General features: G+C 44.5%; 1 protein-coding gene across 4 annotated transcripts; it reads right to left on the bottom strand.

Annotated features, from left to right (window-relative positions):
• Positions 1-27,753: 27,753 nt before the first annotated feature.
• On the bottom strand, positions 27,754-54,499 carry yipf5 (Yip1 domain family, member 5). Of its 4 annotated transcripts, none has more exons than XM_085995630.1 (6): positions 54,412-54,491; positions 41,380-41,505; positions 39,484-39,644; positions 36,615-36,760; positions 31,706-31,887; positions 27,754-28,823 (listed from the first exon to the last, which is right to left on the bottom strand). In XM_085995630.1, exons 2-6 carry the CDS (start codon positions 41,490-41,492, stop codon positions 28,661-28,663), a joined length of 765 nt encoding a protein of 254 aa, XP_085851756.1. In that variant the 5' UTR covers positions 41,493-41,505; positions 54,412-54,491; the 3' UTR covers positions 27,754-28,660. The 4 variants fall into 4 exon arrangements, with proteins under 4 accessions (XP_085851756.1, XP_085851760.1, XP_085851759.1 ...); XM_085995634.1 differs by having other exon boundaries at positions 54,325-54,412; XM_085995633.1 differs by lacking the exon at positions 54,412-54,491 and adding an exon at positions 54,043-54,230.
• Positions 54,500-72,089: the final 17,590 nt, after the last annotated feature.

Genomic DNA, 72,089 nt, shown 5'->3' with positions numbered 1-72,089 from the left:
AAAACAAAATGGATAAACGGGAGGCAATAATTTGTAGAGAGGATCTGGATATAGTAGGGATGACTGAAACATGGCTACATAGAGAACAGGATTGGCAACTAAATATTGCAGGATATAACACATTTAGGAAGGAAAGGGAAGGGAGGAGGGGAAGTGGAGTAGCTGTACTAGTTAAAGTTAATATAATGGCAGTAGAAGAAAAGGATGTTACTAGCAGTAAGTTAGATGCAGAATTCATATGGATTGAGATAAAGGATAAGAAGGGATCCATCTCCTTATTAGGGGTATACTATAGACCATCAAATAGTGGCAGGAAATTGGAGGAATTGGAAGTAACTCTACGAGGTGAGTAGCAGGCGTAGAATAAAAATCATGGGAGAGTTAAACTACCCCAAAATAAACTAGCAGGAAGAAGTAGCAAAAAAGAAAAGGGAATGGAGTTTTTACAGTATATACAGGACATCTTTCTCACTCAGTACGTAAGAAGTCCAATAAGAAAAGAATCGCTTGTACTGGGTAATGATCTAGAATAGATAGAAGAAGTAAGAGTAGGAGAGCATCTTAGTAGTAGTGATCACAACATAGTAAGATTCAAGATTAGGTTCAAGAGTGACATAAGTAGGATAAAGACTAATAGATTGGAAAAGAGCAAATTATGAAGAAATGAGGGTGGAAGGTAAACGGGAAAAAATCTTGAAAAACAAAGGGCTGGATTTTAACTCCACGACATGCTGGGAGCACGGGGGTTGGGGTCTGGTAGCAAGCGGTAAACCCGGAAGTAAGTGCAACACGTCTGTCAGTGGCTTTTTAACCCAGCCACTGCATTACAATATCATTTCTGGGTTTCCCGGCCAATTACAGGAAACTTTCGATTTACCGGCACCTAAATAACCGGAAATCTCAGTTAACCGGCAAAATTCAGGAGTAGGTTCAGGTAACTTTTATTACTTTTTTTACTCCATTTGTTGCAATGCAAGGGTGTGGCTGCAGCTGTTGCTAAGCTACAGAGATGCTTGCAACTTGTGCCCATTGTTCTGAAGCTGTTGCTAAGCAACAGGGTTTGTTGCTTTAAAGGAGTTCTCAGCTTTGTATCTTTTACTATAGCGTTCGGTTATCCGGAATTTTTGATGAACCGGCACCACGTCAGTCCCGTCCGTGCCGGATAAAAAAAAAAATTTTCCCGTAGTGTGAGTGGGTATAATGACGACCCGCATGAGGCGATTTCAACTCCAGTATTTAAAGGGACACTCCAAACATGCACTTTGATGGAGTTTGGAGTTGGGAGCACAGCAGAAGGAATTGGCAGAATGGAATCCAGACGTTCAAAGGCTGCGCTTCATTTTAGTGATTCCTCCTTGGATGTGCTGCTGGGGGTTGTAAGGGCCCATAGGGAGCTGCTGTTCCCTACTGACGGGAGGAAGAAGCCTGCCAGTGAAACCAACAAGGCGTGGCTGGAGGTTGCCCATGAGACCCTTAGTGTTAGGGGGATTAAATACGTGGGGTTACGGGGATAGGGTGGGATATGTGTTGGTGTAGGGGTTACGGGGATCGGGTGGGATATGTGTCGGTGCAGGCTCGATGGGCTGAAATGGCCTCTATCTGCACTGTGGGGTTTCTGTGATTCTGTGATTTCTGTGAGGTCAGCAGCAGGAGCGTGGTGCCACACTCATGGATTCAATGCCGAAAGCGGTTCAATGACCTAAGCAGGGCAGGAAAGATGAGTACAATGGCACATTCACCTACGTCCTGATGTGTCTATCACCCCAACCCCCATATTCTGCCTTCTCAAGCCTACTCCAGCGCATCATTCTTCACACCAATTTACCTTGTAGCTGCACCCATCCCTCTGTCTATGCACTTCCTCACATACCCATCTGTCCATCCACCTCTGACACACACCCTCATCCTTATATACAATGTCATGCCTCTCCCTCATAGTTACTCTCAACAAGTGCAGATAGTTGGGTTTTCACCTGGTATCTCACACATCACAAGTGAGCAAGAGCAGATGGTGGAGACAGGGACAGCAGTGGAGAGTTCATGTCGGAGTCCGCAGGTTACTCCAAGATCTGCTCAGCTGGATGCAGATGCTGTACATTGGGGGCCATCGACAAACAGGATACTTCTGGAGCAGCAGCAAAGAATATGCGATGTACTGGCAAGTGTTCCAGATGTACTGTGCATGCTTGCAGAGAGATTTGGGGAGTCTGTCTCAAGCATGAGTGGTATGATGTCGCAGGTCTTTGCGAAGATGTCTTCATCTATGGAAAGAGTGGCCACCTGCATAGCTCATCAAATGCGGCAATCAAACAAGTGCATGCAGGCCCTCACCAATGGCTTGCACACTATAAATGCCACCTTAAATAGGATGAATGATACCCCAGCCTTGGCCATTCATCACCCCACTGATCTGCAGCAAAGTGTTCTCCAGCTCATCACTAGTAGTGAACTGAGGGTGGGCCATGAGAGGGATAATGGTGAAAGGGGACATGGAAGTGGGGACTCGGCTCAAAGTGCTTCCACTTCTCATCAATTCCCCCCACCCCTAGTCAGTGCCCCACATGTTGCCACATGTCCTGATGGCTGAGTCTGCCCCTGCAAAGGTGCAGGTGGAACAGTCTATGCTGGAGCCCTCACAGGCTCCAAAACCCAGAGGACGTCGGCCAAGAGAATCTGAGCAGTCAGAGCAGGGACCTGAGAAGCCTGTATCTACTTCTGCTGAAGCCACAGGGGCTGCACCACGTAGAAGGCATTTGATAAGGTGCCACATAAAAGGTTACTGCACAAGATAAGAGCTCATGGGGTTGGAGGATAATATATTAGCATGGATAGAGGATTGGCTAACTAACAGAAAACAGAGAGTCGGGATAAATGGGTAATTTTCAGGTTGGCAATCTGTAACTAGTGGGGTGCCACAGGGATCAGTGCTGAGGCCTCAGCTGTTAATAATCTATATTAATGGCTTGGATGAAGGGACCGAGTGTACTGTAGCTAAATTTGCTGATGTTACAAAGGTAGGTGGGAAAGCAAATTGGGAAGAGGACACAAAGAATCTGCAAAGGGATATAGATAGGTTAAGTGAGTGGGCAAAAATTTGGTAGATGGAGTATAATGTGGGAAAATGTGAGGTTATCCACTTTGGTAGGAAAAATAAAAAAGCAAATTATTATTTAAATGGAGACTACAAAATGCTGAGGTACAGAGGGATCTGGGGGTCCTTGTACATGACACACAAAAAGTTAGTATGCAGGTACAGCAAGTAATTAGGAAGGCAAATAGAATGTTGGCCTTTATCGCAAGGGGGATGGAGTATAAAAGTAGGGAAGTCTTGCCACAACTGTACAAGGCATTGGTGAAACCACACCTGGAGTACTGTGTACAGTTTTGGTCTCCTTATTTAAGGAGGGATATATTTGTATTGGAGGCAGTTCAGAGAAGGTTCACTAGGTTGATTCCTGAGATGAAGGGGTTGTCTTATGAAGAAAGGTTGAGCAGGTTTGGCCTATACTCATTGGAGTTTAGAAGAATGAGAGGTGATCTTATTGAAATGTATAAGATTCTGAGGGGGCTTGACAGTGTAGATGCAGAGAGGATGTTTCCCCTCATGGGGGAATCTAGAACTAGGGGGCATAGTTTCAGAATAAGGGGTCGCCCATTTAAAACGGAGTTGAGGAATTTCTTCTCTCAGAGGGTCGTGAATCTTTGGAATTCTCTACCCCAGATAGCTGTGGAGGTGGAGTCATTGAATACATTTAAGGCGGAGACAGACAGATTTTTGAACGATAAGGGAGTCAAGGGTTATGGGGAGCGGGAAGGGAAGTGGAGTTGAGGCCAAGACCAGATAAGCCATGATCTTATTGAATGGTGGAGCAGGCTCGAGGGGCCAAATGGCCGACTCCTGCTCCTATTTCTTATGTTCTTAAGTGCGAGGAAGAGGAAGAGTCAAGATTTGTAGTTGCACAAGGGTGTGCGCATGGGTGTGTTACACATTGTTAGACTCTTAAGTTTCTCTGAGATCCCCTGGCATGCTCTCCTCCTTCCAGATAAGAGAAATGAGTTCATGAATTTGCACCAGTAGTGCTTCTCCGCCATGCTTTAGTGTCTCGGCAGGGATTCCATCTGCTCCTGAGGTCTTGCTGTTCCTCAGTTGTCGGATGGCCTTTTCAACCTCATGCCAGGCTGGGGTTATGCTGAGATGGTGGTGGGTAGCATGCTGCGGGATGGAGCTGAGGACACTCGCGTCAAAGACAGAGTCTCGGTAAGGAGATCTTCGAAGTGCTCCTTCCAGCGGGCACTGACTGCCTCTCTGTCCTTGATGAGTATTTCTCCATTCTTGGCCTGCAGTGGGGTAGGTCCTTGGGTGCTTGGGCCATAGATAGTCTTGACTGCGCTGAAGAATTCACGCACGTCGTGGTTGTCAGATAGCTGCTGGATCTCCTGCGCTTTCTCCACCCACCATCTGTTCTTTAGGTCGCGAGTTTTTTGTTGGACCTCGGCCTTCAGGCTTCTGTAGAGCTGCTTTCTTGCTCTCGAGTTCTGTTGCTGTTTCCAGATCAGGGATGCCTTGCGCTTGCGGCTTATTAGCTCCTGGATCTCCTGGTCGTTCTCGTCGAACCAGTCTTGGTGTTTCCTGGTCGAGTGACGGAGCGTCTCTTCACAGGTGCTGATTATGGAGGCCTTGAGTGCAAAACAGGCGCTGTGGACACTCTGTGTCTCTGCATCACTGGGAGGAGTCAGGTTGTTGGTGAGGCGTAGGCTGAATAGGGTTTTCTTAGTGGGGTCTTTGCGTGCTCCAGCGTTGATTTTCCTGCGGCATTGTTTCTGTTGCCGCCACTGTTTTGGGGCTACATTGATGGAGATGACAGAGCGGATCCACGACAAGGCCTTGGACAACGTGGACCACTTTCCATACCTCAGGAGCCTACTGTTAACAAGGGCAGACGTCGATAACGAAGTCCAACACCGCCTTCAGTGTGCCAGTGCAGCCTTCGGTCGCCTGAGGAAGAGAGTGTTTGAAGACCAGGACCTCAAACCCGGCACTAAGCTAATGGTCTACAGAGCAGCAGTGATACCCGCCATGCTGTATGCCTCAGAGACCTGGACATGTACAGCAGGCACCTCAAAGCACTGGAGAGGTACCACCAACGCTGCCTCCGCAAGATCCTGCAAATCCATTGGCAGGATAGGCGCACCACCGTCAATGTTCTTGCTCAGGCCAACATCCCCAGCATCGAAGCTTTGACCACGCTCGATCAGCTCCGATGGACGAGTCACATTGTCCGCATGCCCGATACGAGACTCCCAAAACAAGCGCTCTACTCGGAGCTCCGACACGGCAAGAGAGCCCCAGGTGGGTAGAGGAAATGCTTCAAGGACACCCTCAAAGCCTCCTTGAAAAAGTGCAACATCCCCACTGACACCTGGGAATCCCTGGCCCAAGACCGCACAAAGTGGAGGAGAAGCATCTGGGAAGGCGCCGAACACCTCGAGTCTCTTCGTCGGGAGCAAGCGGAAGCCAAACGCAAGCAGCATCTTATGTTCATTAATAAATAGACATTCTTATTATGAACACAGCTAGCTTTTGCTAGACACTTTTATTGAGCACATGTGGACTAGGTGCAGTATCTGTAGAGGCTTCCATCTTGACTGCTGCCTTGTGGGTAGCCTAGTGCCTCATGGGTAATGTAGTCTTAATATACATACAGCTGGGTAGTGTAGTCTTATACATACAGCTCTACACAGCTCTATGGCTCCACCTAGTGTCCACTATAGAATGACATGTTATTGATCATTACATCCCCCTTTCTTTGAGGTTTAACAAAATCAATATCAATCAACTTTCAAGAAAACAATAAAGATAATATCAGTAACACTTTTGTTAGTGCTCTATAAACATAAACATTTTCAAAACAGTCAACACATTTTCAAAGCTTTACATTGTACTCAAAGATTAAGTCTATCCAGCTTTTTTACTTCACGTGTGGATCTTCTCAACACGGGTAAGTCTGATGTGTCTTCATGAGATTGTTCTGGTGTTGAATGACAAGATGCAGTTGCGGCATTGTCATCAATCTGCTCTTGTATAGATCGAGGTCTCCTTGTTATCTTTGCTTGGAGAGGGTTTCAGTGTTTCCTTCACTCTTCATGCCATAACTCTCAATGTAGTCAATGCACTCTCGAAAAACTGCTGGCAGCTGGATCCCATCATACAGCATAGTCCTCTCAGCAGCCTCGGCTAATGGAACACCAAAGATTGGCCTGAGGGAAGGAGTATCCACCAGAACTGCTTCCTGCTCTGGTGCAGGCTTCTTCTTTTTCTTTTTCTCTTTCCACTGCTTAACAACATCTGCTGCAGTTATATCTTTGGACTTTTTCTCCTTGTGTTTTTCCTCTTTGTGCTTTTCTTCCTTTGGCTTCTCTTTGACCTTAAAGTCTTTTTCTTTCTTCTTGGAGAAACTAGGCTTTTTGAAGACATGGATACCCTTTGGCCTTTTCATCCTTGATGGGCTCTCTGCTTCATCACCTGAGTCATCTGGTCTGCTTATGGCACAGTTTATACGGTAGACTCTCTTGACCAGTTCTAAGTCTTCACAAGCTTTGTCACCTAGTATCGAATCAAGTCTTTCAGCCACAACAGAAAACATGGGATGATGCACTTTGTCTTTGACTGTCACTTTAAGTCTGCATACACCTAAGCTATCTATTTTCTGTCCATTATAGCTCTTCAGTAGTACTGACATTTTCTGTATTTTGGGCTTTTCTTTCATTTTTTTATGTCACTCATACTGATTAAGTTTGCTTTTGCCCCAGTGTCCAGTTTCAATGTAACTAATGCTCCATTTATCTGCAGTGGGATCATCCATTTGTCCACTTTTACTGCATTGACTTTATGTTCAGCATTGTCCATTTCTGAGGGCTGCACATTTTCTGTATCTTTTTTGATATCGTCACATGTCACCATTCCTACAAAAAATGTCTCACTTAAATCAGTGTCCTCAATCACATTAACTTCTTTGTTTGTACTTTTGAAAAGCATTGTTTGGCAAAGTGATTCTTTCCATTACACTTTGTGCACATTTTTCCAAACGCTGGGCATTGTCTTAACTGGTGTTTGTAACCACAGCATTTACAATTAAAAATGTCATCCTCCGATTGCTTTTCATTTCTGTTCTGCCCACGTTTCTTCCCCTTGTAGAACACAGCACCGACAGTAGCATTATCACTCATTACAATCGCATCATTATTGATTTCACTGAAAGTCTTCGCGTGCTTTCGAGCTAGCTCGCTGGCTTGGCATATTTTCACCGCATTTTCCAAATTTAGTTCGGTTTCTCTCAACAGACGTTCCCTGACTTTTTTTATCATGAATACCAAACACAATCTGGTCACGAATCATGGATGCTTTGAGCTCAGAGAAATTACATGTCTGTGCTTTCAGTTTCAGATCAGTTATAAAGCTATCAAAAGTCTCATTTTGCTGCTGTGTCTGAGAACAGAAGATGTATCTTTCATAGGTCTCCTTTTTGGGAGAGCAATGTGCATCAAATTTTTTTAGCACATCATCTAATTTTTCTCTGTTCTCCTCTGGATTAAATACAAATGTATTAAATACCTCTATCGCCTGTGGGCCTGCAACCGTAAGCAGCAACGCTATCTTCCTTGCGTCTGGCTTTGTACCGAATCCGATGGCTGCAATGTAGAGTTCGAATTGTTGTTTAAAAGTCTGCCAATTGTAGTCGATTTTTTCTGTGAGTTTCAAACGCTCTGGTGGCTTCAAATTCTCCATGTCGCTTTTCACAATTTTTAGCAGATCTTCACCCCACTCCTGGTACCATCTTATGTTCATTAATAAATAGATATTCTTATTATGAACACAGCTAGCTTTTGCTAGACACTTTTATTGAGCACATGTGGACTAGGTGCAGTATCTGTAGAGGCTTCCATCTTGACTGCTGCCTTGTGGGTAGCCTAGTGCCTCATGGGTAATGTAGTCTTAATATACATACAGCTGGGTAGTGTAGTCTTATACATACAGCTCTACGGCTCCACCTAGTGTCCACTATAGAATGACATGTTATTGATCATTACACAGCGCACATCAACCCAAGCACCCCACCCACCTGCCCCTTCAACCACTGTCTGCCCCACCTGTGACAGAGACTGTAGGTCCTGCATTGGACTCAGTCGCCTGAGAACTCATTTTTAATGCGGGAGCAAGTCATCCTCGGTTCCGAGGGATTGCCTAAGAAGAAGAAGTTAAGTTTCTGTTTTATTTTTGAGCCACATAAATATTATTTCTTTACACCACTTTCCCATCTTGCCCATTTGGTTGCTGCCTGGCAAGTGGCCTTTTCACTTGTGATGAATGGTAAGACATGAATTGATGCCAAGCAATGGGGGTAGCTGTGAAGTGATGCTTAGTTGTTTGCAGGACTGCTTTGTGTTAGTGTCATTGTGGGGGGTGGCTTTTGCATGTGGTTGTCAGATGGGTGGACTGGTGGAAACTAAGTGAACCTCGCAATAATTAGGACATCCAGGGCAGCAATGAGCACCCCTGCTGGTGCATTAGCCGCATCACATTCTGCCTCCTCCTCCTCCTTGGAATGGTCTGAAGAGGCTCTGTGCTCTGCGCCTTGTTCCTCCTGCAGGTCCAAACCTTGCTGCTGTGCAATGTTGTGTGGAGCGCTGCACACCACGACCATGACCATTCTGGAGACCCTGGCTGTTGCGTACTGAAGGGCATTTCCAGGTCTGTCCAGGCACCTGAAGTGCATCTTCAGCATGCCAATTGCTTGTTCAATGACACATCAGATTGTAATATGGCTTTCATTGTATCGCTCCTGGGCTTCATTGGTTGGGTTCCTTATGGGTGTCATCAACCACGTTTTATGTGATTATCTCTTGTCTCCTAGCAGCCAGCTGGTAAGTCTGCTTCGAGGTGTGAAGAGATCAGGGAGGGTGGACTGCTGCAGGACAAAAGCATCATGGCAGCTGCCCAGGAATCTTGTGCACAACCGCATAAACATCTTTTTTTGGTTGCACACCAGCTGCACATTGATGCAGTGGAAGCCCTTGCGGTTGATGAATACTCCTGGGTGATGTGAGTATGCCTTAATTGCCACATGTGTGCAGTCGATGACACCCTGCACCTGTGGGAAGCCAGCCAGAGCCGCAAACCCGAGCTCCCAATCATTCTGACTGGCGTCATCGCAGGAAAAGTTGACATTGTCAGTCCTGGCAAACAAGCCATCAATCACCTGCCTTATGCATTTGTGGGCCGCTGACTGTGAGATTCTGCAAATGTCTCCGGCAGAACCCTGGAAGGATCTAGAAACAAAGAAGTTGAGGTGGTGGTGACTTTGACAGCCACTAGTAAAGCATGGCCACCAGGTCCACTTGGCAGTCGGTTTTGTTCCAGCAGGCTGCAAATGTCTGCCACCACCTGACGCGACACCCTGAGCCTCCTGAGACACTGGTGTTCTGACATGTCGAGGAAGCTTACCCTGTGCCTGTAGACCCTGTGTGCCGGGAATGGCCTCCTGCCAGCTGCACCTCTCTGCTGATCCCCTTTCTCCTGTGGAGCTGCAAGTCTCTGAGCTGCAGGCTGTTGCTGTTTCTGCTCCAGCTGGTGTTGCTGCTGGTGCTGGTCATCTTGGTCCTCACCTGAGGTCCAAAGTAACATAGCATAAGCAGCACCCATGTTAATCTGATAGATCAGAGCTCCAAAATGCAGATCAGACGCACAAATCTCCAAGTTGTAGATGACAGCTCCAAAGTTGTAAAAGTAACCTCTCGGCACAAGTACTGTGAACAAAGCCTTTCACACAAGCAAGTAAGAAAGCAGCTGTGAGGTGTCATTACTCATTGGCATATTTCCCTGTCATGTCTTTAGCGTCCTCAATTACTGCTGTGTTCTTGCCTTGCTTTCACTGGCGAGTTCCAGGAAGCCCGCGAAACCCGGGACCCACAGTTTAATTGCAAAAGCCATGTTAATAGTGCCGTAATTGTGCGATTAACATATTGAAATTGACAACTTGCCTCTCCTGAGGGAGTTGCGTGCACACAGCCTAATGCGCTGGAGTTAAATCCGGAAGTCAACGGGTTGGAGTCGGCTTCCCGACACGCTGGCATTTTTCCATGACTTCACCCCAACCTGCACCCAAACCCATGCGTTCAACCATGTTAAAATTCCCCCAAAGAGACAGAAATACAGTGGGAAATCTTTAAAAGGGTAATCAATAGAGTTCAAAAGAAATGTATTCCACTAAAAGCCAAAAATTAGCAAGCTAATTGTGGGGTACCAAAATAAACACTTCACTAGAGGTTGAGCTTAAAAAGAATATTAATACAGTTTGGATCAAAAGGGAGAAAAATAATTGACAAACTAGCAAAACTAAAAGAGGGTAAAACTCCAGGTCTGGATGGTATGCACCCACGCATCTCAAGGAAATTAGGGAGGAGATAGCAGAGGCATTAGTTTATATATAGATAAGTTCCATAGTGCCAGAGGCCTGGTGGACAGCTAATATTGTTCCTATATACAAAAATGGAGATAAAACAAAACCTGGGAACTATAGACCAGTCAGCTTATCGTCAATGGTAGGAAAGATACTGGAATTTATACTAAAAGCAGTGAAAATGGCATCTAGAGACAGATGTCAGCAATGATTCCAAAAGGCTAAGTTCTGCTTAACTAACCTGAGAGAATTCTTTGAAGAGGTAACGGACAGAGTAGACAAGGGTAATGTAGTGGATGTCATATATTTGGATTTTCAAAAGTCCTTTGATAAGGTACCACACGATAGACTCATGACAAATGTTAGGGCATGTGGAGTCAGGGGACAGTTAGCTGAATGGAGAGGAAATTGGCTAAAAAATAGAAAGCAGAGAGTAGGGGTAAAGGGTAGTTATTCAGATTAGAGGAAGGTAGAAAGCGCTGTTCCACAAGGATCAGTGTTGGGACCACTGTTATTCATAATTTACATTAATGATTTGGACTTAGGAATAAGTAATTCAATATCAAAATTTGCAAATGATACCAAACTGGGTGGTATAGCTAACAGTGAGTAAGAATGCAACATAGTACAAGAAGACTTTAGAAAACTTGCAGACTAGGCAGTTAAGTGGCAAATGAGCTTCAATGTAAATGTGTGGTGATGTACTTTGGTAGGAAAAATAGAAACATCGGCCCCGATCTTGGGCGGGTTTTCCGAGCGGTGGGGGCAGTGGGGAGTGGAGGGGAGGGGGTGGAGAGAGTTGTGGTCGGGCCCACACGCTGTGGAGTTTTGACTCCACAGCGTGCGCCTTTTTTTTTCTAGCAGGGAACGCTCTGGAGGAGGCCGCAGCCCAGGAACAGGTAGGGAGCCTGCGTGGGAGGGGGGCTCGATCCTGGTGGGGGGGGGGAGGGTCCGATCCTGGGCAGGTGATCCAATCCTAGGTGGTCCTATCCTAGAAGGGGTGTCGGCGATCATGGGAGGGGGGTTGGCGATCCTGGGGGGGGGGGGTCAGCAATCTTGTGGGGAGGAGGGTAAGCAGGTTAGCTTGGGGTGCTGGGGGGTAAGCACGCCTGCTTTGCCAGCTGTGCTGGAAAAGCATTTACCTCTTCCACACAGCAGCCCTTGCCTCCCTTTAGCTGTTGGGTTTCCCCAAGCCCGGCTGGCCAGCATTAAAGCTGGAAGGCAGATAAAATCCGAGGCACGGAGCCTCATTATAATATTTAAATGACCAACCCACCTCCTGGGAATGGGTTGGTTGCCCGCCCCCAGTCCCACATCCGTTAAAACCGAAAGTGGGCAGGTTTGAGATTTAAAAATGTTTTATATCTCACCCGACCCAAACCCACACGTTGTTTGGGGGTTAAAATCCGCCCCCTCATCTACACCTTAGAAAATAAGAAACTGAATGGGGTAGAAGAGCAAAGGGATAGAGGTGAAAAAATCATTAAAAGCAGCATCACAGGTTAGCAAAGCAATTAAAAATGCTAACTAAGCACTGGGATTTATTTCTAGGCATATAGAATTCAAAAGCAATTAAGTTATGTTAAACCCTGGTCAGGCTGCACTTAGAGTAGTGTGTACAGTTCTGGTCTCCATATTATAAAAAAGGTCATAGGAATACTGGAGAAAGTGCAGAAAAGATTTACAAGATTTACCAGAGAGATTACAGCTATCGGGAAAGATTGAACAGGTTGGGGTATTTTTCTTTAGAAAAGGGAAGACTTAGGAATGGGTTGGACAGGGTAGATGTGGATAGAATATTTCCACTTGTGGGAGAATCCAAAACTGGGGGCCACAAATACAAGATAGCTACTAATAAATCCAATGGGGAGATAAGGAGAAATGTCTTTACTCAAGAGAGTCGTTAGAATGTGGAACTCGTTACCACAGGAAGTGGTTGAGGCAAATAGCTTAGATGCTTTCAAATGAAACTAGACGAGTACATGAGAGGAAAAGGAATAGAAAGATATGCTGAAAGGCTGAGATGAGGTAGATAGAATGGGGTGAGATTCACGTAGAGTATAAACACCAGCACATACCAGTTGGGCCGAATGGCCTGTATATTCTATGTACCTCTATGTAACTACACAAAGCAGAAGAACTGCAGGAAATGTCAAAGTGTACATGCTTGAAGGCAACAACAACAGCATCTCAACATCAGATTTTACTTCTGAGACCATCAATACTGACGGAAAAATCTACAAGTTTCCCACATAGTTAAAAGTCTGGACTTGTAGCTAATCTCCTTATATCTATTATTACTTATATCCTCGGGCAGCAAAAGCAGCAAGTTGGATGTTTTCATAGTAAATTGGGTCTTGTGAGCCATGTGAGCTCTCCCTGCTGCACATGTATAGCAGCAAGGCAGCTTCTCAGACTTTCCTTTAATAAATAAAACTGAAATCATAAAAGGAAACTAATTCACTTCAGTGTGAGAATCACAGACCCATTTCTCTCGCCAGCAGGGATTCTTAAATCATAGCCATGGCGTTAGCTTCCTGCATGAAAACATTCTACTTTTCTTACCCTGTAGGTTTTGTCAAGAATTGGTTTTGATAGACAGAGCATTTGTTTCTGGACCTTTTGGTATCATCTTTTTGAGAATGTTCTCTCAAAAATGTGAAACCATGAGACAACCTCACATGCTACTGAACCAAGAGAAATCAGTTAAGCCTCTTCACATGGTATAAAACCAAGGGAGGTCAGCCAAGCCTCCCCACACACAATACAAATGCGAGGGGTCACCTAGGGCTCTCTCCTACGCAACAGAACTGAGAGGTGTCATTTGAGGTACTTTCACACACTATTGAACAGGGAGGAGACAGCCGAGCCCCCCTTCTACACTTGTAGAACTGTGAATGATCATCAGAGGAAAACAGCAGCTCTCTTGTGTGCAATATTTTTTGAGGATGTAACAGGTAGAATAGATAAGGGAGAACCAGTGGATGTGGTGTATTTGGACTTTCAGAAGGATTTTGATAAGGTCCAGCATAAGTGATTAGCGTGTAAAGTTAAAGCACACGGGATTGGGGGTAAGGTACTGTCTTGGATAGAAAACTGGTTGGCAGACAGGAAGCAAAGAGTTGGAATAAACGGATCCTTTTCCGAGTGGCAAGCAGTGACGAGTGGGGTACCGCAGGGATCGGTGCTAGGACCCCAGCTATTCACAATATATATAAATGATCTAGATGAGGGAACTAGATGTAATATCTCCAAGTTTGCAGACGACACAAAGCTGGGTGGGCGTGTGTGCTGTGAGGAGGATGCAGAGAAACTCCAGTATGATTTGGACAGGTTGGGTGATTGGGTAGATGCATGGCAAATGCAGTATAATGTGGATAAATGCGAGGTTATCCACTTCGGTGGCAAAAACAGGAAGACAGATTATTATTTGAACGGCAATAGATTGGGAAAAGGGGAAGTGCAACGAGACCTGGGTGTCCTTGTGCACCAGTCACTGAAGGTAAGCATGCAGGTGCAGCAGGCGGTTAAGAAGGCAAATGGTATGTTGGCCTTCATAGCGAGAGGATTCGAGTACAGGAGCAAGGATGTCTTGCTGCAGTTGTACAGGGCCTTGGTGAGACCACACTGTAAAGTCTGTGTGTTAGATGGCGAATTAATACACAGACTACAAGAGTAACTTTAACAGGACTTTACTATTCGAAGGTCAGGGCGAATCTGCCCAATAAATCCTTACACAGCACTTATATACCGGTGTGGTCACCACCGGTATTACAGTATACAGTAGCCAAGATAAAGTAGTGCAACCCTTAAAATAGTTCTCTTAAAGGTGGAACGTTACATAGACTACAATCCTCCCTTTTTAGGTTAACAGTATATATATATTCCCATTAATATAACATCATAACATATATACAACTTTATGTAAAACAGTTCACAGATTCAGTCTCTCTGGCGGCTTCCTGACTCTGTCCGGATAACGCCTTGGTGGTGTAGTAGTTTTCGGTGGTGTAGTAGGTTCTTCTGGCAAGGTCGATTCTGCTTGAAGGACAGTGTCAGGTTCATCTGATTCCAGTATTATCGGATCGGAGGTAGATGCTCTGGGTATCTCTGCTTCAACATTAGGCGTATAGAGTTGTGGAGTAGGTTGGCCCTTTGTGGATGACTCTATGATCTGGTCAACATGGCGCCTTATTATGCTTTCACCAATGTCCACGGTATACATCAGCGGTCCTAGCCTTTTTCCAATAGTTCCAGGCTGCCATTTCTCGGTACGGTAGTCCCGGGCCAAAACTTGTTGACCTATCTGGAAGGTTCTAGTTGGCCTTTCATTCATGCCTTGAAATTGCCGGTTCTCTACGTCCCTTCTGACGTTTGGCTTAATCAAATCCAGCCGGCATCTTAGTCTTCTATTGAAAAACATCATGGCGGGAGTTTGGTTTGTGACCGCATGTGTTGCATTCCTGTACGCCAACAAGAAGTTATCTACCTTATGTTGTAGATTTATGTCTTCATTACCCATGGCCTTTATGGCCTTCTTGAAGGTCTGGACAAACCTTTCAGCTAATCCATTGGTGGCGGGATGGTATGGGGCGGACGTGTAGTGCTTAACCCCATTGCTTTTTAAGAACTTCCTGAATTCTTCGGACACAAATTGCGGTCCATTATCAGAACAGATCTGTTCCGGCAGCCCATTCCTGGCAAATATGGTCCTTAATACTGTGATGGTTTTTTCCGTGGTGGTGGAGGACATCTTTATTACCTCCGGCCACTTGGAGTGTGCATCCACCGCGATTAAAAACATTGAGTCCATAAATGGACCAGCAAAGTCGATATGTACCCTTTGCCATGGAGATGAGGGCCACTCTCATGGATGCAGAGGAGCTTGTGGTGGGGCGTTTTGGACCTTCTGGCATCCTAGACAGCTCTTGGTTATTTCTTCGATGTCTCCATCAATACCTGGCCACCACACAAACGCTCTGGCTAGGTTCTTCATTTTCACTCCACCCAGATGCCCCTCATGAAGCTCCTTTAGCACTTTATGCTGGAGTTTGGGTGGAATCACCACTCTAGATCCACACATCAAGGTTCCTCGGCACACTGACAGCTGTTCTCTTCTTTGCGAAAATGCTGGCAACATTGGTTCGCCATGTGCTGGCCATCCCTCCACCGTTAAATCGTAGACTCGTGAGAGAGTCGGGTCATTTCTTGTTTCCTTTTCGATCATAGAATTTGTTACTGGTAGACATTCCACTATGGTTGAGTGGAACATCTCCACTGGGTCCACTGTAGTCGCCTCTTCTACCACTGGCAACGGTAAGCGCGATAACCCATCAGCATTTCCATGCTGTTTGGACCTTTTGTATTCGATGTCATATTGGTGTGCCCCTAGTAACACGGACCACCTCTGTAGCCTTTGCGCTGTCATAGTGGAAACGGCCTTGTTAGGATTGAATATAGATACCAACGGCTGGTGGTCTGTCAGCAATGTAAACTTCTTGCCCTGCAGGTAATGATTGAATTTCTTTACTCCCCACACAAGGCTGAGAGCCTCCCTATCTATCTGAGCATAATTGCGCTCAGCGGAGGTCAATGATTGGGATGCAAATGCGACTGGCCTTTCCGAGCCATTTGGCAACTTGTGTGAGAGTACTGCTCCAATACCATAAGGGGAAGCATCACAAGCTAGACGAAGAGGTAGCGTTGGATTGAAGTGAGCCAACACTTCCTCAGAGGTGATCAATGCCTTGCTTTTGCGAAAGGCCTTCTTACAGTCCATGCTCCACTTCCATGGTACTTCTTTCCGCAACAGAGCATTCAGCGGGTGCAGCACCATGGATAGATTTGGCAGAAACTTATGGTAATAGTTAATCAACCCCAGAAACGACCTCAACTGTGATACATTTTCCGGAGCGGGGGCCTTCACGACAGCTTCGATCTTTTCAGGTGACTTGTGCAGGCCCTCTTGGTCAATGACATGACCACAGTACGAGATCCGTTTCTGGAAGAACTCACATTTCTGGCGGTTAGCTCGAAGGCCATATTGCTTCAACCTGGTGAGCACCAGTTTCAAATTTGTGAGGTGTTCCTCCTCGTCCTCTCCCGTAATCAGGATATCATCCAAGTAACACTGAGTGCTTGGAATACCCTGTAAGACCTGCTCCATGGCCCTCTGCCAAATTGCCGGAGCCGAAGCCACTCCCAAAACCAGTCTATTATATCGATACAAGCCTCTGTGCGTGTTGATTGTGAGATACTGGCGCGACTCTTCCTCGACTTCCATCTGTAAGTATGCTTGCGCCAGGTCTATCTTGGTGAAGCGTTTCCCGCCAGACAATGAAGCAAAGATATCCTCAATCCGCGGAAGCGGGTATTGTACCGTGTGAAGCACCGGATTAACTGTGATCTTGAAGTCTCCGCAGATGCGGACCTTTCCCGGTCCCCCTGGCTTGTTACTCGACGAAGGCTTCATGACTGGAACAATGGGCGTGGCCCACTCACTCCAGTCCACCTTAGACAGTACCCCTGAACGTTCAAGCTCTTCCAGTTCTGCCTCCACAGCAGGTCGTATCGCGTAAGGTACCGATCTGGCTTTGAAAAATTTTGGGCTTGCATGTTCTGCAATCTTGATTTTTGCCTTAATTCCTCTCAGTATTCCCAGTCCCTGCTGGAATACCTCTTTAGCCTCGTCCAATATTCTGGACAATCGTTCAGGTTTGACATCTTTCTTTCCGGAATCTACCGTCATTGTGTTTAGGGAGTGCCAGTCTATCTTTATTTTCCTGATCCACTCCCGCCCCAGAAGTGGTGGACCTCCCTCGGGTAGTACATATATGTCCATTCCTTGGTGTTCTTTGCCCTTGTGTCTCACCTTGACTTTTATCTTTCCGATGGGGTATACTTTATGCCCCGTGTATGTCTGCAATACTATCTCCGTATCCCGTAGGGGAATATGTTTGAATAACTTTTTGTAATCTTGCTTATTCATGACCGTCAACGCCGATCCGGTGTCCACTTCCATCTTCACGTGGACTTTTGCAATCTGTAGTGTGACCCAGATAGTTTGTCGGTCAGTTTCCTTACTCACATTGTGAATCCTCAGACTACCCAGTTCCTTGCTGTTGGAGTCTGAATCCGAATTCCGTTCATCTGAACTCTTCACAGTCACCTTATGTACCTTCCTGTACTTCTTCTGCGGTGACTTATTGTTGCTGGTCTTCTTTCCTGACCAGCATACTTTAGCTATGTGACCAAGCTTGCCACATTTTCTACATTCCTGGTTTTTAAACCAGCATTGGTTCTGGTCGTGTGTTGTCTTCCCACAACGATAACATTTCGTTGTACCCGAAGTCATTTGATCCACGCTGAGTACCGCTGTCTTCAGCTGCATCTCCGCCGTGCCTCTCGCTGCGGCTTCGTGCGATGCTGCAATAAGGACAGCCTTATCAAGTGTAAGATCGTTCTCTTCGAGCAGTCGCTTTTGTGTTTCTTCCTTCGACATCCCACACATGAACTTGTCTCTCAGTGCCGCTGTCAGATTTTCCCCAAACTGACAGTATTTTGCTAGCCTACGCAGTTCAACCAAGTACTCCGCGTTGCTTTCCTCTTTTAGTTGCATTCTCACGTAAAATTTAGATCGTTCCGCTAACATCAGCGGTGTGGGGTTCAAATGATCCTTCAGGACAGCAACAATATTAGCGAAAGACTGATCCGCCGGTTTAGCTGGTGATAGAAGATGCTTCAATAGCCCGTATGTCTTCGCACCCATTGAGTTTAGTAAGGTTAGAGCTTTATCATAATTTGCTATCTTATTGACCTTACAATATATCTCGATGCGTTCTACATACGTGGCCCAATCTTCCACATCGGAATCGAAATCGTTGATGTTACCACGCTTAGGCATCTTCACAATCTTTCTGAGAACAACAACGAAATTTTTCTTTACTTTTTAACTTTTTTTTCCAAAAATGGCGGTTTCCCGCGCTTATCTTCTTCCCCGCCTCCGAGGATGGCGGTTTCCCGCGCTTGTCTTCCTCTGGCGGGGGGGGTAAGCTTTGCCCTCGGGCGACGACCGCTGGCTTTCGGGTTTCGCAGCCTGCGTGCCGGCTTCAGTTTATTCTGAAGCTCTCCCGCTCGCGTGGGCTCTGTCTCTCCCTCAGTGGCTTTCAATCGCGCCTCCCCAGCCCTCTCGCAGTCCGGTCCTTTCCTCCCCCGGCTGCGGCTGAGTTCTTCGGTTTTATATATTTATTTCTTCCCGCGCCTTTCGATCCCGGTCGCAGCGCCTCGTGGCCTCAGTAGCTGCCCGGCCTTTATCGCCGGTCACGGTCGAGCTGTCTCCCGATGCTGTTGCGTCTCCCAGCCCGCTTGTAGCCCAGTCTCTCACACCGGCTGCGTTCCCGCTTGTACCGCGGCTTCCGTGCCCTACGCTGCCCCAGTCTCAGCGTCTCTGGCCCCGACTTCTGTCCGGCTCCTTTCCCCCGACCGTGGTCGAGTTCACCGCCCTTATCCTCCATTTCTTTTTATTTCCCCCCTACTCACAGTCAACGTGGCCGACTTGCTTCTCGTGGCTGATCGGCTCACTCACCACCGTGACAGAAGGGACGATCACTGCCTGTTGCTGATGGAAGGCTTCGTGTCTGAATTCTTCCTTCTTCCTTGCTCTGCAGACTCGAGTCTTCTCTCAGCAGAACGACGAGGGCGGATGCTTCTTCTCAACGCTCGTTAACTGCTTCGGATGTATCGCTGCCGCAGGGTAAGATCGAACTCGTCGCCACTGTAAAGTCTGTGTGTTAGATGGCGAATTAATACACAGACTACAAGAGTAACTTTAACAGGACTTTACTATTCGAAGGTCAGGGCGAATCTGCCCAATAAATCCTTACACAGCACTTATATACCGGTGTGGTCACCACCGGTATTACAGTATACAGTAGCCAAGATAAAGTAGTGCAACCCTTAAAATAGTTCTCTTAAAGGTGGAACGTTACATACACTACACACACCTTGAGTATTGTGTGCAGTTTTGGTCACCTTATCTGAGGAAGGATGTTCTTGCCATGGAGAGAGTGCAGCGAAGATTCGCCAGACTGATACATGGGATGGCAGGAATGAAGTATGAGGAGAGATTGGGTCGATTAGGTTTATATTCGCTAGAGTTTAGAAGAATGAGAGGGGATCGCATTGAAACTTATAAAATTCTAACAGGACTAGACAGACTAGATGCAGGAAGGATGTTCCCGATGGCAGGGGAGTCCAGAACCAGGGGTCACAGTCTAAGGATAAGGGGTAAGCCATTTAGGACTGAGATGAGGAGGAATTTCTTCACCCAGAGAGTGGTGAACCTGTGGAATTCTCTACCACAAAAGGCAGTTGAGGCTAATTCATTAAATATATTCAAGAAGGAGTAAGATATATTTCTTAAGGCTAAAGGGATCCAGGGATATGGGGAGAAAGCAGGGACAGGGCACTAAATTTGGATGATCAGCCATGATCTCATTAAATGGCAGAACAGGCTCGAGGGGCCGAATGGCCTACTCCTGCTCCTATCTTCTATGTAATAGAACTGAGAGATATCATCTGAGAATTTCTCACACATTATATAACGGGGTCAGCTAAGTCTAAGTAGAACCATAAGGAAGCAGCCAGGATTCCTTCTCAGGTGAAAGACTAAAGTCTCAAAAAGAACTCTCTTACCCAATGGTATAAAATATATAAACTAGCTGATTGTCCTACTGTGTAAGCCCTAATTACCAGACAAATGTTGCAAGTCACTCAGTATCTGTGGGTTGCTAAACAACAGAACATGCAGCCAATAACATGGAGTCACAAGGATAAACATCTCACAGTGGCAGCTGTTGCTTCTGGTTAATCATAAGTGACATCACAATATCTAGGATTTATTAAAAAAGCATGTTAAAAAAATGAGGCACGTTCAATCCTCAAAGTTGTTTTCTTGAATTCTATTTTTCCATAATTTGGTTGAGTGGGGAATTTTTGAGGAGGTGTATTGAGAGCTTTGTTTGCTGAGAATATTCACAAGCTCCACCACTGTTATGTCCTGGTCCAGGAGGCAAGGGACCTATTTTAATACTTGCATTCCTTGGCAATATTATTCAGGTATTTTTATACCTGAATGAGGGATGATGCCAGCATACTGAAGAAGATGAGATGTTATGCCAACAAGTAAAGGCCGAGCAGAAGTTTCCAAACCTTAGGAGATTCCTTCTGTGCACTAGGTGTAGAAAAATCATAAATGCTTTTATAATTGAACTTTTCCCCATACATTCAAATATATCTTGCCCTAATTGTTGAGAATGCACATAATTCCTGCTAAGGACTGCAAGTATTTCAAAGAGAATTTTTTTTAATGGCTGTTGTGATTAAATCGGAAGCTTTCTTCACCCTTGTCACAATACCCACTACTGTACTTTTTAAATGGATAATTGGTAATGGCTGGCAACTGCTACCAATCCAACCCAATTATCAGCATAACCTATTTGTTTGGTGTCCAGCATAATATGGCATAGAGGGAAAATAGTAGATAGCATAATTAAAACATTTTGAATATAGAAATTATCCACTCAAAACATTCCCCCTGGATTTTTAAGCTTCGAAAAAAAATTCACGTGCAGATAATTTGGCAATGATCTGCTCTGGCCCCTAGTCAAGGTCTTCCTCTGGCTCTAGTTGAGGTTGACTCTCTTCTATCTGCTCCATGGCAATGACCTTTTTCAAGATGAAGTTACGTTGTTCCATGATGAAAATAATGAAATTCCTGGCCGATGTACATCTGTCACCAGCACGATGCAGCTGTGCATTACTACTTGGGAGAATTGACAGAGAAAAAGAAAAGACAGAACAACTTGCATTTATATAGCATATTTTAATGCAGTAAAATATTCCAAGGCGCTTCACAGAAGCATTATAAAACAAAATTTGACACCGGAGCTCATAAGGAGATATTATTACAGGTGACCAAAAGCTTTGCCAAAAAGGTAGGTTTTAAGGAGCATCTCAAAGGAGAGAGAGAGGTTTAGGGAAGGAATTCCAGAACTTAGGCTGAGACAGTTAAAGTCACGGCCGCCAATCATGGAGTGAAGGAAATCCGAGGTGCAAAGGAGACCAAAATTGGAGACACACAGAGCTCTCAGAGGGCTGTAGAGCTGGAGGATGTTACAGAGATAGGGAGAGGCAAGAAGCTGCATTTATATAGGACCTTTCGAGTCAGGACATCCCAAAGTGCCTCACAACCAATTAATTAATTTTGAAGTGTAGTCGCTGTTGTTATCCACACAAACGTGACAGTCAATTTGTGCATTGCAAAATCCATAAGTAGCAAATAAGATTAACAGATAAATCTTTGTTGTGGTGTTGATGGAGATAAATGTTGGCCAGGACACCAGTGAAGTGTTGGACTAGTACCGTGGGATCACTTACATCCATCCACCTGAATAGGCAATCGGGGTATCAGTTTAATGGCTCAGCATAAAGATGGCATCTGTACAATGCAGCACTTCTCTGTCGTTTCTTGAAAGAAAGGCAATGACAAAAAAAAATTCAAGGCGGAGATCACCATGACAGCCCATTGACAGAGGTGTCCCGGTCTTTGAAGTGGTTTCAAGATAAGGTTCTAGGTGATTCTGTAGTTCTGTCACAGAGTCCGTCATGAATCCTAAGCCTCGATATTAACCCCCCATGACAGATGGGAGGAGGTAGTTAATCCCTAAAAAGCAGGAAACACGTCCCCAACCTGCCGCATATGTGCTCATTGCCATTTTTACAAGTGGCGGATTGCAAGGCATGCATGTGTCCCGTCATGTAGAGCTGGGACATGTCATTAGATTTAAATCAGGCTCCCACAGTGCAATTTGGAACCTGATTTAAATTTAAAAACTACCTGATGAGTTTTCCAGGGCTCGGAAACCCCCGATCTCCAGCCTGCCCCGCGATCAACCATTCTCCCCCGCCTCAATCAATCCCCGATCTCCAGGCTGCCCCGGGATCAACCATTCTCCCCCGCCTCAATCAATCCCCAATCTCCAGGCTGCCCCGGGATTGACCTTACCCCACGACCCACCTCACCAGTTCTCAATCTCCGGCCTGCCCCATGATTGTGATTGCTGGGAGACCGTCCCAAGGGGCTTTTGGCTGAGGCCTCCTGCCGTGGGTTTTCCCGCCCAGCAAAACAGAAGAAAAATATCATGAGGTCCTGCAGTTAAATGGGGTAGGACCTCCGCGTCCCCGGCCTTGTCGGATTCCACCCCCATTACCGCACTCCCTCGCATCCTCTCCGTGAATTTCGGGGCCCCCCGTATCCCTATGCAGATCTCCTCAAACACATCAAAGTGCAATTCCCTTGGCTTATATACAGAGATGTCAGGGTAAGGGCAGCTACATCTTAAGCACCTAGAGAGTAAACACACCTGTCTTGCCTGCCACCTCTGTTCCTCCTCCAGAACCAGCAGATAAAGTGATATTCCATACTATTGCAGGTCTGGACAATTAGTGTTGCCTCACCCAAAGGCTTTAGTGAGATAATTGTTTCAGTGGTGTAAAAAAGGCACATAAACCAACAAATCACTGTTACTTTGACATACCAAGCAACAACCCCTTTAAAGAAAAAGATCCACAATGACTGAACTGGCCGACAAGTCAGTGCCTGTTTTATAGGAATGCTGTGATACAAGTTATTTAGTTTTATCCATGACAGATGTGAAGGCTCGCAATCATTTTTTGTCTGCAATGGCATGCTAAGCTAATTAGTTGCAGAACAGGTCAAAGGCCTAAACACCCGATAATCTCTGCTGCTGGCGCCAACCTCTTTAAAATTGGCCCCATGATCTATGTAAGGGAAGTTCACTGCACTGGACCCTCTAACTCCAATAACAAGTAAATAATAAATTATAACATTTTATTCCTTATATACCTAACTGCTTTATCTGGCTTTCCAGGATCAGCGTTAAATTAATTGTCTAAGTTACATATTAATACCAGTTAAACTGGCTACCTTCTATTTTTTCTGATCTATAATTGTGTCATTAACAGTAAGCGGTTGCTTTGTGGTGCATTGTAGGACTTTCTCCCACCAGGAATGATGCAGACCTCTCCCATGTTCCAGGAGACAGCAGCTGCTGCTTCCGGGAAGAACTGCTTTATTGAGGCAGGTCCATCCTTACTCTCTTTGTCTCATAACAACTCTAGCTAACTATCTGCTCGCTTAAAATTTTAGTTGCATTGATTTACTATTGTCTTTGAGCTGTAGAACTTTTAATAGCAGCTCCTCAATATTACAGAAAAATATCTCCTCAGTACTCAGCCTGATGGGCATAACTCTCAACACGGGAGGGAAGATCACTAAAGTGGGCTGAACACTTGGTTCAGGAAAGAAACACGAAGCTGCAGTGGGTATGCCACTCCGCACAAAAGAGCAGAATAATAAGCACAAGGAGGCAGAACACTTGGCACAAGGCTTTATAACACGCTGCCCAAGGGGGCAGAACATTTGGAACGAGGGGACAGAACAATCAGCAGAAGGGAACAGAACAAAGAAAAAGGTCATCGACCTGCAATGTTAACGGTTTCTCTTTCCACAGATGCTACCTGACCTCTTGGGTGTTTCCAGCATTTTCTGTTTTTATTTCACATCCACAGTATTTTGCTTTCGATAAAGATAATAATGGTTGGCATTAAAGGATGCAACACCTAGCACAAGAGAATGGAATGCTTGGCGCAAAGTGATAAACATTCATCTCGAGGTTGACATTAAGGAATGACCAGCTCAAGGCCAACAAATTGGGTTTATTAATTAGTTAGATGAATTCTTCTCAATCTTTCTCTCGAAAATGAGCTGGGTATTTTTTATTGCAAAGTATAGTCCATCAGTATGACATATTTTTAGATCTTGGGCTTGGGAAGACACCATCAGTTTTTTGCATGCTTAGCTCTATTGACTAACCCCAGGTAACTTTCCAATTCCTATTAAGAAATAGAAGTTTAGACATATGGCCATTAGATCAGCCTGGTATTCTGCTGACATGCTGATCTTCTCTGAATTCAAGTTTTACTTTTTTTAATCCTTCCTAAATTTGTTCTATTTCTCCTCTTTCTCTCTCATGTATGTCTCTATTGACTAGTATCTATTTATCTCTTTTTTCTCTTCTCTGCATCATTCCCCATTCACCTGTCTATTTTCTTACCTTATGTCCTGTCTTTCTTCATTTCTTTCCCTTTTCTGCAAATTTCTGTCTTTATCTCTCTTCTCCATTTCCCAGCTATCAGAGCACACCCAATCTTGCAGTACTGTGTTGTGTTCCAACTACACTGATCCCAGTAGCAGCTAGAGACTTTGGAACTCCCTTCCCCTCCTGCTTTTCACCAACCATAGAAACAAAGCTTTAACATTTTGCAATGAAATGCTGAGTGAAGGTTGGGCATCTTCTCACACCAGGAGGGTGAATTCTCATGAAGTATCTACACAAGCCATTTGCGCATGCCCCCCAGAGGTCAAACAATATGCTGGGAGTAAACTGTCCACCCTCTCCTCTCAGCTTTGAAAGTCATGTGGCTTGGGAGGGAGCTCAGAGGAGACTGAAGATGAAAGCCCTGAAAAAAATGAAGTATACAGTGATGTTATCATGAGGAAGGTGATGTCTAAAGAGTTAACAATGGCAGTGTTACCAGAAAGTCAGAAAAAATATTCGTTGACAATAACCCTATTGAAAATGCTCTTAAACCTTTATCTCTATGATGGGAAATGTTTGTTTTGAATACATCTTTGAGTTAACTACACTTGATAAAACTCTATTAAATTTTAAATCCTTTTATGAATGCACGCACTGACTCTTACAGGGGTACGATTCCATGGGTGCTAGTAGCCCATCATCTCACTCAAGTGGTCATTCGTCAATACATGAGCAGAGGCGGTGAATGTCAGCACACAATTCTACTGTGGAGGTGATCATGTGACACCCAAGAAATGCAAATGAGTTGAAAGATTTGTTGCACAGACCAGGAATCGCACAAATTCTATGCTCTGTTACCTGATCTCAGTCAGGTTAGTAGTGTGGTCATGATAGCCGATCTCAAGCCACAATAGATCAAAAAAGAGTTCTACTTATAATTACAAAAGCAAAATACTGCGGATGCTAGAAATCTGAAATAAAAACAGAAAATGCTGGAAATACTCAGCAGGTCAGGCAGCATCTGTGGAGAGAGAAACAGAGTTAACTTTTCAGGTCGATGACCCTGCGTCCAAACTGGAAAAAGTTAGAGATGTAACAGATTTTTAAGCAAGTGTAGGGGCAGGGAAAAAGGGGGAGGAAAGGAAAGAACAAAAGGGAAGGTCGGTGATAGGATGGAAGGCAGGAGAGATTAAAAGACAAAAGGGATGATGGTGCATGGCAAAAGATGGTGTAAATGGGGATGGCAGAATTATCAACAGCTGCCATATGAAAAAAAAATAGGGGCGGAGGTTATAGTCTGAAATTGTTGAACTCTATGTGGAGTCCAGAAGGCTGTAAAGTGCCTAATCGAAAGATGAGGTGCTGTTCCTCGAGCTTACGGTGAGCTTCGTTGGAAGAGTGCAAGAGGCCGAGGACAGAGAGATCAGAGTGGGAGTGAAGCGGAGAATTAAAGTGACAGGCGACCGGAAGCTCGGGGTCACGCTTATGGGGTCAGCCAATCTGCATTTGGTCTCCCCAATGTAGAGGAGACCACATCGTGAGCAGCGAATACAGTATACTAAATTGCAAGAAGTACAAGTACATTGCTGTTTCAACTGGAAGGAATGTTTGGGGCCCTGGACAGTGGGAAGGGAGGAGGTAAAAGGGCAGGTGTTGCATCTCCTGCGCTTGCATTGGAAGGTGCCGTGGGAAGGGGTGATTGAGGAGTGGACCAGGGCGTTGCGGAGGGAACGGTCCCTTCAGAATGCTGTCAGGGAAGGAGATGTGTTTGGTGGTGGGATCACGCTGGAGGTGGTGGAAAAGGTGGAGGATGATACGTTGAATATGGAGGCTGGTGGGATGAAAGGTGAGGACAAGAGGAACCCTATCGCGGTTCTGGGAGGGAGGGAAAGAGAGCAGAATTGCAGGAAATAGAACAGATACGGTTGAGTGCCGTGTCAACCACTACTTATAATTACTACCCAGTGATTCCTGCTGGGAAGTGCAATGTATAACTGAGTGATGACTGAACAGGTGGTGATACCACCTGGGGTCACAAAGATCTGCCACTAAAGTACCAAAAGGCTGTTGACCAGCATGAATTGAGAAAAAAGGTGCAGTGCACTGGCTTCTAAGAATTGTTAACAAGTACTGCAGTGATTAATTTTTTTTAAAGTATGTGACCCAGATGTGACCATGTCAAGGGATTAGAGTCATAGCAACATTAGCATTGAGACAAGGACAAGCAGAGGCAGAGTCTGAACTTCCAAGTAAGGGAGCACACCGCTGGGTTTGAAGAATCCAAGGGTAGGGAGATACTGCATGACCCAGTAACCCCAGGGGGGGGGGGGGGGGGGGTGGTGGTCTGAGCACGTACTGATGAGGGGCATCTCATGGGGCTGGACAGCAGGTTGCAGTGTAGCAATGAACCGGCCACACAGATTGTGGCTTTTTTCAGTATTTTAATTAAAGCTGGCGAAACTGCTTTGTGCTGAATTAGAGATTCTGAGGACTAGCCTGAACCAGACTACCTAAGCTGGCAATGAGTTGCAAGGGGTCTGCGAGGGCCTTATTATGGATTTGTTAGTGTTAAAATCCTGCCTTCTTGTTCACTCTAATCATTATATACAGGTTTGATAATAAATAGGTTAATCTGGTCTGAATGATGGAGTCTTAGCATAAACTGGGTTTGTACTCTTGTTCCATACAGTAAATTAGAATTCAGGTTTTGGTGACCTGCTCAAAATAGTAACATTTTAAAACTTTCAATGAATCAATAACATTGTTCTACAATTATAGCATTTAGTGGCAGTAAATCTGTAGTGTATATGGCTCCATTCAAAAACTGTACACAAAGTAACAATGAAGCTCATTTTTAAACCGTTTCATTAGAACATAGCTTTGTCCCTAGCAGAAACTCCATCCTCAATAACATGAATTCAGATAACTTTGTAAATAGTCCAAATAAGTCCAGAAGCTGGATACTGAACCACGATTTAACATTATTAGGAACAGTGATTTCATTCCTAGTACTTTGACAGGATAGCTTATTAGTACTTCCAGCAAAGGAGATTTTATTCCATTTGTTCAGGACAGGGTTCCACCAAGTTACTGGTAAAATAACAGCACTACACATGTTGAACCAGAGATTAACCAATTTATTACAAATGTAATGGATAGGGCAAGATGCTTAAACAGGAGAACAAAAATAAACAGGCAATATAAAAGAAAACTAAAATATCTGAAATTTACAGATTGGAGCTGGAATGAGATTGTTATTTTTTTCCATGGGCCAGATAAACACTGCAGTAAAATGACGACTACTTTGCAAACTATAACTATTTATATGCTGTAAAACAAGACATGAAATTGCTATCTGTTGGACTGGGATCTTTCTTTGACCAATTAAAGAGTTATATAACACATTTTGCAACTCCCCCACCCCAGTATTAAATTATTCTCACTCCCGAGAGAAATTTATTTTGGTCCATCGACCGAAAGGAAGAAAATGGAAATATAATTTTGATTTAAATATTGAATGTTTTTCAGTATTGCACTCAGTTGTTGCTACAGATAGAAGTGCCACAGAGTACTGAATATTGTTCTATTTACACTATTCTTGAAGGAATACTTTCTGGTGGTCCTGACAACCCAGCTCACAAAAATAAACATTATGTCTGCATCAGTGGAAATTTCATGCCCGCATTATGGTGGAACTGCATTACAAAATCACTTCATATATAATGATATAATCCCCATTAGTGAAACCTGCTGTCAAGAGGCGACAAAATATTTTGATTTCCAATCTGTACTCATGACATCTTCAACCACTGAAATGGGCATTTTAAATACAGCGTTTAAAGAAGAAATTTAAGAACACAATGTGTTTGTCCAATTGCTCCCCCAGAAACTTGGAATCAGAAAGTCTCAACTATTTTGTTGGCAGGAAACTGGAACGTTTTTAAACCACTTGAATGACAGGGGATTTGCATTTGTTTCTGTTTGAGTTCAGAACATGGCGTCATATTCCATTCACAAAGACATTTAAAAAACCGAGATGAGAGCAAAAACTCCATATAATAAAGCACAAGGATATGCCACCAGTAATTGCTGTCCCTCCATTGCCAAGGCAGAGATGAAGATTTTAGAAGCCGACAAACTGCACCAGCCAATAATCATAGCAGCAATAACTATGCCCAGCACTCCTCTGGAGGAAAAAGAAAACATTAACATTAGGTATTCGATAGAATATTTTTAAATAAATGCCTTAAATACACCAAATGTTAATTTGCACCTAATGTTAATTTTCTTGTTCTAATATTTAGAAGAACAAAATTTAAAGTGGAAGATTTCCTATAGTAAAATGGAACAGCATGGAAGAATTCAAATCTGTGTTCAGTTAATAAGGCAGGTCACGTAGTCTGGGCCATTCCCAGCAGATGGCACTGCAAGCATGGCGGAGAGAGGCACACATTCCCTTTGAGCTCTGTAATAAGAATTTGATCGAAAACCAGAACAGTTATTTATAAAAGTTGGTATTGTACAACTCCTCAGCAGTATGGAGAGTTCAGACAAAATATTTTGCTTTTCTACAGTATTGAAATAATGACCATAAAATCTTAATGAGAGAAGTGTGATGTACATTTACCACCTGCCTTGTGCACCTATTGTTGCTGTGAAACAGATGTACAAGCAGAGGACTGATCATCATCACATTAGCATCTACGGTTTATGATCAACTAATTAAGACACTATCTTCTGTAGCACCTACAAGAAACAATGTTTCATGGCCTGGAGATATTTAATTAAATCATACCTTGCATGTACAGTATATAGCTTTGTTTTAAATTGCTCACATTTATACCAACATGTCTTCTACTTGTGCAAATCAAGTTCCCTTAAGCAGCAAATTTGTTTTACAGCAGAACCAGTTTGAGCAGCAGTTAAAATGTGTTGATAATTTTTCAGATAAGTTTGAAAAGCATTGAATATGCCCATGATGTTGTAACATATAAACTTGAATAGCAGAGGTGTAGCCTTTTACAACATTAAGTTTTCATTTGTCCCAGTCATTTCCAAATATGTAAAACTGTCTTTCCTGAAGATAAGTCATAACCTATTCCTCTGTCTCTCTCATCTTTATTCAAAGACATTAAAAGACCGAATGCCTGATGGAAGTTTGAAACCAGATACATCCTCATGGGCAAAATTAGTCATTAAATACTTGAGCCAGGCAAGTCCATGGTACACCACGGCACTGCTTATGAATGACCAGCCAGCTTGGCTCACAAGGGTTAAACCTATCACAGAGGCTAGAATTCTTCTCACTCGGTCCAGATAACCCTGCAAGTCAAAGTTCTAATGGGTAGGGTGGTCCTAGTTGGATAAGTACCAGATCTGGTAAGCTTGTATGGATTTAGCTGGTTAAATTCCAGCAGTACCTGTGCACACTTGGTGGTCCTGAGCTTTGGCTCTGCATTCTGTATGTGTCCCTACAGGGATAATGCATGCAGTTCATAAAGGGCAAACAGAAATCCTACAGGTGCATGTAGATTTATCTTTACCTTGAATGACTCTAGATGTAGTGATGGGTTTCTACACATCAGACACACAAGTGAAACTCATGCAGATTTTATTCCCCTTTTCCTCCTTCCACACCCACAATGTTTGTTTGTCTTTCTCCACACCTGGTCTTTCATGGGGAGGACAGAGGGAGAGAGAAGGCAGGAGTTCCTCAAGTTTCTATCCATTTTGAGCACAATACATTTTGGAACTCCCCTTTCCATAAACACATTGTAGAAATTATTTTCAAAAGTAAAATACCAGTGTGATGAAATCCAGGCGGTTAAGAGCTGATGCAACAACTTTAATAATTTAATGTTTTAGAAAAGTTAATTTTATACCAATAATTTGCACAAACAAACAACAATGCGAAGTAGCCTAACATGTGTGACACTGGTTTTCAAAAAAAAAAGCATTAGACTTTAACTTTTCATCTGTTGATCTAACCTTGGTTTCAAGCCCCTTTTACTCTGCTATACGGTCGTGTTAGTAACACTGCCTCCGTGTGTCAACAACTTGGAATTTGTCTGCTGTCAGGAGCCTGCTCTTGACGTTTACACAGCTAAATCTAATCCCGTAACCCTGACCCATTTTGTTGGGAAGATTTAGTCAAAGCCAGTATAGTCAGCATTTATTCTTTAGTGCACAGGAACATATAGCACTGCTTTTGGAGGCACAGCAGGAAGCCACATCCCCAGGAAATAGTCACATCTCCAACTCCTGCGGAATAGCAACATTTAGAGTGTGAATTTGCCTTTAACTTCCGCACTTGTTTGTGTACAATAAGCAGAAAAACATCTTGAGAATTTGGATCTGTTCCAGAACTTTCATTTTGCATTCTGTTATTCCACATCCTTCATTTCAGCTTACAAGTCCCTACAGGCCCTCCAAGCAGCAGCAGCAGTCTGACCATGAACTTCTGCTACAGCTGTCAATACCAATCTAAATTTGTCCTGTAGGAGACATTTTCATGAAGTGCAACTGCAAAAGTTTTTCCGCTTTCATTCCCCACCCGTTTCAGGATATGAACATGTAACCATACAGTTCCTGAAACTGGTTACCTGAAGAAAGTGACAACAATGTAAATGCAAATATAAAAGCATTTGCTAATTCAGTCAGTTCTCCCACAATGTACACAAGAGGTCAGACACACCTCACACATTAAAATGATTGCAACATTAAATCTGCATTTAGTTCACGAGTAAGTGCACTAACGTACTCCACTACTGAATGGGTTTTAGTATTAAGACAATATACATTCTTAAATGTAAACAGATGCACATGCATACTCTATTCTGGCAGAGAACTGTCTACACATATGGGAAAGTATATGTATACACAAACTATCTATCCGAACATCTACACGGGCATGATAAAACTACAGTAGGATTTGTAGAAGAATGCTTCTCACAAAATCCTAAAAGCTGGTACCACAACCCATTTCATCGTTTATACATTTACGAATGAAGCATCATCGCTGGGAAGTTTCATTGAAAAATCTACACTTCAAATCAGGTGGATACTTACTGCAAGGAGAAAATCACAGCAAAACTTGACAGGATAATCATTGGAAGCAGACAGTATCCAAGGACGCTGGCCACACAGCCAAAGGAGACGCCGGTCATACTCATCAGGTTCAATAGACAGTACATACCGAGACAACCAATAGCACTGATACCATACACATAGCCAAACTGGATTTTACCAACCTAGAAAGAATTAAAAAGGCAAAGTGTACTCCGATATAGAAATATATTACATAATCACAAGGCACCATATAGAAACCAGCCATTTTGTTTGAGGCAGTATAAACACCACATTTGTAAGAAGAACGGCGGTAAAATATTGTAATCATTTTATACAAAAAAGGTTAAAAATTATAACAAATTAGTATTAGAAGTTCACACTTGATTCAATGCTTTTCTTGGATGCAGTGTTTATGCTGGAATGTCTCCTTTATGGTGTGAAAATTCCCAGTACTTTGAATATTAGGTATAAAGAGCAGAAAATCCAGATTATTTTATCAAAATGTTATAAAGGGCGTGCACTTCCTGTCCACTAACTTTACTTCCTCTTGTCACAATTTTTGGGTCACATTTTCTATTATAAATTGCAATGTCAACATTTCCTACACAATGTAGTTACTGGGCTCTGGCCAATATGTGGCTCTGTGGAGTGTTTTCTTCTCTATCTCGAGTCTCTGCCCGAAGTTTGCTACCAGTGTATGTGTATCTACATTATATAAAAAAAATATTCATCAACTGACCCTGGGCAACACCAGAGTCAATTTAGTAGCAAAAATAAATAAATTGGTGTAAATTTGACTTTGCAGTTCAGGTGCTTTTGGGCAGCTTACAAGCTTTCTCTGCATCTAACCCATGCTGTATCTGATCTTGAACTCAATGGGTGCAAAAAAGTAGATGTTCCTTTTCTTGGGACTGTAGTCAGTCACCTTGTTATGTACAAAAGCTCATCAATACCCCCTTCACTTTACCCCTCTCCTTACCACTTCACTTCAAAAAAAAGATTCATGGTGTGAGAAAGTACTTCAGTAATAGGTAGATCTCTGGTACTTTGCAGAAAGTGGATAGTCTTCATCTGTGAAGTGAGTGCTGGCAAAGGGGAAGGGGGTGAATTCAACCACAGAGAGTTAGGAGTATAACCATGCTTTTCCCCTCAACTGATGTTCATAGACACACTCTTTCAGCAAGGATGGCAATCAAAAGCACTAATCTTGGTTGGTTTCTGCGAGTTTATAAGGGCATAAAACTCTTTGTGTATGGATCCGGGGGGCAAAGTGGCTTTGGGTCCCAAGGCAATTTCAGTCAGGATAACACAACTTAAAAAATGGCAAAGGAGGTTCAAAATAAGAATATATATTTACAAATGGCCAATCTCCTTTTCCACTGTTGTATAGTGGCTGAAAAGTGGGTTCACTGAAGCCTGAAATGCAAGTCAGATTACAGTAGACTCCTGAATTACTAACTCCAAGTACATACTGAATCAGAAGCTCAGTTCTTCAGTCAAAATACAGATTGGTTAAAATATGGAATTTGAGTGATTCTGTGGTCCATTTTTAACAGTGCAACTCCGAAACAGGTAATAGGAATGTGGCAAGGTGGGCATGATTTCCTAGGTATAAATCAACAACTGGCATTTATATAGTGCCTTTAACATAGTAAAACATCCCAAGGCACTTCACAGGAATGTTAACAAAATTTGAAACTCAGCCACATGAAATATTAGGATAGGTGACCAAAAGCCTGGTCAAAGATGTAGGTTTTAAGGAACGCCTTAAAGGAGGAGGTGTAGCGAAGCGGAGAGGTTTAGGGAGGGTCTAGGCAGCTGAAGACACGGCCGCCAATGGTGGAGCAATGAAAATTGGGGATTGCAGATATCTCAGAGGGTCGTGGGGCTGGAGGAGGTTACAGAGGTAGGGAGGGGTGAGGCCGTGGAGGGATTTGAAAACAAAGATGAGAATTTTAAAATCAAGGCGTTGCCGGACCAGGAGCCAATGTATAGAGCCATAGTGTTATCCTCTTAGGCAGTCCCTCGGAACAGAGGATGACTTGCTTCCACATTAAAAATATGAGTTCTCAGGTGACTGATGAGTCCAATGCGGGACCTACAGTCTCTGTCACAGGTGGGGCAGACGGTGGTTGAAGGGGTGGGTGGGTGGGGTGCTTGGGTTGACATGCACTCCCTGCGCTTAGCTTCCGCCTGTTCACGGCGAAGAGACTCGAGGCGTTCGGCACCTTCCTGGATGCTTCTCCTCCACTTTGTGCGGTCTTGGGCCAGGGATTCCCAGGTGTCAGTGGGGATGTTACACTTTTTCCAAGGAGGCTTTGAGGGTGTCCTTGAAGCTTTTCCTCTGCCCACCTGGGGCTCTCTTGCCGTGCTGGAGCTCAGAGTGGAGCACTTGTTTTGGGAGTCTCGTATCGGGCATGCGGACAATGTGACCCATCCATCGGAGCTGATCGAGCGTGGTCAAAGCGTCGATGCTGGCCTGAGCAAGAACACCGACGTTGGTGCGCCTATCCTGCCATAGAGTTATACAGCACAGAAAGGGACCCTTCGGCCCATCGTGTCTGCGCCGGCCATCAAGCCCAGTCTATTCTAATCCCATTTTCCAGCACTTGGTCTGTAGCCTTGTATGCTATGATGTTTCAAGTGCTCATCTAAATGCTTCCTAAATGTTGAGGGTTCCTGCCTCTACCACCCTTTCAGGCAGTGAGTTCCAGATTCCAACCATCCTCTGGGTGAAAAAGTTTTTCCTCAAATCCCCTCTAAACCTCCTGCCCCTTACCTTGAAACTATGCCCCCTGGTTATTGACCCCTCTACTAAGGGGAAAAGTTCCTTTCTATCTACCCTATCTATGCCCCTCATAATTTTGTACACCTCAATTAGGTTCCCCCCTCAGCCTTCTCTGCTCTAAGGAAAACAACCCCAGCCTGTCCAGTCTCTCTTCATAGCTGAAGCAGCCCAGGTAATATCCTGGTGAATCTCCTCTGCAATGCAATCACATCCTTTCTATAGTGTGGCGACCAGAACTGCACACAGTATTCCAGCTGTGGCCTAACTAGCATTTTGTACAGCTCCATCATAACCTCCCTGCTCTTACATTCTATGCCTCGGTTAATGAAGGCAAGTATCCCATATGCCTTTTTAACCACCTTATCTACCTGTCCTGCTGCCGTCAGGGATCTATGTACATGCATACCAATGTTCCCCTGTCCTTCCTAGGGTCCTACCATTCACTCTGTACTCCCTTGCCTTGTTAGTCCTCCCAAAATGCATCACCTCACACTTTTCAGGGTTAAGTTCCATTTGCCACTGTTCTGCCCATCTGACCAACCCGTCTATATCGTCCTGTAGCCTAAGGCTTCCCTCCTCACTAGTTACCACTCCACCAATTTTCCTGTCATCTGCGAACTTACTGATCATACCTCCTACATTCGCATCTAAATCATTAATGTACACCACAAACAGCAAAGGACCCAGCACCGATCCCTGCGGTACACCACTGGACACAGGCTTCCAGTCACAAAAACAACCTTCGATCATCACCCTCTGCCTCCTGCCACTAAGCCAATTTTGGATCCAATGTGCCAAATTGCCCTGGATCCCATGGGCTCTTACCTTCTTGACCAGTCTCCCATGTGGGACTTTGTCAAAAGCCTTACTGAAGTCCATGTAAACTACATCAACTGCACTACCCTCATCCACACACCTAGTCACCCCCTCGAAAAATTCAATCAAATTGGTTAGACGTGATCTTCCCTTGACAAAGCCATGCTGGCTATCCCTAATTAATCCTTGCCTCTCCAAGTGGAGACTAATTCTGTCCCTCAGAATTTTTTCCAATAATTTCCCTACCACTGATGTTAGGCTCACTGGTCTGTAATTCCCTGGTTTATCCCTGCTACCCTTCTTGAATAATGGTACTATGTTAGCTGTCCTCCAGTCCTCTGGCACCTCCCCTGTGGCCAGAGAGGTTCTGTGGCCAGAAAATGTGTGTCAGAGCCCCTGCAATCTCCTCCCTTGCCTCACACAGTAGCCTGGGATACATCTTGTCTGGGCCTGGGGATTTATCCACTTTTAAGCCCGCTAAAACCGCTTGTACCTCCTCCCTCTCAATACTAATTTGTTCAAGTATATCAGAATCCCCCTGCCTGATTTCTATGTCTACATCGCCCTTCTCCATAGTGAACACAGATGCAAAATATTCATTTAAAACCTCACCCACATCTTTCAGCTCTACACACAGATTGCCACTTTGGTCCCTACTCTTTCCCTGGTTATCCTCTTGCCCTTAATATACTTATATATAAAACACCTTGGGATTTTCCCTTATTTTGCCCGCCAGTGTTTTTTCATGCCCCTTCTTCGCTCTTCTGATTTCTTTTTTAAGTACCCCCCTGCACTTTCCAAGTAGGTCCAAGAGCACAGGGTTGATGGGTGAACAGGACTTGGTGCGAGTTAAGATACAAGCAGCAGAGTTTTGGATGAGCTCAAGTTTACGGAGGGTGCAAGGTGAGAGCCCGGCCAGGAGAGCATTGGAGTAGTTGATTCTAGAGGTAACAAAGGCAGGGATGAGGATTTCAGCAGCAGATGAGCCGAGGCAGGGGCGGAGATGGGCGCTTAGAGGTGGAAGTATGCAATCTTAGTGATGGAATGGATATGGGATCGGAAGCTCATCTCAGTGTCACATAAGACGCCAAGGCTGCGAACAGTCTGGTTCAGCCTAAGGCAGTGGCCAGGGAAAGGAGTTTGTGGCAGGGGCCAAAGACAATGCCTTTGGTGTTCCCAATATTTAATTGAAGGAAATATCTGTTTATCCAATACTGGATGTCAAGACATCTGTATTATAGAACTCAGGCCCAAAACAAGGCAATGCATTATTAGCACATCAGCAAAATACTAAACACTACATACTAGTAATAACGTGGCTCCAAATGCTAAACAGAACACCATGGGTCCAGCCAGGTCAGTCTCATTCATAATGGTTCCATCTGCTGCTTTTAGTGGATGGAGGACAGTCAGTGTCTTCTGCCAGATGTGGTCAAAGTTAATTCCCAGTTCTACAGAATGATAAAAGTTAAAAACAAAATTGAAGTCAAGTAAGACATAAAAAAACATGAAAATAGAACAGCTGAATGATAAATGCACTGCCCAGTAAAGTTATGTAATATAACAGGACTGCTACTTGGAAAAAACCCTCACACATTTTGAAACATGAATGAAAGAAGTTTTAAACAGAAATAATAACATACTAATCGATACTCTCATATGGACATTACATTTATAAAGTATCTAGTCAACGCAAAGTTTACTTTCCTTCAAATTACAAGAAAAATTTACATTTTAAGGTCTAGGAATTTTTCCAGTGAAGGGTATAGTTTTGAAAGGGTATAGTTTTACTGTGCATATTCAGCGCAGGTGCTTTTCAAGAAGAGTAAACAGGCCTATTCTCTGCTGGCTAAGGTAATGCTTGGTATAGCACTAACCCACGAAGGCTGGAAGGTCACAAGTTTGATTCCTGGTCTGTGTTGCAGCACCTCATATCACCTGGGGCCGCAGTTAGGGTTCTACAACTGATCTCAGCGAATTGCAGTCTGAACCATGCCATTAAATACATATGCTACATGCAGTCCAAGCACCTCACTATAGCATCAAGTTGTATTTATATAGCGCCTTTAACGTAGTAAAACGCCCCAAGGCACGTCACACGAGCGTTATCAAACAAAATTTGACACCGAGCCAACATGAGATATTAGAGCAGAAAGAGGTAGGTTTTAAGGAGCATCTTAAAAGGAGGAAAGAGGTAGAGAGGAGGAGAGGTTTAGGGAGGGAATTCCAGAGCTTAGGGCCTAGACAGCTGAAGGCACAGCCACCAATGGTGGAGTGATTAAAATCGGGGATGTTCAAGAGGCCAAAATTGGTGGAGCGCAGATATCTCAGAGGGTCGTAGGGCTGGAGGAGATTACAGAGATAGGATGAGGCGAGGCTGTAGAGGGATTTGAAAACAAGGATGAAAATTTTAAAAATCGAGGCGTTGCTTAACCGGGAGCTAACGTAGGTCAGCGAGCACAGGGGTGATGGGCGAACGGGACTTGGTGCGCGTTAGGACACGGGCAGCAGAGTTTCGGATGACCTCAAGTTTACGGAGGGTAGAAAATGGGAGGCCAGCCAGGAGTGCGTTGGAATAGTCAAGTCTAGAAGTAACAAAAGCATGGATGAGGGTTTCAGCAGCAGATGAGCGGAGGCAGGGACAGAGTTGGGCAATGTTACAGAGGTGGAAATAGACGGTCTTAGTGATGGAGCGAATTTGTGATGAGAAGCTCATCTCAGGGTCAAATATGACACCAAAGTTGTGAACAGTCAGTTTCAGCCTCAAACAGTTGCCAGGGAGAGAGATGGAGACGGTGGCTAGGGACCGGAGTTGTCGGTGGCTAGGGAATAGAGTTTGTGGCGAGGACCGAAGACAATGGCTTCGGTCTTCCCAATATTTAGTTGGAGGAAATTTCTGCTCATTCAGTGCTGGATGTCGGACAAGCAGTCTGACAATTTAAATACAGTGGAGGGGTCGAGAGAGGTGGTGGTGGTGAGGTAGAGCTGGGTATTGTCAGCGTACATGTGGAAACTGAATCTGTATTTTCGGATGTCGCTGCAGAGGGGCAACATGTAGATGAGAAATAGGAGGGGGGGCCAAGGACAGATCCTTGGGGGACACAAAGGAGGTGACAGTGCAAGAAGAGAAGGCATTGCAGGTGATTCTCTGGCTACGACTGGATAGACAAGAATGGAACCTGGCAAGTGCAGTCCCACCCTGCTGGACGATGGTGGAGAGGCGTTGGAGGTAGATGGTGTGGTCACAAAGATTAGTGGGTGTATTTCTTGTGCTGTATTTCACAGTTCTTAGCCACTAATTCACAGCAAAGGTCTGGTAACTGGTCACCGCCTCAGCTGTGGAATTGTATGTCTATCAAGATCAAGGATGGGGAGGTAAAGAAATGTGCATAATTTTCAGAAAGCATTTAGATTTTGTTTATCTTTTTAATCAAAAGAAACTCTTCAGACTCAATGTTGTGTGCCTGTCTGTGCAGGACTTTATACATGCTGCAATTTCCTAATGCTCATTACTCCCAGGACTTAGTTAAGATTGAAATAAGTTGGCATAATTTAACTCAAACACTCAAAAGTACCACACTTTAGTTGTGGTAGGCAGCTCAGGTGCCCAACTTCAGAACGTTGCTAGGTGAACCATCAGGTGCTGCACACACATACATTTAAAAATATTTGGCAACCATCAATCCTGCATGCTACAGGAAACTTTGTGATATCCGGCACCGACGTGTTGCCGATCTATCAAAACTGCTGGACATACAAAGTTAATGTTGAAGCATACGGAGGTTTTCATCTCCGTATCTGACAACAAACACTGTTGCTTAGCAACAGCTTCTAAAGAGTCGGCTGCAGCTGCAAGCGTCTCTAGCTGAAGCTGTTGCTATAGCTACAGACCTTGCAGTGCCTGACTGGGGGAAAAAAAAAGAACGAGAACTAAAAAAAACGGCTCCTGATTTTTGCCGTTAGATCGAGTATTCCGGACATACAACCTCCGGATAAACCAAAGTTTCCTGTACATCTGAAGATCTACACAATTGGAATCTAGCCACGTTCCAGCTGGATTTGTGAAGATAAAATAAAAAAAGACAACACAAGTCACACAGTGCACTTTTACAGTTCTGAACCTTTTTGCATGTTCCTTAACGTAATTAAGAAAAAGGCAAAGCTGCATTTTTACCTTCCAATAATGGGGCTTCATCCTCAAAACTGTTACCATATACTGACTGTGGAGAGCTGGGAGTGAAGGTTGGTGTCGGCTGATAGATCTGTCCTGTGTACGGCTGTTGAGACCCTGTTGGATGAAAATACCCAGCCTGCTGAGTGTGACTGTCATACTGCCTGTACGCAAAAAAGATAAAAACAGAACATTAGAGGACTAGATTTTCTGGTTCTTCCCGTCACGTTACGTTACCAATTAGGATCTCATCAAGTCTCCATCTGCCAGTTTTTTTTTTTTTTTTTATAAACTAGATGTTCCATGGCATTCCATAAAGGTAGTCCAGGCTCTGAGCGTGGCTTTTAACTTATACACCCCCCACACCCCAGGTCCTGTTTCTAGGTTTTCCCCTCCAACCTTGCAGGTTTAAGAGGCTGAATGGTACAAGGAATGAGGGACTTCAATTATGTGGAGAGACTGGAGAATTGAGCAGAGAAGGTCAAGAGGAGATTTGATGGAGATGTTCAAAATCATGAACGGTTTTAATAGAGTAAATAAGGAAAATGATTTCCTGTAGCAGAAGGGTCAGTAACCAGAGGACACAGATTTAAGGTGATTGGCAAAAGAACCAGAGGCAACATGAAGAAACTATTTTTTTATGCAGCTAGTTGTTGTGATCTGGAATGCACTGCCTGAAAAGGGTGGTGGGAAGCAGATTCAACAGCAATTTTCAAAAGGGAATTGGATAAATACTTGAATTGAAGGATTTTTTTTTTTTTTTTTTTTTTAAAAACAGGGCTATGGGGAAAGAGCAGGGGAGTGGGGCTAATTAGATAGCTCTACCACAGAGCCTGCACAGGCACTTTGGGCTGAATGGCCTTCTTACATACTGTGTATCATTCTATGATTCTATTTTCAGCACTGTATTGCTCACTTTTCCCCACTATGGTTACTTTTTCCTTTAATTCTTTTTGAACCTTTGACTTAGCAAAAGAAAGAATTCAGAGATAAATTATATCCTCTCTCCAACATTTTACTTTTTAATCTTGCAGGTCCATTCTTTAAAAATGGTCTTCTCCTGCACCTTCGAGCTTGACACAAGAACCACCACCGATGACGCACAATAGGTCTCGAAACATTGCACCAGAAAGCCTGTTCAACAACAGTGCTCCAGTTGAGGGTGGAGAATACAAGGTCAAGTCTGGCCCAGGAGGGCATGGGGACAAATTAGAGAATCAACATTTGGATGGCAGGAGTTCTTAAAATAGCAAGGGAGAGGGGAATTAAAAGTGGGGGAAAATGAAGAATGGTTATGGCATCAACAGACTTTCACAAACGGAGAAAGAAAAAGAATCAGATCAAATTCTGCAGGTATTGCATCTCGTTTAATATCAAATTGAGACCCGAGCTATGGTATAAAATTAGAAAATACCAACCAATGAAGATTAATTATGTTTATTTTCACTGCTGAAAACTGAGGCCTGTGATGTAATTAGGAAACAGTCCCATCAAATGATGAATCCTAGAATCCTACAGCACAGAAGGAGGCCATTCCACCATCATGCCTGCGCCGGGAGGGAATATGAAGGAATTATTCAGCAAATTGAAAAATTTAAAGTTATTTAAGCTACATGGCCGCCCATCGAATATCATTGTACTGTAGATGGTACAAAACATTCAAATTGTCCCTCTTCAATGATATACCATATGGCAGGAACAGAAATAGCACTGCCACAGAGTCTAGCTCCCAACAGTGAGCTGCTTTGATAAGAATTTCCCAGCGGCAACCCAGTCACAGCTACCTGTACTGCACAGGAACACTTACAAATGCAGGTTATCAGCAGGTAAATGGACAAAAAATACTAAAGCCTTCTGGTGAGCCTGTCACACAGCTGAATGCTGATCCCAAGCACTGACCTGTTCTGGTAAGGATCACCGGCAGCATTGGAGTCATAAGATGATTGCTCTTGGTCATCAATGCTATAACTTGACTGGAAGAAATCTGTGTTGAAGTTATTAAACTCAGCCATTGCAAATAATTCACTACAAGAAAAAAAGAAAAACCTGTCATTTGAAGTATTTTTATAACTCTACATAACGAAGTATTTGAGGAACTTCTTGATCGAGGATGTCAAACTATATGAATTTTTAACATATACAACATCTCCCTTTCAACTCACCCAAAAACCTATTACAGGAAACTCTTTTTTATCTGGGACCGGCGTGGTGCCGGTTGATCAAAAAGTCCGGATTACAGAGAGGTATACTTACTAAGGTACGAGAGCCCCGTACACGGCCACAGATCCAGGCGTCCCTGTTGCATGGCAACAGGTGCAGGAACCCTGGTTACACGGCCACAGATCCATGAACCCCGGTTACCCAGCCACTAATATGAAGTAAACCTACTCCTGAATTTTGCCGGTTAAGAGAGATTTCCGGTTATTTAGGTGCCGGTAAAAAGAGAGAGTTTCCTGTACTTTACTGTATAAGTTTTGTTTTACTGTTAACAGAAAAATGGCAGATCAGAAGAGACTACCGGCAGCGCAGGAGAGTCAGACTCCTGTTATTGAGGTGTTCGGACATCAGACAGCACCAAGAAGCCGAGTAGTGGTAGTTTGGAGAACTACCCCCACCGACTAACTCGGCCACCGCGGGAGACTCGGACTCTGACTTGGCAACATTTCCGATTATTGAGGTGTTGTTTTCAGAGTGAGAATTTTGCCGGTTAATAGAGAATTCCGGATATTTAGGTGCTGTTTAAACGAGAGTTTCCTGTAGTTGTGAACTTTAAGCACAATCAGAATGTTGGACATACAACTGTATCAACTGAAACCAAAAGATCATGACTATTGGGAGTGCAGCAATGTGCATAAAAAAACATCCACACTGGTATCCATTTAAGTATTAAATAGTGGTAATTTAGCATGTCATTGCCTCCTTAAATAAATCCCCAATGCATAGAAATTAAGGATCTGTGACATAATAACAGTACTCATATGGCATCTCTAAAATGCAATCAGACATGCAAGAAATTTGCCAATGTCTAAAACTAGGCCAGCACGAGAATAAGTCACAAATGGAGTTAAAAGCAAATGAATAACTTGGTCACAAGTCAGCAGCTAAGGAACATATGAAATTAGATAGGGACCACACAGTATTTGGCTCATCCACTAACAAACAAAACAAAGTCTGATTAAAGTGTTAAATCTGGTGAAACTCTGCTAAAATACAAGAGCATGATGCTCAGGGTGTTTCAGCCCAACCCACTGTGCCTTGGAGTGATAGAACGATGGGCACAATCCTCCATACGCAGAGCTCCTAACCAATGTTGTTCAATAAAAACCACTGACTAGCCACATGCGTGGTTATAGTGACACCGTTTTAGCCACATACACTAATTTTAGTAGAAATGACCTTACACACAATTCAGGTAAATGTACTTTGCGTGTATATTTATTTAACAGACATCTACCATCATTCAGAGAATATTTTGCAGTCTTTCCCATTCACTGAAGTTTAGAATTCTGACATAAATTGATCAGACACAGCACATCTTAGTGCAGCTTGTAGGTCTTTGTCCAGCAGTTGCAAGCAGCACTTTGGCTTCATCAGAGCAATTACTGAAAATGTTGACTCGCACAATGAGAACCGTCCCTGCTCTCCATCCAGAATGCAATTGGATGCTGTTTTCCCTTTACCATGACATGCCCGGTGGAGCTGCTCGTTATTGCTTGGATTGGCTTTCTGCTGCTGGCCTGAAGCAGTTATTCTGATTGGTTGAGCTGACAAGGACAAGGACATCTCTTTGAAGTTCACAGCTAATTGCTGGTGTTTCCATGATGCTGAAGTGCGGTGTTTTCACCCGCGTTACACACCATTTTAGTAGATAACCAATACGCGGCAACCGAGGAAATAAAGCACACACAATGCTCACACTCTGCTTTTCATCTTACCAACAAATGGACAAAAAGGTTAAAGCACATATGCATACACCGTGCGAATGAGTAGAGATCACATGCCCAACGACAGTGTCGATTACCCATTTTATATTTACGAATCAAAAATGCAATTAGCCACATCTAGATTCCCAATTAGCCATGTGCGGCTAGTGGCTAATGTATTGGATAACACTGTCCTAATCTCATGTGATTGTGGGAAGCAGAAGCAAATACGAGGTACTCTCCCGCCCCCTGGGAAGTCATCCCAGTCTGATGTGCAAGAAGATTCGTAATGATGTAGTTAGAGGCCTGAAATTCAGCCGCTTGATTGGTACCCCAACTACCTTCCTTAAACATTCACTCCCTCCACCACCGGCGTACCATGACTGCAGTGTGTACCATCTAAAAGAAGCACTGCAGCAACTCACCAAGGCTTCTTTGACAACACCTCCCAAATCTAGGACCTCTACCACCTAGAAGGACAAGGGTAGCAGGCGCATGGTAACAGCACCACCTCCAAGTTCCCCTCCAAGTGACACACCATCCCGACTTGCAAATATATCACCATTCCTTGATCATCACTGGGTCAAAATCATGGAATGCCCTCCCTTACAGCACTATGGGAGTACCTTCACCACACAGACTGCAGTGGTTCGAAAAGGCAGCTCACCACTGCATTCTCAAGGGCAATTAGGGATGGGCAATAAATGCTGGCCTTGCCAGCGACACCCACATCCCATGAATGAATTAAAAAAAAACACCCTTTAGTCTGTGAATTTGCAATTTTGAAGATAACTAAATCAACTGAAGTACAGAATAGCTGGACCCAGTCCAACATAGTTAACTGTTTCTGAAGTATCAAGTTCGAGGAGAGTCTGAAAGTGAGACTAAGGTATCAAAGTTCATTTTACCTTGCACTGATTGGCAATGGTATATGGGAAGAAATTATAGTTTGTCAAGCTCAAGAGTATCCTCGTGTCAAATGAGAAGTGGAAGTGAGGGAAATACATCTTTGGGCTAATTATTGGTAAACTGCTTTACATTTACTGAGATAACAATTTAGCATTCGCAGTACTCAAACGAAAATTTGCACCCCTTCCCATCCAAGCTGTAGCAAAGCAAATGATTTAAATAGAAAAATGCCACAGGTCATAACTGCAAGCTTGTGGTAACCAGCAGTACTGTTTGAGAGCAGTGCTAAATGGTATATACTTCAACGCAAGGAGTCTAGGGAATAAAGCAGATGAGATGAGGGCACAGATAGACACGTGGGAGTATGATATAATAGCCATTACTGAGACATGGCTGAAAGGAGGGCAGGAATGGCAGCTCAACATACCTGGTTACAGGATTTTCAAACGAGATAGAGAGGGGGATAAAAAAGGAGGGGGTGGCAATATTGATTAAAGAATCAATTACAGCTGTGAGGAGGGAGGATATCTTAGAAGGATCATCAAATGAGGCCATATGGGTTGAACTGAAAAACGTAAAAGAGGCAATCACACTGCCAGGAGTGTACTATAGACCTCCGAACAGTCAGAGGGAGATAGAAGAGCAAATATGTAGGAAAATTTCTGTGACATGCAAAAATAGGGCAGTAATAGTAGGGGATTTCAACTTCCCCAATATTAACCGGGTTCAAATTAGTGTGAAAGGTATAGAGGGGACAGAATTCTTAAAAATACATTCAGGAGAACATTTTTAGCCAGTACATAGTAAGCCCAACAACAGAGGGGGCGGTTCTAGACCTAGCTTTAGGGAATTAAGCTGGGCAGGTAGAAAGAGTGTCAGCAGGAGAGCATATTGGTAGTGGTGATCTTAAATCAGTTAGATTTAGGGTAGTTATGGAAAAGGACAAGGACAGACCAGGAATAAAAGTTCTCAATTGGGGAAAAGCTAATTTAATAAGCTGAGAGATGATTTAGCCAAAGTGGACTGGAGACAGAAACATGAAGGTAAATCTGTGTCAGAGCAGTGGGAGGCATTCAAGGAGATAGTGAGGGTCCAGAGCAAGTATGTTCCCCCTTAAAGAAAAGGGGTGGGACTAAAATCTAGAGCTCCCTGGATGTCAAGGGGCATACAGGATAGGATAAAGAAAAAAAAGGGAAGCTTATGACAGATACCAAGGACTCAATATTGCAGAAAACCTGGAGGAGCATAGAAAGTGCATACGAAACAGGAACAGGAGTAGGCCATTCGGCCCTTCGAGCCTGCTCCGCCATTCAATGAGATCATGGCTGATCTTCTGCCTCAACTCCATTCACCATATCCCTTGATGCCCTTACTAGTCAGAAATCTATCGACTTCTGTTTTGAATATACCCAATGATTGAGCCTCCACAGCCCTCTGGGGTAGAGAATTCCAAAGATTCACCACCCTCTGTGTGAAGAAATTTCTTCTCATCTCAGTCCTGAATGGCCTACCCTTTATCTTGAGGCTGTGGCCCCTGGTTCTAGACTCCCAGCCAAGGGAAACATTCTCCCAGCATCAACCCCATCAGGCCCTGTAATAATTTTGTATGCTTCAATGAGATCCCCTCTCATTCTTCTGAATTCAAGAGAATACAGGCCTAGTTTACTCAATCTCTTCTCATACGACAGTCCCGCCATCCCAGGAATCAATCTCGTGAACCTTTGTTGCACTCCCACTATGGCAAGTATATCCTTCCTTAGGTAAGGAGACCAAAATTGTACACAGTACTCCAGGTGTGGTCTCACCAAGGCCCTATATAATTGGAGTAAGACTTCTTACTCCTGTACTCAAATCCTCTTGTAATGAAGGCCAGCATACCATTTGCCTTCCTAATGGCTTGCTGCACCTGCACATTCACTTTCAGTGACTCATGTACAAGGACACCCAGGTCCCTTTGAGCATCTGCATTCCCCAATCTTTCATCATTTAGGAAATACTCTGCCTTTCTGTTTTTTCTACCAAAGTGGATAACTTCACATTTATCCACATTATATTCCATCTGCCATGCTCTCGCCCACTCACTGAGCCTGTTGAGATCCGCTTGAAGCCTCTTCACATCCTGTTCACAACTGACACTCTTTGTATCATCAGCAAATTTGGAAATGTCACATTTAGTCCCCTCACCCAAATCATTGATATAGATTGTGAATAGCTGGGGCCCAAGCACTGATCCTTGCGGTACCCCACTAGTCACAGCCTGCCATCCTGAAAAAGATCCGTTTATCCCTACTCTTCGTTTTCTGTCTGTTAACCAATTCTCAAACCATGCTAGTATATTACCCCCAATTCCATGTGCCCTAATTTTGTTCACCAATGTGTGTGGGACCTTATCGAAGGCCTTCTGAAAATCCAGATACACCACATCTACCGGTTCCCCTTTGTCTACTCCACTGGTTACATCCTCAAAGAACTCCAATAGGTTTGTCAAACAGGATTTCTCTCTCAGAAATCCATGTTGACTGCCCAATCTTACTATTAGTTTCTAAGTGCCCAGTTATTGCATCCTTTATAATAGATTCCAGGGGTGAAATTAAAAAGGAAATTAGGAAAGCAACAAGATGGCATGAAAAAATATTGGCAAGTAAAATCAAGGAAAACCCAAAGATGTTTTATAAATACATTAAGAGCAAGAGGATAACTAAAGTAAGAATAGGGCCTATTAGGAACCATAAAGATAACCTGTGTGTGGAGGCGGAAGACATGGGTATGGTTCTTAATGAATACTTTGCGTCTGTTTTCACAAAAGAGAGGGACAATGCAGACATTGCAATCAGGGAGGAGTGTGAAATATTAGATGAAATAAGCATAGTGAAAGAGGAAGTATTAAGGGGTTTAGCATCTTTGAAAGTGGATAAATCCCCAGGCCTGGATGAAATGTATCCCAGATTGTTAAGAGGAGAGGGGAAATAGCAGAGGCTCTGACCATCATTTTCCAATCCTCTCTGGCTACAGGTGTGGTGCCAGAGGACTGCTAACATGATACCATTTAAAAAGGGAGAAAGGGATAGTCTGAGTAACTACAGGTCAGTCAGCCTAACCTCAGCAGTGGGAAAATTATTGGAAAAAATTTGAAGGGACAGGATAAATCTTCATTTAGAAAGACACGGATTAATCATTTAGAAAGACACAGATTAATCAGGGACAGTCAGCATGGATTTGTCAAGGGAAGGTCGTGTCTGGCTAACTTGATTGAATTTTTTGAGGAGGCAACAAGGAGGGTCGATGAGGGTAGTGCGTTTAATGTAGTCTATATGGATTTTAGCAAGGCTTTTGATAAGGTCCCGCATGGCAGACTGGCCACGAAAGTAAAATCCCATGAGATCCAAGGCGAAGTGGCAAGTTGGGTCCAAAATTGGCTCAGAGGCAGGAAACAAAGGATAATGGTTGACTGGTGTTTTGTGACTGGAAGGCTGTTTCCAGTGGGGTTCCGCAGGGCTTAGTACTGGGTCCTCTGCTTTTTGTGATATATATCAATGATTTGGACTTGAATGTAGGAAGTATGATTAAGAAGTTTGCAGATGATACAAAAATTGGCCGTGTGGTTGATAATGAAGAAGCTGCAGACTGCAGGAAGATATCAATGGACTGGTCAGGTGGGCAGAACAATGGCAAATGGAATCCAATCTGGAGAAGTGCGAGGTAATGCATTTGGGGAGGGCTAACGAGGCAAGGGAATACACTACAAATGGTAGGACAACGAGAAGTGCAGAAGATCAGAGGGACCTTGGAGTGCATGTCCACAGATCCCTGAAGGTAGGACAGGTAGATAAGATGGTTAAGACAGCATACAGGATACTTATATTTTATGCCTCAACTAATAAAGGTAAGAGCAGGGAGGTTATGCTTGAACTGTATAAAACACTAGTTAGGCCACAGCTAGAATACTGCGTGCAGTTCTGGTCACCACATTACAGGAAGGATGTGATTACACTAGAGGGGGTGCAGAGGAGATTTACGAGGATGTTGTCTGGGCTGGGGAATTTTAGCTAGGCTGGGGTTGTTTTCTTTGGAACAGAGGAGGTCTAGGGGAGACCTAATTGAGGTGTATAAAATTATATGGGGCCTAGATAGAGTGGATAGGAAGGACCTATTTCTCTTAGCAGAAGGGTCAATAACCAGAGGGCATAGATTTAAAGTAATTGGTCAGAGGTTTAGAGAGGAGTTGAGGAGAAATGTTTCCACCCAGAGGGTGGTGGGGGTCTGGAACTCACTGCCTGAAAGGGTGGTCGAGGCAGAGACCCTCATCACATTTAAGTAGTACTTGGATATGCACTTGAAGTGCCATAACCTACAAGGCTACGGACAAGTGCTGGAAAGTGAGATTTGGATGGATAGCTCTAGACAAGATGGGCCAAATTGCCTCCTTCTGTGCTGTAAATTTCTATGATTCACAGTAACATTTTAAACCATCATAGAAACATAGAAGATAGGAGCAGGAGTAGGCCATTTGGCCCTTCGAGCCTGCTCCGCCATTCAATGAGATCATGGCTGATCATCCAAATTCAGTACCCTGTCCCTGCTTTCTCCCCATATCCCTTGATCCCTTTAGCCTTAAGAAATATATGCAACTCTGTCTTGAATATATTTAATGAACTGGCCTCCACTGCCCTCTGTGGCAGAGAATTCCACAGGTTCACCACTCTCTGGGTGAAGAAATTCCTCCTCATTTCAGTCCTAAATGGCTTACCCCTTATCCTTAGACTATGACCCCTGGTTCTGGACTCCCCGGCCATCAGAAACATCCTTCCTGCATCTCGTCTGTCCAGGCCTGACAGAATTTTATAGGTTTCGATGAGATCCCCTCTCAATCTTCTAAACTCCAGTGAGTATAAGCCCAATCGACACAATCTCTCCTTATACGTCATTCCTGCCATCCCAGGTATCAGCCTGGTGAATCTTCGCTGCACTCCTTCCATGGCAAGAACGTCCTTCCTCAGGTAAGGCGACCAAAACTGCACACAGTACTCAAGCTGCGGTCTCACCAAGGCCCTGTACAACTGTAGCAAGACATCCTTGTTCCTGTACTCGAACCCTCTTGCTACGAAGGCCAACATACCATTTGCCTTCTTAACCGCCTGCTGCACCTGCATGCTTACCTTCAGCGACTGGTGCACAAGAACACCTAGGTCTCTTTGCACTTCCCCTTCTCCCAATCTATTGCCATTCAAATAATAATCTGCCTTCCCGTTTTTGCCACCAAAGTGGAAAACCTCACATTTATCCACATTATAGTGCATTTGCCATGTTTCTGCCCAATCGTACTGGAGTTTCACGACATCCTCCTCACAGCATACCCTCCCACCCAGCTTTGTGTCGTCTGCAAATTTGGAGATATTACATCCAATTCCCTCGTCCAGATCATTAATATATATTGTGAACAGCTGGGGTCCTAGGACCGATCCTTGCGGTACCCCACTAGTCACTGCCTGCCACTTGGAAAACGACCCGTTTTTTCCAGCTCTTTGCTTTCTGTCCGCCAACCAGTTCTCTATCCAAGTCAATACCTTGCCCCCAATCCCATGTGCCTTAACTTTGCATGCTAATCTCTTATGTGGGACCTTATCGAAAGCCTTCTGAAAGTCCAAATACACCACATCCACTGGTTCTCCCTTAGCTATTTCACCAGTTACATCCTCAAAAAATTCCAGTAGATTAGTCAAGCATGATTTACCTTTTGTAAATCCATGTTGACTTTGTCCGATCCTGTCACTGCTTTCCAAGTGCTCTGCTATTACATCTTTTATAATGGACTCTCGCATTTTCCCCACTACCGATGTCAGGCTTACCGGTCTATAATTCCCCACTTTTTCTCTACCACCTTTTTTGAATAGTGGGGTAACATTAGCTACCCTCCAATCCATAGGTACTGTTCCAGAGTCTATCGAGTTCTGAAAGATGACCAGCAATGCATCTACTATTTCTAGGGCCACTTCCTTAAGTACCCTGGGATGTAGATTATCAGGCCCTGGGGATTTATCAGCCTTCAGTTTCAATTTTCCTAACACCATTTCCCTACAAATACTGATTTCTTTCAGTTCCACCCTTTCATCAGACCCTATGTTCCCCAGCATCTCTGGGAGGTTATTTGTGTCCTCCTTTGTGAAGACAGAACCAAAATATGTATTTAGTTGGTCTGCCATTTCTTTGTTCCCCATTATAAATTCCCCTGATTCTGACTGCAAGGGACCTACGCTTGACTTCACCAATCGTTTTCTCTTCACATATCTATAGAAGCTTTTACAGTCAGTTTTTATGTTCCCTGCAAGCTTACTCTCATTCTATGAGAAAGTCCTACAAGAGAGGGGGCGGTACTGGACCTAATTCTGGGGAATGTAGCCGGGCAAGTGGTGGAAGTGTCAGTAGGAGAGCATTTTGGCGACAGTGACCACAATTCAGTGAGATTTAAGGTGGTCATGGAAAAAGACAAAGACGGCCCGGAAATAAGGGTTCTAAATTGGGGGAAGGCCGATTTTAATATAAGGCAGGATCTGGCCAAATTGGACTGGGAGCAGCTACTTATAGGAAAATCCGCATCAAAACAGTGGGAGACTTTCAGAAGGGAAATAGAGAGAGTACAACGCCAACATGTTCCTGTAAAGGTCAAGGGTGGGACCAACAAGCAAAGGGAACCTTGGATGACAAGGGATATACAAAAATGCATTAGAAATAAAAGGGGGGCTTTTGGCAGTTACAAAAGACTAAAGACGGAAGAAGCCCTAGAGGAGTATAAAAAATGCAGGGGCATACTTAAAAAAGAAATTAGGAGGGCGAGGAGGGGCCATGAAATAACACTGGCGAGCAAAATAAAGGAAAATCCTAAGATGTTTTATAAGTATATTAAGGGCAAGAGGATAACCAGGGAAAGGGTAGGGCCCATTAGGGACCAAAGTGGCAATCTGTGTGTAGAGCCAGATGATGTAGGCGGGGTTTTAAATGAATTTTTTGCATCTGTGTTCACTATGGAGAAAGATGATGCAGACATAGAAATCGGGCAAGGGGGCTGTGACATACTTGAACATATTAGCATCGAGAGGGAGGAGGTGCTAGCGGTTTTAGCAGGCCAAAAAGTGGATAAATCCCCAGGCCCGGACGAGATGTATCCCAGGCTGCTGTGGGAGGCAAAGGAGGAGATTGCAGGGACTCTGACACAAATTTTCAGAACCTCTCTGGCCACAGGGGATGTACCAGAGGACTGGAGAACAGCTAACGTAGTACCATTATTCAAGAAGGGTAGCAGGGATAAACCAGGGAATTACAGGCCAGTGAGCCTAACATCTGTGGTAGGGAAATTATTGGAAAAAATTCTGAGGGACAAAATTAGTCTCCACTTGGAGAGGCAAGGATTAATCAGGGATAGTCAGCATGGCTTTGTCAAGGGTAAATCATGTCTGACAAATCTGATTGAATTTTTCGAGGGGGTGACTAGGGGGGTGGATGAGGGAAATGCTGTGGATGTGGTTTACATGGACTTCAGTAAAGCTTTTGACAAAGTCCCGCATAGGAGACTGGTCAAGAAGGTAAGAGCCCATGGGATCCAGGGTGCCTTGGCGCGTTGGATCTTAAACTGGCTGAGTGGCAGGAGGCAGAGGGTGATGGTCGAAGGTTGCTTTTGTGACTGGAAGCCTGTGTCCAGTGGGGTACCTCAGGGATCGGTGCTGGGTCCCTTGTTGTTTGTGATCTACATAAATGATTTGGATGAGAATGTAAAAGGTATGATCAGTAAGTTCGCAGATGACACGAAAATTGGTGGGGTGGTAAATTGTGAGGAGGAAAGCCTCAGGCTACAGGACGATATAAACGGGTTGGTCAGATGGGCGGAAAAGTGGCAAATGGAATTTAACCCTGAAAAGTGCGAGGTGATGCATTTTGGACGGACAAATAAGGCAAGGGAATAAACAATGAGTGGTAGGACCCTAGGAAGTAGAGGGTCAGAGGGACCTTGGTGTACATGTACATAGATCCCTGAAGGCAGCGGAACAGGTAGATAAGGTGGTTAAAAAGGCATATGGGATACTTATATTCTATGCCTCGGCTAATGAAGGCAAGAGCAGGGAGGTTATGATGGAGCTGTACAAAACGCTGGTGAGGCCACAGCTGGAGTACTGTGTGCAGTTCTGGTCGCCTCACTATAGGAAGGATGTGATTGCTTTGGAGAGGGTGCAGAGAAGATTCACCAGGATGTTACCTGGGATGGAGCGCCTCAGCTATGAAGAGAGGCTGGACAGGCTGGGGTTGTTTTCCTTGGAGCAAAGAAGGCTGAGGGGGGACCTGATTGAGGTGTACAAAATGATGAGGGGCATAGATAGGGTAGATAAAGAGGAACTTTTCCCCTTAGTAGGGGGGTCAATAACAAGGGGGCATAGATTCAGGGTAAGGGGCAGGAGATTTAGAGGGGATTTGAGGAGGAACTTTTTCACCCAGATGGTTGGAATGTGGAACTCAATGCCTGAAAGGGTGGTAGAGGCAGGAACCCTCACAACATTCAAGAAGCATTTGGATGAGCACTTGAAATGCCATTGCATACAAGGCTATGGACCAAATGCTGGAAAATGGGATTAGACTGGACAGGGATGGATGGGCGGCGCAGACACGATGGGCCGAAGGGCCTCTTTCTGTGCTGTAAAACTCTATGACTCTATTTTCCCTTTCTTAATTAATCCCTTTGTCCTCCTTTGTTGAATCCTAAACTGTTTCCAATCCTCAGGATTATTGCTTTTTCTGGCCAATTTATATGTCCTCGCCTTGGATCTTATGCTATCCCTAATTTCCCTTGTTAGCCACGGTTGAGTCACCTTTTTTGTTTTATTTTTATGCCAAACTGGGATGAACAAATTCTGTAGCTCATCCATTCGGTCTTTGAATGTTTGCCATTGCCTATCCACCGTCAACCCTTTGAGTGCCATTCCCCAATCAATCCTACCCAACTCGCTCCTCAGACCATCGTAGTTTCCTTTATTTAAATTGAGGACCCTAGTCTCTGAGTCAACTACTTCATTCTCCATCTTAATGAAGAATTCGATCATATTATGATTGCTCCGACCCAAGGGGCCTCGTACAACAAGATTGCTAATTAATCCTTTCTCGTTACATAATACCCAGTCTAAGATGGCTTGATCTCTGGTTGGTTCCTCGACATATTGGTCCAGGAAACCATCCCGTAAACACTCCAGGAATTCCTCCTCCACAGTATTGTTACTAATTTGGTTGGCCCAATCTATATGTAGATTAAAGTCACAGTCTTTTTGGTAGTCAGGATTCTGACAAACACACTTTCGTCCATATATGCACACAGCAACACCTTCAAATCAAAAGCAGTTAGCCTATATTTCCATTGGCAATCTTCAGAATCGAATATGAAAACACGCCACTACCTGTGCAGACTTTACAGAAGAAAAGCTCCTGTGAATATTGCAAGGATTTAAGCTGCCCGGATACACGTTAATTCAGAACACTGAGAGGGAGGAGGCCCGTGTGGAGCGCAAGACATCGACGTGGAACAGAATGGCCTACTGCGGTGCAACGTTAAAAACGATTACAGAGCTTGAAAGCGCCCAGTGCAATCAGCGATATGTTCCACGACAGGCGAAACTCTGGGTGCAGCAACAGTCCCAGCAACCAACCAACCATCCCCCAGAGGGTGATAGACTGAGGAATGGGACAGTGCTCCTACCTGGGGTATTTCCACACTCGGCGAGGCGGGCCGCTTGGACAGAGTTGACACTTTGTTACAGACTGGGACAAAGCACTTGGTGCTCACAGGAAGCCGCTCGGAGGCTGGCAGCGGCACCACTACGTCACTTCCGTCTTCACACGCCTGCGCACTAGGGCCTCTGCTCGCGACCCTCCCCCTCCAACTCCTAACTCCTCCCTCCTCCTCTGATCGGACCGACTAACGACAAGAAGCAGCGACTGCAGTATTAGTAAAAGTTACCGAACAGTGACAAACTCTTACAATTCTCGACTCAAAAAAAACCAGCGGCAACGAACTTAAAGCCCTGGTGAACCGCGGGGATCGAGCCACGCATGCGCAAGTACCGACCCACAGCCGCCGGTGTCCAGCGGTCCTTGTGCGCACGCGTTATGCGGCTCTTCGTGCGCACGCGCGTCAGGGGCGGAAGTGATGTGGGGCGTTGGACTGCCCCAGTTCCACGTGTGTCGACTCTCAGAGTGATGATGATGCGTGGAGGTTGTTGGGAGTTTAGTGGCTGGCATTGTGGTGATTGCACTCGCTGCTTTCATGTTCTTGTCTCCCGAATCAGCGTGTTTCTGGGCAGCTCAAACTTGCAATCAGGAAATGGCAGAATTACTAAAGAGCTAGTACAAAAGTAAAATACTGCTGGAAATCTGCAATAAAAACAGAAATTGCTGGGAATACTTAGCAAGTCAGGCAGCATCTGTGGAGAGAGAAACGGAGTTAACCTTTCAGGTTGATGACCTTTCATCAGAACTGGAAAAAGTCAGAGATGTAACCGGGATAGTGCCAGAGGACTGGCGAGAACTAATATTGTTCCTATATACAAAAACGGACTTAAAACAAAACCTGGGAACTATAGACCAGTCAGCTTGATGTCAATGGTAGGAAGGTTACTGGAATCTATACTAAAAGAAGTGATAGAAGAGCATCTAGAGAGAGACAATAGAATAAAAAATAGCATGGATTCTGAAAGGCTAAGTCATGCTTAACTAACCTGATAGAATTCTTTGAAGAGATAATGGGAAGTGTAGATAAGGGTAATATAGTAGATGTCATATACTTGATCTTCAAAAGGTCTTTGATAAGGTACCACACAGTAGGCTCATGATAGGTTAGGGCATGTGGAGTTAGGGGACAACTAGCTGAATGTATAGCAAATTGGCTAAAAAATAGACAGCGGAGTGTAGGGTAGTTATTCAGATTGGAGGAAGGTAGAAAGCACATTTCCACAAGGATCAGTGTTTGGACCACTGTTACTCATAATTTACATTAATGATTTCAATTTAAGAACAAGTAACTCAATATCAAAATTTGCAAATGATACTAAACTGGGTGGTATAGCTAACAGTGAGTAAGAATGCAACATTGTACAAGAAGACTTTAGAAAACTTGCAGACAAGGCAGTTAAGTGGCAAATGAACTTTAACATAGATAAATGTGAGGTGATGCACTTTGGTAGGAAAAATAGAAATATCCCCTATATCTTAGAAAATAAGAAACTGAATGGGGTAGAATAAACATAGAAAAATAGGAGCAGGAGTAGGCCATTCGGCCCTTCGAGCCTGTTCCACCATTGAATATGATCATGGCTGATCCTATCTCAATACCATATTCCCGCTCTCTCCCCATACCCCTTGATGCCTTTTGTGTCTAGAAATCTATCTATCTCCTTAAATATATTCAGTGACTTGGCCTCCACAGCCTTCTGTGGTAGAGAATTCCACAGGTTCACCACCCTCTGAGTGAAGAAATTTCTCCTCATCTCAGTCCTAAATGTCCTACCCCATATCCTGAGACTGTGACCCCTCGTTCTAGACCCCCCAGCCAGGGGAAACATCCTCCCTGCATCCAGTCTATCTAGCCCTGTCAAGAGTTTTATACGTTTCAATGAGATCCCCTCTCAGTCTTCTAAACTCTAGTGAATACAGGCCTAGTCGACCCAATCTCTTCTCATATGACAGTCCTGCCATCCCAGGAATCAGTCTGGTGAACCTTCGCTGCACTCCCTCTGTGGCAAGTATATCCTTTCTTAGGTAAGGAGACCAAAACTGCACACACTACTCCAGGTGTGGTCTCGCCAAGGCCCTGTATAACTGTCGTAAGACATCCTTGCTCCTGTACTCAAATCCTCTTGCAATGAAGGCCAACATGCCATTTGCCTTCCTAACTGCTTGCTGCACCTGCATGTTTGCTTTCAGTGACTGGTGTACAAGGACACCCAGGTCCCTTTATACATCAACATTTCCCAATCTATCACCATTTAAATAATACTCTGCCTTTCTGTTTGTCCTACCGAAGTGGATACCTTCACATCTATCCACGTTATACTGCATCTGCCATGTATTTGCCCACTCACTCACTTACCTAAATTGCCTTGAAGCCTCTTTGCATCCTCCTCACAACTCACAATCCCACCTAGTTTTGTGTCGTCAGCAAACTTGGAAATATTACATTTGGTTCCCTCATCCAAATCATTGATATATATATTGTGAATAGCTGGGGCCCCAAGCACTGATCCCTGCGGTACCCGACTCGTCACCGCCTGCCACCCCGAAAAAGAGCAACAGGATCGAGGGATACAGGTGAACAAATCATTAAAAGCAGCATCACAGGTTAGCAACGCAATTAAAAATGCTAACAAAGTACTGGGATTTATTGCTAAGGGTATAGAATGCAAAAGTAGCAAAGTTATGTTAAATTTGTATGGGACCCTGGTCAGGCCGCACTTAAGAGTACTGTGCACAGTTCTGGTCTCCATGCTATAAAAAGAACAAAGAAACACTGCAGAAAGTGCATAAAAGATTTACAAGGATGGTACCAGAACTGAGAGATTATCGCTATTGGGATTACCTGGAAAGATTGAACAGGTTGGGGCTTTTTCTTTAGAAAAGAGAAGACGTAGAGGTGACCTGATAGAGATCTTTAAAATTATGAGTGGGTTGGACAGGGTAGATGTGGAGAGAATGTTTCCACTGGTAGGAGAATACAAAACTAGGAGCCATAAATAAAAGATAGTTACTAATAAATCCAATGGGGAAATATGGAGAAATTTCTTTACTTAGAAAGTGGTTAGTAAATGGAACTCGTTTACACAGGAAGTGGTTGAGGCAAATAGCTTAGATGGTTTCAAAGGAAACTAGACGAGTACATGAGAGGAAAAGTAATCGAAATATATGCTGAATGGCAAATAGCTTAGATCAGAGGTTCCCAAACTACTTATTGCGTACCCCCGTCCAGATCTACCAGCTGCCCGCATATCCCTACCAGCATAAATACATGTACTTCATTGGCTGCAAAGCGCTTTGAGGCGTCTGGTGGTCTTGAAAGGCGCTATATAAATGCAAGTCTTTCTTTTCTTTTATAGAATCATAGAATGGTTACAGCACATAAGGAGGCCATTTGGCCCGTGTCGGCTCTCTGCAAGAGCACTTCAGCTAGCCCCACTCCCCCGCCCTTTCCCCATAGCCCTGCATTTTTTTTTCCTTCAGGTACTTATCCAATTCTCTTTGAAAGCAACGATTGAGTCTGCCTCCACCACCCTTTCAGGCAGTGCATTCCAGATCTTAACCACCCGCTGCGTAAAAATGTTTTTCCTCATGTGGCCTTTGGTTCTTTTGCAAATCACCTTGAAACTGTCCTCAGTTTTTCTATCTACTCTGTCTAGACCCCTCATGATTTGGAACACGTCTATCAAATCTCCTCTCAACCTTCTCTGCTCTAAGGAGAGCATCCCCAGCTTAGCTAGTCTATCCACGTACTCTGAAGTCCCTTATCCCTGGAATCATTCACGTAAATCTTTTTTGCACCCTCGCTAAGGCCTTCACATCCTTCCTAAAGATTCATCATAATTTCCTTGCTTCTATTTATGAAGCCCAGTATCCCGTATGCTTTTTTAGCCACTTTCTCAACCTGCCCTGCCACCTTCAATGATTTGTGCACACATACCCCCAGGTCTCTCTGTTCATGCACCCCCTTTAGGATTGTACCCTTGAGTTTATATTACCTCTCCTCGTTCTTCCTACCAAAATGAATTACTTCGTACTTTTCCGCCTTAAATTTCATCTGTCAATTTCACCAGCCTATCAATGTCTTCTTGAAGTCTATCACTATCCTCCTCACTGTTCACTATACTTCCAAGTTTTGTGTCATCTGCAAATTTTGAAATTGTACCCTGTACTTCCAAGTCCAAGTAATTAATATATATCAAGAAAAGCAGTGATCCTAGTACCGACCCCTGGGGAACACCAGTGTATACCTTCCTCCAGTCCAAAAAACAACCATTCACCACCACTCTCTGTTTCCTGTCACTTAGCCAATTTCGTATCCATGCAGCCACTGTCCCTTTTATTCCATGGGCTTCAACTTTGCTGGTAAGCCTATTATGTGGCACTTTATCAAATGCCTTTTGGAAGTCCATATACACCACGTCAACCGCATTGCCCTCATCAACCCTCTCTGTTACCTCATCAAAAAACTCAATCAAGTTAGTTAAACATGATTTGCCTTTAACAAATCCGTTCTGGCTTTCCTTAATTAAATGACAATTTACAAGTAACTGTTAACTTTGTCCTTGATTATAGTTTCCAAAAGCTTCCCCGCTACCGAGGTTAACCTGACGGGCCTGTAGTTGCTGAGTTTATCCTTACTCCCTTTTTTGAACAAGGGTGTAATATTTGCAATTCTCCCGTCCTCTGGCACCACCCCCGTATCTAAGGAGGATTGGAAGATTATGGCGAGTACCTCTGCGATTTCCTTCTTAACCATCCTAGCATTCATCCCATCCGGTCCTAGTGACTTATCAATTTTAAGTTTAGACAGCCTTTCTAGTACCACCTCCTTATCAATTTTCATCTCATCCAGTATCTCCACTACTTCCTCTTTCACTATGACTTTGGCAGCATCTTCTTGGTGAAGACAGAAAGAAAAGAAAGACTTGCATTTCTATAGCACCTTTCACGGATGTCTCAAAGCGCTTTACAGCCAATGAAGTACTTTTGAAGTGGAGTCACTGTTGTAATGTGGGAAAGTAATGATGCAAAGTACTCATTTATTACTTCAGCCATAGCCCTCTGCCTCCACACGTAGATCTCCTTTTTAGTCCCTAATTGGCCCCACCCCTCCTCTTACTACCCGTTTATTATTTATATGTCTGTAGAAGACTTTTGAATTCCCTTTTATGTTAGCTGCCAATCTATTCTCATACTCTCTCTTTGCCCCTCTTATTTTCTTTTTCACTTCCCCTCTGAACTTCTATATTCAGCCTGATTCTCACTTGTATTCTCTAACATCTGTCATATGCCCAGTTTCTCTGCTTCATCTTACTCTCTATCTCTTTCGTCATCCAGGGAGCTCTGACTTTAGTTGCCCTACCTTTCCCCCTCGTGGGAAAGTACCTCGACTGTACCCAAACTATCTCCTCTTTAAAGGCAGCCCATTGTTCGATTACAGTTTTGCCTGCCAATCTTTGATTCCAATGTACCCAGGCCAGATCCGTTCTCAGCCCACTGAAATTGGCCCTCCTCCAATTAAGTATTTTTACTCTAGATTGCTCCCTGTCCTTTTCCATAACTTAACTAAACCTTATGATATTATGATCACTGTTCCCTAAATGTTCCCCTACTGACACTTGACCCAACTCACTCCCCAGAACCAAATCCAGCAATGCCTCCTTCCTCGTTGAGCTGGAAACATACTGATCAAGAAAGTTCTGAACACACTGTAATGTACCCAAGTTTGCTGACGATACAAAGCTAGGTGGGACAGTAAACATAGAAACATAGAAGATAGGAGCAGGAGTAGGCCATTCGAGCCTGCTCCGCCAGTCAACGAGATCATGGCTGATCATCCAAACCCTAGCACCCGGTCCCTACACCGACAGCCATCCCACCCAAGCCCTATCCCCGTAACCCCATGTATTTAATCCCCCCTAACACTAAGGGCCAATTTTTAATTTTTTTTTTATCATGGCTAATCAACCTAACCCGCACATCTTTGGACTGTGGGAGGAAACCGGAGCAAACCCACGCAAACACAGGGAGAATGTGCAAACTCCACACAGACAATCACCCAAGGCCAGATTTGAACCTGGGTCCCTGGCGCTGTGAGGCAACAGTGCTAACCACTATGCCACCGTGCTGTAAGCTGTGAGGAGAACACAAAGAGTCTGCAAAAGGATATAGACAGACTAAGTGAGTGGGCAGTAAGGTGGCAGATGGAGTATAATGTAGGGAAATTTGAGGTTATTCACTTTGGTAGGTAGAACAGAAAAACAATATTTTTTAAAAGGTGAGAAACTTTCAAATGTTGGTGTTCAGAGAGATTTCGGTGTGCTCGTGCAAAAAACACAGAAAGCTAGCATGCAGGTACAGCAAGCAATTAGGAAGGCAAATGGCATGTTGGCCTTTATTGCAAGGAGGTTGGAGTACAAGAGTAAGGAAGTCTTGCTACAATTATACAGGGCCTTGGTGAGACCACACCTGGAGTACTGTGCACAGTTTTGGTCTCCTTATCTAAGGAAGGATATACTCGCCTTGGAGGCGGTGCAGCAAAGGTTCACTAGATTGATTCCTGGGATGAGAAGGCTGTCCTATGAGGAGAGATTGTGTAGAATGGGCCTTTACTCTCTGGAGTTAGGAAGAATGAGAGGTGATCTCATTGAAACATACAAGATTCTGAAGGGGATTGACAGGGTTGATACTGAGAGGTTGTTTCCCCTGGCTGGAGAGTCTAGAACTAAGGGGCATAGTCTCAGGATAAGGGGTTGGCCATTTAAGACCGAGATGAGGAGGAATTTCTTCACTCAGAGGGTTGTGAATCTTTGGAATTCTCTCCCCCAGAGGGCTGTGAATGCTGAGTCTTTGAGTATATTCAAGGCTGAGATAGATAGATTTTTGGACTCTAGGGGAATCAAGGGATATGGAGATTGGGTGGGAAAGTAGAGTTGAGGTTCATGATCAGCCATGATCTTACTGAATGGCAGAGCAGGCTCGAGGGGCCATATGGCCTACTCCTGCTCCTATTTCTTGTGTTCTTACTTCAGAAATTCTTCCCCCCTCTATGCCCTTTGCACTATTATTATCCCAGTCCATATTAGGATAATTGAAGTTTCCCCATTATTACTACTTTATAGTTCTTGCACCTTTCTGTACAGGTTTAATATTTTAACTACTTTAATGCCCAAACATTGTACAAATTATAATACACTTATTATACAACTTCGTGTACTGTGATTGGAGGTGAGTGCTCTGTACGTCATGGTTTCAGTTTATCTGTGTTTTCATTGCTACATCTTGAAGTAAATTACAGTAACTACTTTATGTAACATTCCAACAAAGTTTCAAAGCTTCGTCTTAGTAGTCTATTCTATAAATGCAGTAAATAAATAAAATAATTAATAATTCAAATCTACCGTTATGCATCTGTCCATGACAGCATTGGTAGCAGTGACCACCGCACAGTCCTTGGCGATGAAGTCCCGTCTTCACGCCGAGGACACCCTCTATCATGTTGTGTGGCACTACCACCGTGCTGAATTGGATAGATTCATAACAGATATAGCAGCTCAGAACTGGGCATCCATGAGACGCTGTGGACCATTAGCAGCAGCAGAATTGTATTCCACCACAATCTGTAACTTCATGGCCTGGCATATCGCTTACTCTATCATTACCATCAAGCCTGGGGACCAACTCTGGTTCAATGAGGAGCGCAGAAGAGCATGCCAGGTGCAGCACCATGCGTACCTAAAAATGTAGTGCCAACCTGGGTAAGCTGCAACACAGGACTACATACATGCTAAACAGTGGAAGCAGCATGCTATCGACAGAGCTAAGCAATCCCACAATCAACGGATTAGATCAAAGCTATGCAGTCCTGCCACATCCAGTCGTGAATGGTTGTGCACAATTAAACAACTAACGGGAGGAGGAGGCTCCATGAATATCCCAATCCTCAATGATGGTGGAGCCCAGCACGTGAGTGCAAAAGACAAGGCTGAAGCGTTTGTAACCATCTTCAGCCAGAAGTGCCGAGTCAATGACCCATATCGGCCTCATCCTGAGGTCCTCGCCATCACAGAAGCCAGTCTTCAGCCAATTCAACTCACTCTACTTGATATTAAGAAACGGCTGAGCACACTGGATACAGCAAAGGCTATGGACCCCGACATACAACCCGGCTGTCGTGCTGAAGACTTGTGCTCCAGAACTAGCCGCGCCTCCAGCCAAGCTGTTCCAGTACAGCTATAACACTGGTATTTACCCGACAATGTGGAAAACTGCCCAGGTATGTCCTGTCCACAAAAAGAAAGAAAGACTTGCATTTATATAGCGTCTTTCATGACCACCAGACGTCACAAAGCGCTTTACAGCCAATGAAGTACTTTTGGAGTGTAGTCACTGTTGTAATGTGGGAAACGCAGCAGCCAATTTGCACACAGCAAGCTCCCACAAACAGCAGTGTGATAATGACCAGATAATCTGTTTTTGTTATGTTGATTGAGGGATAAATATTGGCCAGGGCACCAGAGATAACTCCCCTGCTCTTTCTTCGAAATTGTGCCATGGGATCTTTTACATCCACCTGAGAGAGCAGACAGGGTTCGGTTTAACATCTCATCCGAAAGACGGCATCTTTGACAATGCAGCACTCCCTCAGCACTGCACTGGAGTGTCAGCCTAGATTTATGTGCTCAAATCCCCAGAGTGGGATTTGAACCCACAACCTTCTGACTCAGAGGCGAGTGTGCTACCCACTGAGCCACAACTGACACATCCAGGACAAATCCAGTCCGGCCAATTACCGCCCCATCAGTCTACTCTCAATCATCAGCAAAGTGATGGAAGGAGTCATCAACAGTGCTATCAAGCTGCACTTGCTCACCAATAACCTGCTCACCGATGCACAGATTGGGTTCCGCCAAGACCACTCAGCCTCAGACCTCATTACAGCCTTGGTCCAAACATGGACAAAAGAGCTGAATTCCAGAGGTGAGGTGAGAGTGTCTGCCCTTGACAACAAAGCAGCATTTGACCAAGTGTGGCATCAAGAAGCCCCAGTAAAATTGAAGTCAATGAGAATCAGGGAATACTCTCCACTGGGTGGAGTCATACCTAGCACAAAGTAAGATGGTTGTGGTTGTTGGAGGTCAATTATCTCAGCCCCAGGTCATCGCTGCAGGAGTTCCTCAGGACAGTGTCCTAGGCCCAACCATGTCCAGCTGCTTCATCAATGACCTTCCCTCCATCATAAGTTCACCTCCAAGTCACACACCATCCTGACTTGGAAATATATCACCATTCCTTCATCGTCGCTGGGCCAAAACTCCCTCCCTAACAGCACTATGGAAGCACCTTTACCACCTGGACTGCAGCAGTTCAAGAAGGCGGCTCACCACCACCTTCTCAAGGGCAATTAGGGATGGGCAATAACTGCTGGCCTTGCCAGCAAAGCCCACATCCCAGGAACGAATAACACAAGAGCACAATGGCAGCTTTCTCCTTGTATGGCTGATTAACTAATGTAGCCCCTTACAATGCTACAATGCACTCGATTATTAGGCCACAAATATTTAATTCCAGGTGTTAGTCTTGGCTTTGTGGTAGCACTCCTCTGAGTCAGAAGACCTGGGCATGTAATGTAGGCTGATACACAGTGTAGTACTGAGGGAGTGCTGCAGTGTTGGAAGTGCTGTCTTTCAGATTAGATGTTAAACTGAGGCACTGTCTGCCCTCTCAGGTGGATGTAAAAGATCCTAACCCAAATGCACTATTTGAAGACCATGGGAATTCACCACAGTAACGTTTATCCCTCAACCAATACCACTAAAAAACAGATTATCCAGTAATTTACCTCATTGATGTTTGTGGGATCTTGCTCTGCACAATATGGCTGCCCTGTTTCCCTACAAAAGTACTTCATTGTCTGTACAGCGCTTTGGGTTGTCTTGTCGCCATGAAAGCCGATAAATAGATCGAATTCTTTCTTCAGTGCACTGTTCAGTTTAATGTAACATTTAGGTGCTAAACTAGCACTGTTTGATGCTTAAATGGTTATGTGATATTCATGCCCTTTTGATTTCCTTTGACATTGTACTTGAACATTTTGACTGTGTTTAAAGTTCACAACCAACTCAATAAATGGTTTTGGGTGGGGGGGGGGGAAATGGAGAGCTATTGTATATATTTAAATATGGTTAAAAATTCATCTATATCAAACTTCTTGCTCAGTCTAGATATAAGTTTGTATTATTGCAGGTTTATATGTAACTTCCATATATTATGTTGTTTCATGTTTTATAGGTTTATAAAAATTCTCCAATAAATAATGTAATTCTTTATTTCCCCTTATAGAGAATTTTTTGGAATGGCTGAGTTTAATAGCTTCAATGCAGATTTTTTTCCAGGATTTAGATCAACAGATGAATTGCTAAAGATGAATGCTCCTTTTCTGCATGTTAAACATCAATACAAGCAGTTTATTTGCGTAAATTATTGGTACAAAATTAACTGAAACTTGTTACTATATTAGAAATTAGATATTAGAAATATCAGCTGTTAACCACATAGATTTCACAACAGTATTGAGGTTGTTTCTTCCCCTGGCTCCTGGCCCTCTTAAACTAGGACCACATTACCTATTAGATCTTTGGCCTGCAGGATCATCTGTGACAAGTCTACCACTCCAGGTTCCATTAGAGCATCAGGTTGGCTGGTCAATCATCGGCAATGGCCTGATGTTCTGCAGACTTGCTTGGCTAAGATATCTGATGCCAAGTCTGTCACAGATATTGAACTGGTTCCATTGCCCAGCATGTCACCTTGGAGCAATCTCAACCCCAGAGATTGCTTTGCTTCCAATTTCCAATTTCCACCCTTTCCTCACCCTCACATGGTCCATCTCCGACTCTTCCCTTCCTTTCCTCGACTTCTCTGTCTCCATCTCTGGGGATCGGCTATTGACAAACATTCACTATAAGCCCACTGAAACCCACAGCTACCTGGACTACACTTCCTCCCACCCCGCTTCCTGTAAGGACTCTATTCCATTCTCCCAGTTTCTCCGTCTCCGCCGCATCTGCCCTGACGATGCCACCTTCCATACTGGTGCTTCTGACATGTCTTCCTTTTTCCTCAACCGAGGATCCCCTCTACTGTGGTTGACATGGCCCTTGACCGTGTCCGTTCTATTTCCCGCACTTCTGCTCTCACCCCTTCCCCTCCCTCCCGGAACCACAATAGGGTTCCCCTTGTCCTCACCTTTCACCCCACCAGCCTCCACATTCAACATACCATCCTCCGCCATTTCCGCCACCTCCAGTGTGATCCCAAACACATCTTCCCCTCACCTCCTCTTTCAGCCTTCCAAAGAGACCGCTCCCTCTGCGACACCCTAGTCCACTCCTCAATCACTCCTAACACCCCTTCCCCTTCGCCCAGCACCTTCCCATGCAAGCGCAGGAGATGCAACACCTGCCCTTTTACCTCCTCCCTTCCCACTGTCCAGGGCCCCAAACACTCCTTCCAAGTGAAACAGCGATTTATTTGTACTACTTGCAATTTAGTATACTGTATTCGCTGCTCATGATGCGTTCTCCTCTACATTGGGGAGACCAAACACAGGTTGGGTGACCGCTTTGCGGAACATCTCCGTTCAGTCTGTAAGGGTGACCCCGAGCTTCCGGTCGCCTGTCACTTTATTTCTCCGCTCCACTCCACTCTGACCTCACCGTCCTCGACCTCTTACACTGTTACAATGAAGCTCAACGTAAGCTCGAGGAACAGCACCACATCTTTCGATTAGGCACTTTACAGCCTTCTGGACTCAACATCGAGTTCAACAATTTCAGATCCTAACCTCTGCCCCAATCTTTTTTTTCCTCTCTTTCACATGGCAGCTGTCAATCATTCTGCCATTGCCATTTACACTTCATCTAGTCATCTTTTGTTTCCTAACTTGTCCCATTACCATCTCCTTTTGCCTTGCACCATCATCCCTTTTGTCTCTTAATCACTCCTGCCTTCCACCCTATCACAGACCTTCCCTTTTGTTCCTTCCTCCCCTCCCCCCTTTCCCTGCCCCTGCACTTGCTTAAAAACCTGTTCTATCTCCAACTTTTTCCAGTTCTGACAAAGGGTCATCAACTTGAAATGTTAACTCTGTTTCTCTCTCCACAGATGCTGCCTGACCTGCTGAGTATTTCCAGCATTTTCTGTTTTTATTTCAGATTTCCAGCATCCGCAGTATTTTGCTGTTGTCCCAGAGAAAAGCTGCCTGCCTTTCTTCCTCAATCTTTCTTCCCAACCCCAGGGAGGATTCTCGCTAATTGGTTAGACAACTGGCAAGTGCAGATTTGAGCCCTTGCTGGGTGGATGACAGATACCTGGAGCTCCTCATGAAGTGTGTCTGGTCAGCAGCATAAGTGAGTATAAAATGTGTGAATGTGTTGCCACCATCCTCCTGACCACATCAGGGAACATCGTACCTCACTGAATGGTAGTTTGAACCGCTTCAGCAGCTAATTGCCTCGCTCACGCTTTCTCATACCCAGCATTTGCTAATGCCTTCGAGCAATTATTGTCCCAAGTCTAAATTTTCTCATCGCCTATATGAACGACCCTTGTCTTCCTTTTTATTCATTCATAGGATGTGGGCATCGCTGGCAAGGCCAGCATTTATTGCCCATCCCTAATTGCCCTTGAGAAGGTGGTGGTGAGCTGTCTTCTTGAACCGCTGCAGTCCGTGAGGTGAACAGAGCTGTTAGAGAGGGAGTTCCAGGATTTTGACCCAGTGACAATGAAGGAACGGCGATATATTTCCAAGTGTGACTTGGAGGGAAACTTGCAGGTGGTGGTGTTCCCATGCACCTGCTAAGTTATTCAGGAAAGGTGTGAGAGAGAAAGTTAGCCTGACATCAGCCGTCAGGAAAATGCTGGAATCCATTATTAAGGAAGTGGTAACAGGGCTCTTAGAAAATCATAACATGATTAGACAGAGTCAACATGGTTTTATGAAAGGGAAATTGTGTTTAACAAATTTATTAGAGTTTTTTGAGGATGTAACTAGCAGGGTAGATAAAGGGGAACCAGTAGATGTAGTATATTTGGATTTCCAAAAGGCATTCGATAAGGTGTCACAAAAGTTCGCTACACAAGATAAGGGCTCATGGGGTTGGGGATAATATATTAGCATGGTTAGAGGATTGGTTAACGGACAGAAAACAGAGCGTAGGGATAAACGGGTCATTTTCCGTTTGGCAGGCTGTAACTAGTGGGGTGCCGCAAGGATCAGTGCTTGGGCCTCAGCTATTTACAATCTAAATGACTTAGATGAAGGGACTAAGTGCAATGAATCCAAGTTTGCTGATGATGCAAAGCTAGGTGGGAAAGTAATCTGAGGAGGACACAACGAGCCTGCAAAATTATATAGACAGGTTAAGTGAGTGGGCAATAAGGTGGCAGATGGAGTATTATGTGGGGAAATGTAAGGTTATTCACTTTGGTAGGAAGAATAGAAAAACAGAATATTTTTTAAATGGTGAGAAATTATTAAATGTTGGTGTTCAGAGAGATTTAGGTGTCCTCGTACAGGAAACACACAAAGTTAGCATGCAGGTACAGCAAACAATTAGGAAGGCAAATGGCATGTTGGCCTTTGTTGCAAGGAGGTTGGAGTACAAGAGTAAGGAAGTCTTGCTACACTTGTACAGGGCCTTGGTGAGACCACACCTGGAGTACTGTGCACAGTTTTTGTCTCCTTATCTGAGAAAGGACATATGTGCCTTAGAGGTAGTGCAACGAAGGTTCACTGGATTGATTCCTGAGCTGAGAGGGTTGTCCAATGATGAGAGATTGCGTAGATTGAGCCTATACTCTAGAGTTTAGAAGAATGAGAGGTGATCTCATTGAAACATATAAGATTCTGAAGGGGTAGACACTGACAGGTTGTTTTCCCCGGCTCAAGATTCTAGGACAAGGGTGCATAGTCTCAGGATAAGGGATCACCCATTTAAGACTAAGATGAGGAAGAATTTTTTCACTCAGAGGGTTGTGAATCTTTGCAATTCTCTACCCCAAAGAGCTGTGGATGCTGAGTCGTTGAGCATTTTTAAGGTTGAGATAGATAGATTTTTGGACTCTAGGGGAATCAAGGGATATGGGGATTGGGCAGGAAAATGGAGTTGAGGTCAAAGATCAGCCATGATCACATTGAATGGCGGAGCAGGCTTGAAGGGCTGTATGGCCTACGCCTGCTCCGAATTCTTATGTTCGGTCCTTGTCCTTCTAGATGGTAGATGTTGTGGGTTTGGGAGGTGCTGTTGAAGAAGCCTTGGTGAGTTGCTGCAGTGCATCTTGTAGATGGTGCACACTGCAGGCATGGTGCGCCGGTGGTGGAGGGAGTGAATGTTTAAGGTGGTAGATGGGGTGCCAATCAAGCGGGCTGCTTTGTCCTGGATGGTGTCGAGCTTCTTGAGTGTTGTTGGAGCTGCACTCATCCAGGCAAGTGGAGAGTATTCCATCACACTCCTTACTTGTGCCTTGTAGATGGTGGAAAGGCTTTTAGGAGTCAGAAGCAATGTTCCTCTAAGCTGCACGGCCACGCAGCGCTGCAGGGATGCTGCGCAGCTGGATTTTCAATGCAAAAACAGCGCAGTATTTTGAATGGCCCACGCAGCCCCTTGAGGGGCTGTGCGGCAGCAAAAAAATTACAGGGAACATTGGTCAGGAGGTGAGTCACTCGCCGCAAAATACCCAGCCTCTGACCATTCGGGGAATTTGGCAATGGTAATCCCATTGAATGTCAAGGAGAGGTGGCTAGACTTTCTTTTGTTGTGTGGCACGAATGTTACTTGCCACCTATCAGCTCAAGCCTTGTCCAGGTCTTGCTGCATGCGGGCACGGACTGCTTCATTATCTGAGGAGTTGCGAATGGAACTGAATACTGCAGTCATCAGCAAATATCCCCACTATTGACCTTATGATGGAGGGAAGGTCATTAATGAAACAGCTGAAGATGGTTGGGCCGAGGACACTGGCCTGAGTGTAAAGTCTGTGGGTTGTTTAGTTAATTAATACACAGACTACCAGAGTAACTTAAAACAGGACTTTACTATTCGAAGGTCAGGGCGAATCTGCCCAATAAATCCTGACACAGCACTTATATACCGGTGTGGTCACCGTCGGTACCACAGTATACAGAAGCCAACAAAGTAGTGCAACACCTAAAGTAGTTCTCTTAAAGGTGGACGGTTACATACAATAGTTCTCTTAAAGGTAGACGGGTACATACACTACAATCCTCCCTTTTTAGCTTACAACATACTGATTCCCCATTAAACATACATTATAACATATATACAACTTTATGCAAGACAGTTCACAGATTCAGTCTCTCTGGAGGTTTCCGGACTCTGTCCGGATAACGCCTCGGTGGTGTCGTAACACCCGGCGGGGTAGTAGGTGCTTCTGGCAAGGTCGATTCGGCTTGAAGGACAGTGTCAGGTTCATCTGATTCCAGTATTACCAGATCGGAGGTAGGTGTTCTGGGTATCTCTGTCTCAACATTAACCGTGTAAGGTGGTGGAGTAGGTTGGCCATTTGTGGCTGACCCTATGATCTGGTCAACATGGCGCCTTATTATACTGTCCCCAATGTCCACCGTATACATCAACGGCCCTAGCCTTTTTCCAATAGTTCCAGGCTGCCATTTCTCGGTACGGTAGTCCCGGGCCAAAACTTGTTGACCTATCTGAAAAGATCTAGTTGGCCTTTCATTCATGCCCTGGAATTGCCGGTTCTCTACGTCCCTTCTGACGTTTGGCTTAAGCAAATCCAGCCGGCATCTTAGTCGTCTATTAAAAAACATCATGGCGGGAGTTTGATTTGTGACCGCATGTGTTGCATTCCTGTACGCCAACAAGAAGCTATCCACCTTATGTTGTAAGTTAATGGCTTCATTACCCATGGCCTTTATGGCCTTCTTGAAGGTCTGGACAAACCTTTCAGCCAATCCATTGGAGGCGGGATGGTATGGGGCTGACGTGTAGTGCTTAACCCCATTGCTCTTTAAGAATTTCTTGAATTCTTCGGACACAAATTGCGGTCCATTATCAGAACAGATCTGTTCCGGCAGCCCATTCCTAGCAAACATGGTCCTTAACACTGTGATGGTTTTTTCCGTGGTGGTGGTGGACATCTTTATTACCTCCGGCCACTTGGAGTGTGCATCCACCGCTATTAGAAACATTGAGTCCATAAATGGACCAGCAAAGTCGATGTGTACCCTTTGCCAAGGAGATGAGGGCCACTCCCATGGATGCAGAGGAGCCTGTGGTGGCGCGTTTTGGACCTTCTGGCATCCTAGACAGCTCTTAGTGATTTCTTCGATGTCCCCATCAATGCCTGGCCACCACACAAACGCTCTTGCTAGGTTCTTCATTTTCACTCCACCCAGATGTCCCTCGTGCAGCTCCTTTAACACCTTCTGTTGAAGTTTGGGTGGAATCACCACTCTAGATCCACACATCAGGGTTCCTCGACACACTGACAGCTGTTCTTTTCTCTGCGAAAATGCTGGCAGCGTTGGTTCGCCCTGTGCTGGCCATCCCTCCACCGTTAAATCATAGACTCGTGAGAGAGTCGGGTCATTTCTCGTTTCATTTTCGATCATCGAATTTGTTACTGGTAGACATTCCACTATGGATGAGTGGAACATCTCTACCGGGTCCACTGTAGTCGCTTCTTCTACTATCGGCAATGGCAAGCGCGATAACCCATCAGCATTTCCATGCTGTTTGGACCTTTTGTATTCGATGTCATATTGGTGTGCCCCAAGTAACACGGACCACCTCTGTAACCTTTGCGCTGTCATGGTGGAAACGGCCTTGTTAGGGTTGAATATGGACACCAACGGCTGGTGGTCTGTCAGTAATGTGAACTTCTTGCCCTGCAAGTAATGATTGAATTTCTTTACGCCCCACACAAGGCTGAGGGCCTCCCTATCTATTTGAGCATAATTTCGCTCCGCGGAGGTCAATGATCGGGACGCGAATGCCACTGGCCTTTCCGAGCCATTTGGTAACTTGTGTGAAAGTACTGCTCCAATTCCATAGGGGGAAGCATCACAAGCTAGACGAAGAGGTAACGTTGGGTTGAAATGAGCCAACACTTCTTCAGAGGTAATCAACGCCTTGCTTCTGCGAAAGGCCTTTTTACATTCCTCACTCCACTTCCATGGTACTTCTTTCCGCAACAGAGCATTCAGCGGATGCAGCACCGTGGATAGATTCGGCAGAAACTTGTGATAATAATTAATCAACCCCAAGAATGATCTTAACTGTGATACGTTTTCCGGAGCGGGGGCCTTCACGACAGCTTCTATCTTGTCAGGTGACTTGTGCAGCCCCTCTCGGTCAATGACATGACCGCAGTACGAGATTCGTTTTTGGAAGAACTCACATTTCTTGCGATTAACTCGAAGGCCATATTCCTTCAACCTAGTGAGCACCAGTTTCAAATTTGTGAGGTGTTCTTCCTCGTCTTCTCCCGTAATCAGGATATCGTCTAAGTAACACTGCGTGCTTGGAATTCCTTGTAATACCTGCTCCATGGCCCTCTGCCAAATTGCTGGAGCCGAAGCTACCCCAAAAACCAGTCTATTATAATGATATAAGCCTCTGTGTGTGTTGATGGTGAGGTACTGACGCGACTCTTCCTCGACTTCCATTTGTAAGTATGCCTGTGCCAGGTCTATCTTGGTGAAGTGTTTCCCTCCAGCCAACGAAGCAAAGATATCTTCAATCCGCGGAAGCGGGTATTGTAACGTGTGAAGCACCGGATTCACTGTGATCTTGAAGTCTCCGCAGATGCGGACCTTCCCCGGTCCCCCTGGCTTGTTACTTGGTGAAGACTTCATGACGGGAACAATGGGCGTGGCCCACTCACTCCAGTCCACTTTTGACAGTACCCCTGATCGTTCAAGTTCTTCCAGTTCTGCCTCCACAGCAGGTCGTATCGCGTAAGGTACCT

Source organism: Somniosus microcephalus, chromosome 8, assembly GCF_052327205.1.
Source record: "Somniosus microcephalus isolate GS21.2 chromosome 8, FLI_Smic_1.0, whole genome shotgun sequence".
Lineage (NCBI taxonomy): Eukaryota > Metazoa > Chordata > Chondrichthyes > Squaliformes > Somniosidae > Somniosus > Somniosus microcephalus.
Note: the sequence above shows the minus strand (reverse complement) of the source record. Positions and strands in the feature narration are given on the sequence as shown.

Excerpts from the sequence above, each read along its gene's own strand:
- yipf5 (XM_085995630.1), bottom strand. The coding sequence starts at position 41,492 with ATGGCTGAGTTTAATAACTTCAACACAGATTTCTTCCAGTCAAGTTAT. Across the intron at positions 31,888-36,614 it reads TTGGAGCCACGTTATTACTA|GTTGGTAAAATCCAGTTTGG; the intron begins GTATGTAGTGTT and ends AATTCTTTCTAG. Across the intron at positions 28,824-31,705 it reads GCTGTGATTTTCTCCTTGCA|AGGAGTGCTGGGCATAGTTA; the intron begins GTAAGTATCCAC and ends TTTTTCCTCCAG.